The sequence below is a fragment of the Loxodonta africana genome, chromosome 13, assembly GCF_030014295.1.
Source record: "Loxodonta africana isolate mLoxAfr1 chromosome 13, mLoxAfr1.hap2, whole genome shotgun sequence".
In the NCBI taxonomy this organism is placed as follows: Eukaryota; Metazoa; Chordata; class Mammalia; order Proboscidea; family Elephantidae; genus Loxodonta; species Loxodonta africana.
The window spans coordinates 19,899,929-19,972,017 of NC_087354.1; positions in this window are offsets into that span (position 1 = coordinate 19,899,929).

The following is a 72,089-nucleotide window of genomic DNA, read 5'->3' on the forward strand; positions in this document are numbered from 1 at the left end:
TTAATGTTTCTTTTTCTCATTTCAGGTCAAAGGTGAGTTACAATTGAGGCTTCAGAGTTAAGCAGTTAGAGTAGTGACACAAAAGGAAAGAGGATGTACTACCCTACCAAGGATATACCAGGACCTATGAGGCAGCTCACGGAAAGGCTTCTCAGTCGACCTTTGGGTTTTTTTTTGTTTGTTTTTTTTTTCCAGGAGAAAGGCTAAGAAAAAGAATAACTGGAGTCAAAAATCCTGTCAAAACTATTTCTTTGCAAAACTATTTCTTTGCAAAGTTGTATTTTCTTTCCAAATTAAAACACTGATTGCCACTGATGCCATACGGTCATATAATCAAATAGAAAGAAAAATAATGTTTATTTCAATACAATTTTAATCCATTACCATCAATAAAAATACATTTAGTACCAATGATTTCCTGGTGGTCCATATAACTATTTTTTTTCTACCATCCAAAACTAAACACATCTTCTGAATTTCAAGTAGACACCAAGTAGGCCCCCCAGGAGCTGACATAAAGAGGCATCGGCAGTGATTCCAATAAACCAAGATAAATTTCTCCAAGCATGTTTGCTTACAAAACCTTTTCATTCTCCTTCTCTCTCTCTCCCTGTTACCCACAGAGCTGATATTTTCACAATCCAGGATATAAATATAGGTCCCAAGGAGAAGGGGGAAAAAGCACAAGCATGCAGGGAGTTTTAAACATAGACCTTGACTAGGTTCTTCCGCAACCCTATTTTCTGCTGAATTTGGAGTTTCAGATGAAACCATTTCTCTCTTGTCTCAAGTAAAAATGACTCTATTTGTTCTTTTTCACGGACCCTCAAGGGTCCTGTCCCAGAACAAAATGAATAATGATGCTTTATTTTTCATAGTACCTTTCCTCAAGAAGTTTACAATGCTTTAGAAAACTGATCTCATAAATCTTTAGAACACCCTTGAGAGGCAGAAAACAACAGTGTCACCCCCATGATACAGGTGAGGAAACCGAGGTGCATCTAGTGGGATGGAATGATTTGCCAGGGCCCGTAATTATCGAGCCTGGAAAAAACAGACCTTGTCTTTCCTAGCTCAAGCGCCCTAAGTGCCCAAGTGCCTTTCTCTTTAATGTGTCATGGGTGCCAATATCCACAGGCATAAGGTGCTAATTTTGTGAGTTCCAGAAAATGTCTGTACTTTTTTTTAATGCATTATGATAGCTATAGCTAAATTATCTAAAGAGTGTGGCTGTGATGGGACTTGCATTGAACAAATACATATGAATGTGTATGTATACATTCTGGCTACATATGGATAACTAGCAAAGTTCTAAGTTGTGAAATTTCCTTGAGCACACCTTTTAATGTGTTTTGGAAAGACAAGAACCTGATCAAGTCTGTTGGCCTTGAGACCTCATTGCATTCCCTCAATGTTGAGGCTGCTCTTTTGATACCATGACATGTGCTGCAGATATTAGCATGCTCTGAGCTGCACAGGGATGGGACAAAGGCCTCCGTGAATAATCAGTGGCTTTTTTTTTTTTTTTTTGCACACCGTTTCTTTCAACTAACTCCTGTAACACTCAGGTGCACACTGAAAATGTGAAAGACTCACCCAGAAGCAGGAGCTATTAGCAGAAATATCACTGGCACGTTTGCCTTTGGGGCCAGCCCTTTAAACAGCACAGACTTTAACACTTGGACTTGCACATCTCATGGTTAGCATCAAAGCATAGTGATTGTTGTGAACATCAGCAAGATACATGATACACGTATGATGCTCCACGAGTCAACATGCGCAGTCGCTTAAGACGATGTAATCAACGACTCTCTTCTTACTGTTGAGAGAAAGAAGAGTTAAGCTCCTTGTGGCTTCCTGGTCAAGAGATGAGTAGGTTATGATGCCTTAGGCTAGTGATACCACAGATTATTAAGAAGAATTTGAATAAGGAAGACAGATGAATAGAAAGAAATTCAACTGGTATAGATTTCTTTGACAGTTTAGCATTTAAAACTTCATCTTTTCTATCATATCCACTATTAGAAGATGCCCACCCAATCAGCCTATAAAATATGATTTATTCCTTTGTGTTTTGCTTACCTCTTTGACCAGTTGGATATTATCTAATCAATATCAACTTAACTTTTATAAAGCTCATTCAGATAAATCTCTGCCCGATACAAAGAAGAAAACCTGGCAATTCCCTTCCCTCTCAATTTGGAGGTCCCCTTTTTTTAACATTGAGGTAGAGTTCCTGGATGGTGCAGATTGTTACATGCTCAGCTGCTAACTCAAATGTTGTACGTTTGAGTCCATCCAGAGGCATCTAGGAAGAAAGGCCTGGAAAGCTACTTTAGGAAAATCAACCATTGAAAACCCTATGGAGCACAGTTCTACTCTGACACACATGGGTTCAGAATCAACTCGACAGCAACTAGTTAACCACAGGGTGGACATTTCCAGTGCTGGAGCTCACTATTTTCTAAGAGTCCATTTCAGCTTCAACTGCTAGAAAATCCTTTGAGCCCCAAACTCCTTTTCTATCACTTCCATTCATTTGTTCCAGTTGAGTCCTCCTGAACAATGTAAGTCTCTTTTCTCTTCCAAATATCTGAAAGCAGCAATAACACACCCCCACCCCCCATCCTACCACATCGCTTTTCAAATGTTTCAACTGCCATTCTTTCAGTATTTTTTCCTGAGTCAATTCTATGGTATGTTAAGCATTAATAGAAGGAAGATAAAGGCAGCTCTTTTTAATTAAATATAGAGGTAACTCATCAACTAAGCCTCACAGTATTCCTCAGGAAGATCACAGAGGAACAACATGGCTACTGAAAAAGGACAGCTAACCTCATTATAGCTGAAGAAGATGAAAGCAATATTTCCAGTAGGGTGGGGGCTAGAGATGGCTCAGGCTTGAAAGGACATGGGGTAACTGAGACTGAATTTAAACAACACTGGAGAATGAAACCAATGGAAATAAAAAAGATAATTATGTCTTTCAACAATTACCCTGGCCATGAAGCAAAATTAGCATAGTCCTTTCTAATTTAAATGTGTCGAAAGTAGCTGAGCATGACAGCAGAAAATTACAAGGTTTACGACAAAGGCTTTGGTTAAAGTGATGGCAATCGGATCATTGTAGCTTTTTTCTGCTGATAGCAATGATTGCAAAGTTACCTATAAATATTAACTGCTTAATGCTGGCTGAGATTTTACTTCGCTGACAAGAGGCATTGTATTCTTGAGGCGGGTTTTGTTTGTTTTGTTCTTTAGTTTTGGCTTGTTTTAATTTATCACTTATAGGTTCAATCACTTTTTTATGCCTGATAGTTGTTTCCTTCCTTCTCTTCCTTCCAACTGTGGGTCCAACCAAGAAGAAATATGAGGAAATCTTAGAGATGAGACTCCCTGAAATCCAAAAACCAGACCAGTTGTTGTCAAGTTGATTCCGACTCATGGCAACCCTGTCTATGTCAGAGCAGAACTACGTCCCATACGGCTTTCAGTGGCTGTGACATTTTAGAAGTAGATCACCAAGCCTCTCTTTTGAGGTATGTCCAAGTGGATTCAAACTTCTAAGCTTTCAGTTAGTAGCCAGGTGTTTAACCATTTGCTCTACCCAGGGACTCCTTGGGACCCCTAGAAGGACTCTCTTCAATTTTCCCAATTTCCCACAGTAGAGATCTTATTCCAATGTCTAAATTTCCAATTCAACTACAGCTGCATTTCCAACGAAAAGTTCATTAAGCTACATAACTTTCTTTAGCTCATATTGAGAAGCTCTACAACATGGTATCCCTAACTGTTGTATCTGTGAAATTTGGACCCATTTAATTTTTGGCACTTTCTCATGTTTCTTCACATTATTATTATTTTTTAGAATTTTTATTGTGCCTTAAGTGAAAGTTTACAAATCAAGTCAGTCTCTCACGTAAAAACTTATATACACCTTGCTACATAATCCCAATTACTCTCCCCCTAATGAGACAGCCCACTCTCTCCCTCTACTCTCTCTTTTCACGTCCATTTTGCCAGCTTCTAACCCCCTCCACCCTCTCATCTCCCCTCCAGGCAGGAGATGCCAACGTAGTCTCAAGTGTCCACCTGATCCAAGAAGCTCACTCCTCATCAACATCCCTCTCCAACCCATTGTCCAGTCCAATCCATGTCTGAAGAGTTGGTTATAGGAATTATTCCTGTCCTGGGGCAACAGAAGGTCTGGGGGCCGTGACCACCAGGATCCCTCCAGTCTCAGTCAGACCATTAAGTCTGGTCTTTTTACGAGAATTTGGGGTCTACATCCCACTGCTCTCCTGCTCTCTCAGGGGTTCTTTGTTGTGTTCCCTGTCAGGGCAGTCATTGGTTGTAGCCAGGCACCATCTAGTTCTTCTGGTCTCAGGCTGATGTAGTCTCTGGTTCATGTGGTCCTTTCTGTCTCTTGGCCTCATAATTACCTTGTGTCCTTGGTGTTCTTCATTTTCCCTCGATCCAGGTGAGTTGAGACCAATTGATGAATCTTAGATGGCTGCTGGCTAGCATTTAAGACCCTGGACACCACTCTTCAAAGTGGGATGCAGAATGTTTTCTTAATAGATTTTATTATGCCAATTGACTTAGATGTCCCCTGAAACCATGGTCCCCAAACCCCTGCCCTTACTACACTGACCTTTGAAGCATTCAGTTTATTCTTTGCTTTTGGTTTAGTCCAGTTGTGCTGACCTCCCCATATTGTGTGTTGTCTTTCCCTTCACCTAAAGTAGTTCTTATCTACCAACTAATTAGTGAATACCCCTCTCCCACCCTCCCACCCTCCCTCCTCTCATAACCACAAAAGAATGTTTTCTTCTCAGTTTAAACTATTTCTCAAGTTCTTATGATAGTGGTCTTATATAATATTTGTCCTTTTGCAACTGACTAATTTCACTCAGCATAATGCCTTCCAGGTTCCTCCATGTTATGAAACGTTTCACAGATTCCTCACTGTTCTTTATCAATCTGTAGTATCCCATTGTGTGAATATACCATAATTTATCCATTCATCCATTGACGGGCAGCTTGGTTGCTTCCATCTTTTTGCTATTGTAAACAGTGCTGCAATAAACATGGGTGTGCATATATCTGTTCGTGTAAAGGCTCTTATTTCTCTAGGATATATTCCGAGGAGTGCGATTGCTAGATCTTATGGTAGTTCTCTTTCTAGCTTTTGAAAGAAGCACCAAATCGATTTCCAAAGTGGCTGTACCATTTGGCATTCCCATCAGCAATGTGTAAGTGTTCCAATCTCTCCACAGCCTCTCCAACATTTATTATTTTGTGTTCTTTGGATTAATGCCAGCCTTGTTGGAGTGAGATGAAATCTCATTGTAGTTTTGATCTGCATTTCTCTAATGGCTAATGATCATGAACAGTTCCTCATATATCTGTTAGCTACCTGAATGTCTTCTTTAGTGAAGTGTCTATTCATATCTTTTGCCCATTTTTTAAAGAGGTTATTTGTCTTTTTGTAGTTGAGTTTTTGCAGTATCATGTAGATTTTAGAGATCACACGCTGATCAGAAGTGTCATAGCTAAAAACTTTTTCCCAGTCTGTAGGTAGTCTTTTTACCCTTTTGGTGAAGTCTTTGGATGAGCCTAAGTGTTTGATTTTTAGGAGCTCTCAGTTACCTAGTTTTTCTTCTGCATTCTTTATAATGTTTTATATACTGTTTATGCCATGTATTAGGGCTCCTAACATTGTCCCTATTTTTTCTTCCATGATCATTATCGTTTTAGATTTTGTATTTAGGTCTTTGATCCATTTTGAGCTCATTTTTGAGCATGGAGTGAGGTATGGGCCTTGTTTCATTTTTTTGCAGCTGGATATCCAGTTATGCCAGCACCAATTTTTAAAAAGACTGTCTTTTCCCCACTGAACTGTTTTGGGGCCTTTGTCAAATATCAACTGCTCACATGTGGATGGATTTATATCTGGGTTCTCAATTCTGTTCCATTGGTCTATGTATCTGTTGTTGTACCAGTACCAGGCTGTTTTGACTACTGTGGCAGTATAATAGGTTCTAAAGTCAGATAAAGTAAGGCCTCCCACTTTGTTCTTCTTTTTCAGTAATGCCTTATTTATCTGGAGTCTCTTTCCCTTCTGTATGAAGTTGGTGATTTGTTTCTCCATGTCATTAGAGAATGTCATTGGGATTTGGATCAGAATTGCATTAAATGTATAGATCGCTTTTGGTAGAATAGACATTTTTGTATGTTAAGTCTTCCTATCCATGAGCAAGGTACATTTTTCCACTTATGTAAGTCTCTTTTGGTTTCTTGCAGAAGTGTACTGTAGTTTTCTTTGTATAAGTCTTTTACATCTCTGATAAGATTTATTCCTAAGTGTTTTATCTTCTTGGGGGCTACTGTAAGTGGCATTGATTTGGTGATTTCCTCTTCAATGTTCTTTTTGTTGGTGTAGAGGAATCCAACTGGTTTTTGTATGTTTATCTTGTATCCCAATACTCTGCTGAACTCTTCTATTAGTTTCAGTAGTTTTCTGGAGGATTCCTTAGGGTTTTCTGTGTATAAGATCATGTCATCTGCAAATAGAGATACTTTTACTTTCCTTGCCAATCTGGATGCCCTTTATTTCTTTATCTAACCTAATTACTCTGGCTAGGACTTCCAACACAATGTTGAATATGAGCGGTGATAAAGGGCATCCTTCTCTGGTTTCCAATCTCAGTGGGAATGCTTTCAGGCTCTCTCCATTTAGGACGGTGTTGGCTATCGGCTTTGTATAAGTGCCTCTATTATGTTGAGGAATTTTCCTTCTATTTCTATTTTGCTGAGAGTTTTTATCATGAATGGGTGTTGAACTTTGTCAAATGCCTTTTCTGCATCAGTTGATAAAATCATGTGATTCTTTTTTGTTTTATTTATGTGGTGGATTACATTAATTGTTTTTCTAATGTTGAACCATTCCTGCATACCTGGTATGAATCCCACTTGGTCGTGGCGAATTATTTTTTTGATATGTTGTTGAAACCTATTGGCTAGATTTTGTTGAGGATTTTTGCATCTACGTTCATGAGGGATATAGGTCTACAATTTTCTTTTCTTGTGATGTCTTTACCTGGTTTTGGTATCAGGGATATGGTGGCTTCATAGAGTGAATTTGGAAGTATTCCATCCTTTTCTATGCTCTGAAATACCTTTAGTAGTAGTGGTGTTAACTCTTCTCTGAAAGTTTGGTAGAACTCTGCAGTGAAGCCGTCAGGATCAGGGCTTTTTTTTTGTTGGGAGTTTTTTGATTACCTTTTCAACCTCTTCTTTTGTTATGGGTTTATGTAGTTGTTCTACCTCTGTTTGTGTTAGTTTAGGTAGGTAGCGTGTTTCTAGGAATTCAACCTTTTCTTCTAGGTTTTAAAGTTTGTTAGAGTACATAATAATCTGATATGATTCTTTTAATTTCAGTTGGGTCTGTTGTAATATCGCCCATCTCATTTCCTATTCGGGTTATTTGCTTTCTCTCCTGTTTTTCTACTGTCAGTTTGGCCAGTGGTTCATCAATTTTGTCGCGTTTTTCAAAAAAACAGCTTTTGGTCTTGTTAATTCTTTCAATTGTTTTTCTGTTTTCTATTTCTTTTAGTTCAGCTCTAATTTTTATTATTTGTTTTCTTCTGGTGCCTGTGGGTTTCTTTTGTTGCTCTCTTTCTATCTGTTCAAGTTGTAGAGATAATTCTTTGATTTTGGCCCTTTCTTCTTTTTGGATGTGTGCATTTATTGATATAAATTAGCCTCTGAGCACTGATTTTGCTGTGTCCCAAAGGTTCTGATAGGAAGTGTTTTCATTCTGATCGGAGTCTATGAATTTCTTTATTGCATCCTTAATGTCTTCTATAATCCAGTCTTTTCTGAGCAGGGTATTGTTCAGTTTCCAAGTGTTTGATTTCTTTTCCCTGCTTTTCCTGTTATTGATTTCTACTTTTATGGCCTTATGGTCAGAGAAGATGCTTTGTAATATTTCAATGTTTTGGATTCTGCTAAGGCTTGCTTTATGACCTAATATGTGGTCTATTCTAGGGAATGTTTCCATGTGCACTAGAAAAGAAAGTATACTTGGTTGCTGTTGGGTGGAGTGTTCTGTATATGTCTATGAGGTCAAGTTGGTTGATTGTGGCATTTATATCTTCCGTGTCTTTATTGGGCTTCTTTCTGTATGTCCTGTCCTTCTCCGAAAGTGGTGTGTTGAAGTCTCCTACTATTAGTGTGGAGCTGTCTATCTCACTTTTCAATGCTGACAGAGTTTGTTTCATGTATCTTGCAGTCCTGTCATTGGGTGCATAAATATTTAATATGGTTATATCTTCTTGGTGTATTGTCCCTTTAATCATTATATAGTGTCTTTCCTTATCCTTTCTGATGGATTTAACTTTAAAGTCTATTTTGTCAGAAATTAATATTGCCACTCCTGGTCTTTTTTGATTGTTGTTTGCTTGATATATATTTTTCCATCCTTTGAGTTTTAGTTTGTTTGTGTCTCTAAGTGTAGGGTGTGTCTTTTGTAGGCAGTATATGGACGGATCTTATTTTTTAATCCATTGTGCCACTCTCTGTCTCTTTATTGGTGCATTTAGTCCATTTACATTCAGGGTAATTATGGATACGTATGAATTTAGTGCTATCATTTTGATTTCTTTTTTTGTGTGTTGTTGACATTTTCTCTTTCCCACTTAATTTTATGTGCTGAGTAGATTATGTGTTGTCCTTTCCTCACATTTTTTGTTGTTGATTTTGTTTCTGCTGAGTCTCTATTTTTTCTTGTATTTTATTTTCATGAGTAGGATAGTTTGTCTCCTTTGTGGTTACCTTATTATTTACCCCTATTTTTCTAAATTTAAACCTAACTTGTATTTCTTTGTATCACCATATCTTCCTCTCCATATGGAAGGTGTATGATTTCATTTCTTAGTCCCTCTTTATTATTCTAATGTTGTCTTGTATGATAACATCACTGTTACCCTGTTTTGAGCTGGTTTTTTGTTGTTGTTGTTTGTTTTTTTATAATCTTGCTTTGTTTTTTTTTGGATTTCTCTGTCTGGGTTGACTTCTGGTTGCTCTGCCCAGTGTTCTAGACTTGGGCTGATACCTGGTATTATTCATTTTCTAACCAAAGAACTCCCTTTAGTATTTCTTGTAGTTTTGGTTTGTTTTTTTTACTAATTCCCTAAACTTGTCTTTATCTGGAAATGTCTTAATTTCACCTTCATATTTATGAGACAGTTTTGCTGGATATATGATTCTTGGCAGGGAATTTTTTTCCTTCGACTTTTTAAATATGTCATCTCATTGCCTTCTTGCCTGCATGGTCTGCCGAGTCGTCCAAGCTTATTCTTATTGGCTCTCCTTTGTAGGTGACTTTTCGTTTATCTCTCACCACTCTTATAATTCTCTCTCTATCTTTGGGTTTTTTTTTTTTTTTTATCTTTGGTTTTGGCAAGTTTGATTATAATATGTCTTGGTGACTTTCTTTTAACATCTACCTTATGTGGAGTTTGATGAGCATCTTAGATAGATATCGTCTCATCTTTCACTATATCAGGGAAGTGTTCTGCCAACAAATCTTCCACAATTCCCTCTGTATTTTCTGTTATCCCTCCCTGTTCTGGTACTCCGGTCACTCGTAGGTTATTTCTCTTGATAGATGATTCTTAAGGTTTCTTCATTTTTTTAAATTCTTTTATCTGATTTTTCTTCAAATATATTTGTGCCAAGTGATTTATCTTTGAGTTCTAAAATTCTAGCTTCTGCTTGCTCAATTCTGCTCCCCTGACTTTCTATTGAGTTGTCTACTCCTGTAATTTTATTGCTAATCTTCTGAATTTCTGATTGCTGCCTGTCTATGGATTTTTCTAGCTTATTAAACTTTTCATTATGTTCCTGAATAGTCTTTCTAATTTCTTCAATTGCTTTATCTGTGTGTTCCTTGGCTTGTTCTGTGTATTGTCTCATTCCCTTCCTGATGTCTTGAAGAGTTCTGTATATTAAACTTTTGTATTCTGCATCTGGTAATTCCAGGAATGCACTTTCATCTAGAAGATCCCTAGATTCTTTGTTTTGAGAGCCTGTTGAGGTGATCATGGCCTGTTTCTTTATGTGACTTGATATTGACTGTTGTCTCTGAGCCATCTATAAGTTATTGTATTAGTTTATGGTTGCTTACTGTGTCATAACATCTTACTTTGTTTTGTTTTGGTATACCCCTATGGGTTGCTTGAGTGAGCTAGCTTGATTATTTTCACCTTTGGAGCTCTGACATCCTGTCCCCAGATGGCTAGAATTGTTATCAGGTATACCAGTCTTGGAGTCCATTCAGTTTTCTTGTATGAAATCAGCTTAAGTTTCTAGGTAGCTGATCATCAAGTGTGCGGTACAGGCTCTGTCCTATAGTCTTAGAGGAGCAGGGGTGATTGGCGTATATACTGGTATCTGATTGCAGCAGGGGGTCAAGCTCTGAACAAGGCAGGGGCTGAGAACTGATCCCCGAGTGTCTTTGAGGAAAGTGCGTCCCTGTTCCCTAGAGCCTGCAGGCGGGTGGGTTCTGCAGAGGGACCATGGGCACCCAAAGTTTTTGGTTGTAAGGACTGGGAGGTACCAGTTATCTTTGGACCCCTGTCGCAGGTGGCTGGGTGATCTGAGTGGAGCCACCAATTCTTAGGTCCCTGATGTGGGTAGGTTCGGACCTTGTTTAATAGGCAAAGCAATGTCAAGCATCAAACACCCACCTCTCCACTGCATAGCTGAAATGGTTGAAGTCTGCCAACAAGGGCCTATTCTCCCGAAATAGGCCCACACAGGTCCATGCTGAAGGGAAAGGTTCTCAGAGTCCACGGATGGTTTATGCCTGGACAGGAGCTGCTTCTAACCTGATTTCCCCCGGTTAGTGGAGCTAGCAAATTATCTTTTTCCCCAAATGCAAATTTTTTCCTTCCCCAAGGGCAGGAAGATGGCTCTAGGTACGCAACAGTATCTATCTCAGGCCCAGGGAAATCAGCCACTGAAGCCGGTTTGCAGGTGGCGGGGGGTGGGCACATTAAAATATACTCAAGTACTTAGCTTTTGCCGAGAGCGCCATTCTCCTCAGGTTCCGGAGGTGTTACTGGGCCGTGTGGCTGGCTGCTTCTCCCTGAGGAAACTGTGGCTGAATGCTAGGACCAGCCCTATTGCTGCTGCTCCGGGAGTGGTGCCTGAGGGATCCCTGGGATTCAGGTCCAGTAACTCCTCTCCGCTTCTGAACCATCTCTTCCTCCCCCTGCCCCTCAGTTTGTTTTCTAAGCTTGCCTTTGAAGCTCAGGGCTCCCAGCTTGTCACAAGTATACATGTTTCACTTGTTTTTTTGGATCTGTGTTGTAAAGATGCTTGCCGGAAGCATCTGCGATTCCGCCATCTTGGCTCTGCCTCCCTCTTCACATTATTTTTATGTAGGAGAATTTATCTGGCCAGTACTCTGTGTGTTAATCTTTATACCCACCCCACTACCCATGTAAGCAAAGAAAGTATAACATACCTGTGCTTACTAAGATTTATTTCATCATCTGAGAAAAAAGAACCATTTTCTGCATAGGCCAAGTGAACGAATAGGTTCATATTCAAAAACAAACATTAATCAATAGTTAATGGCTAGCTGGGCTATGTAGTCAATTTAATTAATAAAAGATTTAACCCAGCGTTTCTCAACCTTGACATTATTAACATTTCAGGTCAGATAATTCTGTGTTGTGGGGGTCTGCCCTACACATCACAAGATATTAGCAGCATACCTAGCTTCAACCTACTAGATGTGAGTAGTACTCTCCTCACACCCAGTTATGACAACCAAAATGTTTACAGGCACTGCTAATGTGTTCACATGGTGAGGGTATGGGTCTCAGGAGCAGGGGTGGTGGTGTACAAAATCCCACCAGTTGAGAACCACTGGTATGTCCCATTCAAAAAAGATTTTGAATTGTGGGGAAAGGAAATAGCATGCCATTCTTAATAGGATTAGTTCGTCTGTTGCACATGTCCGATTATTGGCAATAGGAATTTAGAACTGTCAAAATCAGTCAGATAAATTTCATTGAGCTACTAGTAACAGGTAGGAAATATCAACAGTTTAAATAAGATAGAAGCTTATTTTTCTATTATGCTAAAGAAGTTTGGAAATAGGCACTTCACTGCTAGCCTGGGGGCTCCAAGGTACAGTCAGGAGCCCAGGCTCCATCTGTCTCTCTGGCTTGTCATCCCTAGAGTTTGGCTTTCTTGACCAAGCTGCCAGATATCTCATGGAGTGACAGTTACTTTGATCAAGTTCTGAACTGGAAGCAAGAACAAGGTTGGCGAGAGCAAAAAGAAGCAAAGCGAATTTTTCAAGAAGCCCTACAATTAACTGGAAGGAAGTCTAGGATATGTAGTTTTCAGGGCCAGGCAGTGTTTTTTTTTCTGTTGTACATAGTGTCGCTATGAGTCAGAGGCGACTTAACGGCACCTAACAACAACGACAATGCTCTGTATTTTGATACTAAGGGGAAAAAAAAGGAGAAGGTATATTGTGTTTGCGACAAGTGGAATATTCCATTCATTTACATTTTTACTCAGGCAAATATATCTTTAATATTTACATATGCTAGATAATAAATATTTAAGAACTATTAAGCATTTAGCTGCTAACAAAAAGGTCAGCAGTTCAAATCTACCAACTGCTCCTTGGAAACCCTATAGGGCAGTTCTACTCTGTCCTATAGGATCACTATGAGTCGGAATCAACTCCATGGCAACAGGTTTGGGTTTTTTGGTTTTTATGTAATAGATATTCTTCTAGGCACTGGATATAACACAACAAAGGATGAACTTTGCCACCTCAGAACCTATAATCTATAGGGATAAGCAGGTATTGCATGATTAATTAAGTGATTAATGAATAAATTGCAACTGTTATAAATGCTATATAAACAGAGGATGGTCTTGAAGGCAAGATGGATTTTTCTTTTTCATCAGTACCTATCAGTGGTTTGTTATGTAGTATGTGTTCAATAAATCTTTGGGGACAAATGGAATGACTGGTCTGGGACCTATCAGGCTGATATCACTTACATAAATTAGCTCTCATATGAAGTTGGAAAGCAAAACAATAATGTACCTACAGAAGTCAAAATGAGCCAATTTTCATTGCATTTTAATTTCACAGATTGTCACTCTAAGCCCCAGATTTCAAAATGTACTATATTAAGTACTGTGGAAATTCTATTTCCATATTAGGTATAAAAAACCAAAAATCAAACTCATTGCTGTCGAGTCAATTCTGACTCAAAGTGATACTAAAGGACAGAGTAGTACTGCCCTGTAGGGTTTCCAAGGAGTGCCTGGTGGATTCAAACTGCCAACCTTTTGGTTAGCAGCCATAGGTCTCATATATATATATATATATAATATATATATTAGGTATAACTCTCATTATATCTATTTGTACCAGAAAGGTCAACAGCTCAAATACTAATATTTATTAAATGAATTCTTTAGTAAATTAATATGAATTTTACCCAACAACTTTACAAAACAGAACTGAGCTCAACCGTTTCTCCAGAATCTGATTTTTACCATCCCTTTCTGCATTTATATCTAGCTACCTGTATAAATAAGGTCCCTGCTTTCATGTTTGTGTGGTGGGTGAACAATTTAAAGTTGTTGTAGAAGAATCTGGAAATCAGTGCAATTGGGGGGTCAACAAATGCATTTCAACAATATTAACCTCAAATGTTATTCTTATTTGTGTAAGCACCTAAGCTTATCCACCCTCATACACAAACTCTCCAGGGGCACACAAATAAGAGACTGTCAAAAACATCGTCATCATTATCCAGAATCATCTAGTCCACCCAGAAATTGCAATATGTCTGTATTAGAAAACGCCTTCCTTTTATTGCCTTAAAAGATATTTCTCTGTAGTTTTATTTTGCTACGAGAGCAATGGGCAAACTCAAAAATGCCCTCTTCCTGCATGAACCTAAACTAGTCAGCTCTCTCATAGTGTAGTATTGGTATAGACACTGTAGAAGTAAACCACGACTCAATGGTCATTGCAAGAAAAGTCTTAAAGGCTACACATTTCTAAACATAGTTATTGTGTGGTTTAATCTTCAGATGTTAAATTGGCAACAAATCTCATCTAAAACAAAAAAGAAAAAAGCCAAATAAATTTTAGCTCCCAAAACAATATAAGCTAAAGAAACAATAGGTTTGCTATTATTTAGAGTCGGAACAGAATTTGTCTCATGCGTTCGTATTAGACCATTCTGGAGAATCAATAAGCAATTTGAAGATATTTAGAAAACTACATGTCCAGTCCATCAAAAATATCTATTTAGTAATTAAGCAAGTGTAGCAATTGGGAGCACAACTACCAGTGAAATGAGAAATAATTGGTTGAAATTTGCTAAAGTTATAAATCATATTTTTATGCAAATAATGCATACTTTTTATATCCGTTGGTCAACCTTGACCCCCCCACAAGGTATTTTCATAAGGGTGCTATGCTAATTTTTTTACACCAACATGTAAAAAAAATTGGCATAGCCGTGCTTATGAAAATGCCTTGTGGGAGGAGGTAGCTTTGGTAGCATAAACATAGAAGGAGCATGTTATTTGTGTAAAAATACGATATATACCTAAGAATGGATAAAACGTTGAGATAGATATTCACATCAACTGAATCTAATATGCTTCTACCAGCATTATTTAGATAAACAAAGCAAAATCCAGTTGAATCTTCTATTGGCACATTATTTGCATTACTTGAATAGTCTCCTGGCTTTATTTAATCTGTACTATTGATGCTGTTTTTGAATTATCTTCAACAAAATTTCACTTGGGTCTGATATTAATGATATTGTTTGATGATTTGTGCATTTCATTGAATCACCTTTCTTTGAAAGGGGCACTTGATCCGGTGGGTTGGCCAGGTAGCATCTTCCAAATTTCTTGGCATAGACAAGTGAGTGCTTCCAGCAGTGCATCTTTTTGTTGAAACATCTCAGTTGGTATTCCATCAGTTCCTGGATCCTTGTTTTTTGCCAATAACTTCAGTGCTGCTTGGACTTCTTTCATCAGTTCCATTGGTTCTTGATCATATGCTACCTCCTGAAGTGTGAAATGGTTGAATATCAAACAATTCTTTTTGGTACGGTTATTCTGTGTATTCCTTCCATCTTCTTTTGTTGCTTCCTACATTGTTCACTATATTGCATATAAAATCCTTCAATATTGCAATTCAAGGCTTGAATTATTTATTCAGTTCTTTCAGCATGAGGAATGCCAAGTATCTTCCTCCCTTTTGGTTTTCTAACTCCGGGTCTTCGCACATTTCTTTACAGTACATTATCTTCTCAAGCTGTCCTTTGAAATTTTCTTTTCAGCTCTTGGGCTGCAGCAGCACATCACAGGGAACTGCCAAAATTCAGGCCATTAGAATGTGGGGATCCTAACAAATTATGGATAAGATTGTGAAGAATGGGAATTCCAGAACACTTAATTGTGCTTTTGTGGAACCTATTCATAGACCAGGAGACAGTCGTTCAAACAGAACAAGGGGTTATTGTGTGGTTTAAAGTCAGGAAAGGTGTACATCAGGGTTGTATCTTTTCACCATGCTTATTCAATCTGTATGCTGAGCAAATAATACAAGAAGCTGGACTATATGAAAAAAAATGGGGCATCAGGATTGAAGGAAGACTAATTAACAACCTCCGTTATGCAGATGACACAACCTTGCCTGCTGAAAGTGAAGAGGACTTGAAGCACATACTGATGAAGATCAAAGACTATAGCCTTCAATATGGATTACACTTCAACATAAAGAAAATACAAACCCTCACAACTGGGCCAATAAGCAATATCATGATAAACGGAGAAAAGACAGAATTTGTCAAAGATTTAGTTTTACTTGGATCCATAATCACAGCCCACGGAAGTAACAGTCCAGAAAACAAATGATGCATTGCTTTGGGCAAATCTGCTGCAAAAGACTTCTTTAAGATGCTAAAAAGCAAAGATATCACCTAGAGGACTAAGGTGCACCTGACCCAAGCCATGGTGTTTTCAATCATCTCATATGCTTGCGAAAGTTAGACAATGAATAAGGAAGACTGAAGAAGAATTGATGCCTTTTTATTATAGTGTTGGTGAAGAATATAGAATATACCATGGACTTTCAGAAGAAAAAACAAATTTGTCTTGGAAGAAGTACAGCCAGAATGCTCATTAGAAGCAAGGATGGTGAGACTTCATCTCATGTACTTTGGATATGTTATCAGGAGGTATCATTTCCTGGAGATCATGCTTGGTAAAACAGAGGGTCAGTGAAAAAAAGAAGACCCTCGACTTGTTGGATGGACAGAATGGCTGCAAAGATGGTCTGAAATGTAGCAACAATTGTGAGGATGGTGCAGGACTGAGAAGTGTTTCATTCTGTTGTACATAGGGTTGCTATGGTTGGAAGCGACTCGATGGTACCTAACAACAGGGACATTGATACCAACCTATTCAAAGGCAATCAGCCAGCTTTTAACAGGTAATGTTCTTGTTGATATTAACTCTTTTTGCATTTCTTAGGATCTGCCTTTTAGAGTGAAGCCCCATAGGGTCAAATTCCAAATCTAAATCCAGAGTGGAGATAAGGAGATGAAGCCAAGATCATGGGAACGGAATGAGAGTGAATCGTATTAGCTAGAATGATCGTTTTTGGAGAAATGCTTTTTTTGGTGTTTGAATGAGTTTGGTTAATAAGATATTTAAGATTCTGAGTTGATTTTTAAAAAGCTTGGTCCTATTTCCATCTTTGAATTCTCAAGATAGCTCTTCAATTCTTCTTTTTTATTTTAAGAATGCTAATAAATTTTATCTCAGTGAAATTTTGATATTTAAGTATTTAGAAAACATTGAAAGAGTTAGACATTTGATATAGTTTGAGTATATTTTTCAGTATGTTAATCTATTGTTTTAATAAACCTTATTTTAGAACAGTTTTACCAAATTATTATGAAGGTAGTATGGAGACTTCCTGCATACCCCTCACTGTTTACGGCATTTGTCACAATTATTGAATGAATATTGATACATTGTTATTAACTAAAGTCCATACTTCATTCAGATTTCCTTAATTTTACCCTCATGTTCTTTTTCTGTTCCAGGATTCCATCCAGAATACCATATTACATTTAGTAGTCTTGTCTCCTTGTCTCACAGCTCTTGGCTGTGAGAGTTTCTTAGACTCTTTGTTTTCGTTGACCTTGACAGTTTTGAGGCGTGCTGACCATGTATTTTGCAGACTGTCCCTCAACTGGGATTTGTTCTATTTTTTTTTTTTTGGTCATAATTAGGCTGGAGCTATGTGTTTGGGGGAGGAAGTCCACAGAGGTAAAGTGCCATTCTGATCACATTATATTAAGAATTGCTGTTGTTAGCTGCCCTCTAGTTGTTGGCGTCTACTTAGGGAACTGTGTGTATAACAAACGAAACACTGCCTGGTCCTGTTCCAGCTTTATGACTGTTGACGTTTTGAGTCCATTGTGGCTATTTTGTCTGTCCATCTCACTGAGGGTTTTCCTTGTTTTCACTGTCCCTTCACTTCGCCAAACATGATGTCCTTCTCATACATACATACCACCAACATAACTTATCACTGATGAAGTTGGCCTTGATGGTTGGCTGAGGTAGTGTTTGTCATGTTTCTCTACGATAAAGTTACTCATCTTTTACCCTGTTGACACTGCACTGTTATAAGAAAGTCACTATGCATAGACCACACTTAAGGATGGGGAGTTATGCCCTTCTCCTTGAGGGAGAAATATCTACATGAATTACTTGGAATTATTTTGAACAGGAGATTTTTATATTTTCCTCCATTTATTTATATAATAAGGTTTTCAATGGCTAATTCTTTTCAGAAGTAAACTGCTGGGTCCTTTCTTGCTGAAAGTAAAGAGGACTTGAGGCAGTTACTGATGAAGGTCAAATACCACAGCCTTCAGTATGGATTACACCTCAACACAAATAAAACAAAACTCCTCATGACTGGAACAATAAGCAACATCATGATAAACAGAAAAGATTCAACTTGTCAAGGATTTCTTTTTTGCTTGGCTCCACAATCAACAACCACGTAAGCAGCAGTCAAGAAATCAAACGATACATTGCATTAGCCAGATCTGCAGCAAAGGACCTCTTTAAAGTGCTGAAAAGCAGAGATGTCACCTTGAAGACTAAGGTGTGCCTGACCCAAGCCATGGTATTTTCAATCGCATCATATGCATGTGGAAGCTGGACAATGAAAAGGGAAGACCGAAGAAGAGTTGATGTCTTTGAATAGTGATGATGGCAAAGAATATTGACTATACCTTGGACTGCCAAAAGAATGAACAAATCTGTCTTGGAAGAAGTACAACCAGAATATTCCTTAGAAGCAAGGATGGTGAGACTGCATCTTACATACTTTGGACATGTTATTAGGAGGGATTAGTCCCTGGAGAAGGGCATCATGGTTGGTAAAGTATAGGGTCAGTAGAAAAAAGGAAGACCCTCAACTAGATGGATTGACACAGTGGCTGCAACGATGGGCTCCAGCATGATTGTGAGCACGGCGCAGGACTGGGCATTATTTTGTTCTATGGTACATAAGGTCACTAGGAGTTGGAACCAACTCAATGGCACCTAACAACAACAACAACATTTATTCACTCATTTATATCAACATGGGCTCATGGATATTCACTTTATACTTTGGATGATCTAATACTACTATATTCTGTTACTCAAATTGTTTCAGCTTTGGCCATTAGGAGCTTTTATCAGTTGGCTTCTGTGTCCCTTTGACATTCCCTAATCATTTTTTTTTTTTTTGAGCACTTTATTACTTTCTGTCATCAACAAATGCCCCAAATCCATCCTGTGCCTGCCCCTAGCATCTGTCTCAGTCTTAGAATCAGCCATTTCTATAAGGACCTCTGTTTTCTTATTTGAAGAATAGTACTAGAAACCAAGATCTGGGCACCAGGCCCTTAGATTCTCTTTATGCTACCTTGTACAGTACTGTAAAAGAAATATTTAATACAATGTAAGCATACTAGACATTCTTAAAGTGAATTAATTGTTATTAATGATTTCCTTCTGTATTTTATCCTAATATATGTTTCAATTCACTATATTATGTAAAATTGTAGTGAATTCTCAATCTTTGTTTTGATTATCATCTGTGTCTTCTCTTTTAAAAATTACTTTCGTAGAACATTGGGATGAGTTGGGGCAGGGGAAAGTTAATGCACCAATGTACGGAAGTAGCATAAAGAAGACAGGCCCATCTAAGTAGTAAGGCAAGGGTTCCTCACAATATCTTAAGTCAACCTTTAAAAATGATTCCTCAGAAGATGAGTGTTCTAGTGTCTCACATTGACTGTATTTGAAAATGTGAAAATAGCTACATTTTAAGAGGTGTATAAGTTAGAAGTGGCACCACGTACTTCTAAGAATACACACACTGCACATTCATAAACCAATACACTAAATAATACATTCAACAAATATTTATGTCGCCTATAGATAATTTACACTGTGTGTGTGCACGTGTCTGTTTGCGCGTACACATAGGCACATATAGAGTCTGAAGAATAACACGTCCACAATCTTTGTCCCCCTTACTGTTCGTTTTGTCACTGATTTTTCTGCATGTGCTCATTTAGGTTCCTCAGGGGGAGAAAAAGCTGTACATAACAGCAGATTATCTCTTAGAGCACTCCACGGTTAGCTTCATCCCACCACCCCCCTTCCCTACCCGCCATCCTCCTTTTTGTGAAGAAAATGATAGGAAACATAAACTGGTGCCCTTAAAAAAAAGAAAATACATGAAATGAAACAAGTAGGCTTTCAAAACTACGCAAAACACGACAGGCAGACCTCCAGCTTAGCAGGAGGGCTAGGGGTAAAATATGCACTGTGGACATGTGCCCGGTATATCTTCAACACTTAAAAAAAGATAAAAGTGGTCTTGAAAGTGAATGAAGTTGACTCTCAAAAAGTGGGTTTTAGATGTTGAATATTTAATTCACTGATAAAAGGGACCCGATTTCCTGCACACGGCTGCCATAAATAAAAAAAAGCACATCTTAAAAGAGAAGCAATGAGCAGAAACTGACCTTTCTGTGAGCAAGCAGATGAGAGAAGGTATTTGGCTAATCCCAGCTGTCTGTGATTGGCCAGACAGCACCGTGTTGAAAATGTCTCCATCTGGGCTAATCTGCTCTCAGTTGGATGAGCTGAGGCCTTCAGAGTTAACCTGACATTTAACAATAATTACCCTTTCGAATGACCCCAGCCCAATCGCCTGCTCTCTTAGAAATCTCTTTTTTTGTGCGTGCTCCCAAACCCCTTGACTTTTGTGTTAAAGATAGGAAAAAAAAAAGAAAAGATGAGATGATATGACTTGCGTGTGTAAACACACGGAAGTGTGTGGTTGTGTGTGAATATATATAGTATAAATACTTATATAATATAGATGATAACTGGGAGTCACCAGCTAGTAATGGGACTCGATTTAATGGCTGTTTTACTGTCCCGAATTCTGCAGTTTATCAAGCTCCTGTGATACTGGGGGGAAAATACAGGGAAGTAATATCACCAATTAAAGTGGGCCAGAATTTGTTTACTGGCTTTTTTATGAAAGTCAAAGTTCCCATCTGGCCTTGCTCAGGCACTTGAGTGTCCCTTATCAGACACCAGAAGAAATGGTGCATGAAAAGAGGTTCAGATAGAAAAACCAAGTTCAGGGTCAGGGAGGCTAACTGTAGATGAAATGTGGCCATTTCTTTTTACCTGAGGCTGGCTTCGTCTTTTCTTAGAAAGGTCATTGTGATAAAACAAAAACACATCTTGGAAAGAAAATCCATTCTGGGCTTTTATTTACTTAAAAAACTAATAAATAAAAAAGCCTTTCCCAGTTTAGACTGGCATTTTTCCAGAGCTTCTCTATCAGGGGCCATCATGAGACAAGGCAGTGTCTAACACTAATATTTAGTACAAAGCTTCCATAGGGCTGAAGGTTTGGGCTGGATAGTTCAGGTGTTTGTCCTAACCTTGACCAACATATCAGGCTGGGTTAGCTTGGCAAAAGTGGTCTGGGACTCTCACAAGCACAATGTCTTTTGAACTTTGTAATATTTGCTCTTCTTTGTCTGTTTTAAAACAGCAAGAGAATAAATCTTTTGCAATATTTCTTCCCGCTTCCTCTATAACTAATACAGAAAAAGCTACTGTGGAAATACACATAAGCATAATATGCTGGTGTAAAGGTAATACTTTAACAGTGATGACCTTGGAAATGAATGTAGAAATATTTTATCTTTCTCTATTTCCTTATATATTTTAAGTGTATGTCTGCCTTGAACATTGATACCGTATTTCAAATTAACTTTTACTTCCCTTTATGCACTGTATCAGCGTGATATTTTTTCATGATTCATGGTCCTTGTTGGTTACTGAAAAAAGAGATAATGAGAAGGGATGAAATATTACAATAGAACTTTGGTGCAAAATTTACTTTGTTTTTCTAGAACTGCAAAGCTATATTTGTTGGATAAGAATGAGACAATTAAAGCATTTACCTCTGTTACCTTTGCATGGACCCATTTGTTGTAGGGGTATGGGTGCATATAGGTGTGTCTATCTTGAACTCTTAATGCCAGGTGGTGTTGGTTTGTTCTGCCCTTCTTCGATGCCCCTGACTGATTCATTTAACATTCAGCTAGTAAAGGCACCTGCTTTGTACCAAACTCTATAATATTTTCTGGGGATTTAACAGTGAACAAGGTAGACACAGTCCTTGACTTCATGGAACTTTGATTTCAGTGAGAACGAGAGAGTAGATGACTAAAGTTATGCTTATATTTATTATCTTCAAAACAAAGTCTTCTTTTAAAAATAACGCTAAAGTTGTTTTGTCCTTTACAAAATTAATCATGCTCGTTGGAGAAAAATTGGAAAAAAGTTGAAAGAAGGAAAAATGTCATTTAGTTACTACCATCCTTTTTTCCCTTCCTAAAATGTAATAAGCAATCATAAATTGTATCAGTCTTCATTGGGAATTGATTAAAGGTCAGACTAAATCAAACAAACAAACCCACTGCCATCGAGTCGATTCCTACTCACTACTCACAGTGACCCTATAGGACAGGGTAGAACTGCCCTATAGAGTTTCCAAGGAGCAGCTGGTAGATTCAAACTGCCAACCTTTTGGTTACCAGCCAAGTGCTTTCACCACTGCACCATTAGGGCTCCTTAATGTCAGGCTAGGTTTTTTATATTGATGATCTCATTAATTCTAAAAATTGCTTTCAATTTTTAAATAGATGATATAAACAGAGGTAGACAGGCAGGCAGGCAGGCAGGCAGATAGATAGATGATAGATAGAGACAGATAGACAGACAGAGAGGCAGACAGACAGACAGACAGATAGATGGAGAAGGAATTTGTTTAAGGCACAGTTTCTCAAACTCAGCACTACTGTATTTCCATTTGAGCTAAACAATTTCCTATTGTAAGGACTTGTCCTGCGCATTTCTGGATGCTTAGCAAATGTCCCCTGAGTGGCAAAGTCACCCCTACTTGAGAACCACAGGTTTAAGGTCCTACTCTAGCAAGCTACAGAGGCAAGAGTGAAAACATATTCTATTTCTCATACTTCTGATCTTATTCCATATATATACTTTTTTTTTTTTGCATTTTATTTTTCTCATTTAACATATGCTGTAATTGGTTTAACCAGTTCTCTTTTATTGACCATTTATTTTTTTGGCTAATAACTAACCCATTGCTGTCGAGTCAATTCCAGCTCATAGCAACCCTATAGGACAGAGCAGAACTGCCCCATAGAGTTTTCAAGGAGCATATACCTGGTGGATTCAAACTGCCAGCCTTTTGGTTGGCAGCCATAGTACTTAACCACTACTCCCCCACACCACCAGGGTTTCCATTGGCTAATACAAATAATATTTTAGTGATTATGGAATCTTTCGACTCGACGGCACTGGGTTTGTTTGTTTGTTTTTTGGTTTATGTATGTATATATAAACATATATGATTTTCCTTAGGCTATGTTCCCTAAACTGAAGTTTCTAAGTCATAATCGAGGAAGGCCCTTGGTGGTCCAAACAGTTAAATGCTCTACTACTAGCTGAAATGTTGGCAATTTGAACCCACCCAGAGGAACCTTGGAAGAAAGGCCTGGCGATGTGCTTCTCAAAGGTTACAGTCTTAAAAACCATATGAAGCAGTTCCTCTCTGCACACATGGGGTCACCATGAGTTGGAGTAGATTCAATAGCAACCAACAGCAAATAACTGCAATGACTCTGGGAAAAAGAGAATGAATATTAAGTCATAATGTGTAAACATTGTAAGACCATCGATAGGCACTACCATATCGGTTAAGCCAATTAATACTCTAATCAGCCCGGTGTGAGTGTGTCCTCTTCCTGCCTCTACCCCACTATGTTTATTTGACATTTGTAACTGGTGGTCTTAAAGTTTTTTAGCCCTTAAACATTCAAGATGGTTTAAAAATACTGCTTGAGAAATAAAAGCATACATGTTATCGTGAATGTCAAGAGTTTAACAACTTTTAAGCAGAAAACAATTAAGGCCAGCTATTATTTATTTATTTATTTATTATTATTTAGCTTAGTGATACTTACTGAGATTTCTTGACCTTCTGAATCCCACTGGCCACCCTCACTTTTGAGGGGAAGATATGGGCAAAGGAACACTGTTCGTTGCTGGACCATACTTCTAAAATAAGTCAACATCTTCTGTATTGTGATGGAATCCACTTGTATTGTTTTTTTTCCAATAACCAGTGGATCTCATTTCATCCTCAGAGCTAGACATCTACAATTTAGTAGAAGGTAGGAGAGTCAAGGAAGCATATTTATTATGCACTTGTTAGATTAAAGGTACTCCTTTACATAAGCATTCAAATCTGCTGGAAAGTATCATTATCATTTGCATTTTGCAGAAATGGACCCTGAGATTTGGAAAGTATAATTTATTTACCCAAGTTCACAAGCCAGCATGTGACAAAGCTGATATTAGAAATCAAACCCATACTCTGTGGACTTCCACCAGATTAATCAACCTCAAAGACCTCTCCTCGCACAAAAGCCTAAAAATTTACAGATACCTCAAAGATATTTCTACAGTCCTGTCACACACTGGTTCTCCAAGTGTGGTCCCAATCAGCAGCATAAGAATTGCAAATCAGAATCTCTTGTGGTGGGATCCAGTAGTCATCATTTTAACAAACCCTTCAACAGATTCTGATACCCACTTAAGTTTGAGAACCACTGCTTTCATGAAAGCTTTCCCTACTCGGCCCCCTTCCACCTCCGTCAGTAGTGTCCGTACCTGAGTGGGGCCAGAGTAAGGGAAAGGTGCATTTGTCATTTTTTTGTGTCAAACGTAAGGTTTTACTGCTTCTATTCTGACTCATTCAAACAGGACAAGGGGATACTGGGTAGCTTAAAGTCAGGAAAGGTGTGCGTCAAAGTTGTATTCTTTCACCACACTTATTCAATCTGTATGCTGAGCAAATAATCCAAGAATCTGAACTATATGAAGAAGAACAGGGCATCAGGATTGCAAGAAGATTCATTGACAACCTGCGATAGGCAGATGACACAGCCTTGCTTGCTAAAAGTGAAGAGGGCTTGAAGAACTTACCGATGAAGATCAAAGACCACAGCCTTCAGTATGGATTACATCTCAACATAAAGAAAACAAAAATCTTCACAACTGGACCAATAAGCAGCATCATGATGAACGAAGAAAACATTGAATTTGTGAAGGATTTCAGTTTACTTGGATCCACAATCAATGCCAACGGAAGCAGCAGTCAAGAAGTCAGACAAAGCATTGCATTGGGCAAATCTGCTGCAAGAGATCTCTTCAAAGTGTTGAAAAACAAAGATGTCACTTTAAGGACTAAAGTGTGCCTAACCCAAGCCATGGTGTTTTCTATCGCCTCATGTGCACGTGAAAGCTGGACAATGAATAAGGAAGACCAAAAAAGAATTAATGCCTTTGCATTATGGTATTGGCAAAGAGTATTGAATATACTATCTACTGCCAGAAGAACAAACAAATCTGTCTTGGACGAAGTACAGCTAGAATGATCATTAGAAGCAAGGACAGCGAGACTTTGTCTCACTTACTTTGGACATGTTATCAGGAGGGATCAGTCCCCGGAGAAGGACATCATCCTTGGTAAAGTAGAGGGTCAGCAAAAAGAGAAAGACCCTCAACTAGATGGACTGACAAAGTGGCTGCAACAATGGGCTCAAACATAGCAAGGATTGTAAGGATGGCAAAGAACTGGGTGGGGTTTCCTTCTGTTGTACATAGGGTACCTGTGAGTCAGAATTGATGTGACAGCACCTAACAAACAAAACTCTGACTTTTTTTCCTTCTTCAGTTTTCATCTTTGTTCTTTATGCATTCTATTTGAAATTTCTCATCTACTTTCTTATATCTCTATATTTTCTATTATTGTCAAGTCTGATTTTTACCAGAGTTTTGCCTGGCAGAGGCTAAGGAGAATGGTTTCAGTGTTAGGGTCAACAATTCTAGTTCTGATATATTCATTGACACATTCAATACTTGTCTTGAAATTACAGTTTTCAAGTGTGGTGACCAGTTGTCTCCTTTGCAAGTTTTTCTGTATTGTTTTAGAACCACCGTGTGTCCGTATAATATTGAACTCAAGTTTCGCTTCAGTTGACTACCTTTCTCAAACTGTATTGGAGTTTCCAAAAAGAGATCTCTTCACACCACTGCATTTTCCACTTTCACAGTCAATTAGTAATAGCTGCCAACGTTGGGGAGGGCAGAAGAATTGGAGCCGTGCCCTTGAGAAAATGCCATGATAAGATATTGTCATAGAAGCATACGTCATCAAAGGAAATAAGGTAACAGAGGCATTTTTAGGTAGGCAAGCACATATTCTCAGAGGTATGAGGACTGCTTAGGCATACATAACTTTACCATAGACTTTAGCCTCTGGGCTAATGAAAATGAAACAATGAATAATAAAACACGGAAATATTTGAGATTAGGAAATTGATTCAGCATAGACCATGGAGTCAGCATTCATAGGCTAATTCCACGCTTGTCATGCATTTCAAACAAGGTCTTGTAACCAACAAGAACCATCTATGAGGTTCATGACAGGTCAGAGGTGTGACTTCTCTTTCAGGATATTTTAGGGCCTTTCTCCACCCATGGGGGCTACTTGGAGAACCCCTGTGGGCTGATAAAAGCTTTTTGTTCTGCATAATACCCAGTCACAATCTATACAACAAAAACCCATGTGCTAGTGAGTCATCTCTACTGTGCTATTTTCTCTGTAGCGTAATAAAAGTAGTTAATTAGCTCACGCTAGAATGCCTATCAGTAAACTGCAGAAGTAGAAATGGCCCCTTTTAAAGCTATGGAGCAAGGGAACAGCTCCTTGTGAAATTTTTCTGAAATGTACTTGTGTCTATTCAGAAGCAACTTACCTACATTCATTCCCTTTCTATACCCACTCCTCCCCCGACTTGATTTTTTAAGTCACCCAGACCTTGTCTTTTCAGTAATGTCATAATCAGCAGGCTGAAAGCAAGGTTGCTGATAATTGTTCTTTATGTTTCTCTTTGTTTAGTATCTGATTCAATACATCTGTGTGGACACCATTTCATCACCTTCTTAGTAACAGAGGTGAAAAAAATCAATGGCAATCAGATTACCTTGTTAACAGAAAGGCTAAAGGGCCAGGGTGTTAAGTTCACAGTGCATCACCTTTCATTTAAAACATTTCACTTTTTTTATTATTTATCTTTATTATTATTTATAGCACCAAGCCCAGAGCATTTCCTAACACAAGAGTGGGGCCTCGTATTTGCCTTCGGCAGAGCCAAGCCTTTCTGCTACAGCGCAGACTAGGTCGGGAACCTCTGTTGCAGGCCTGATTCAAAGTGTACAAAAAGCCCATTGCCGCCATCTTGTACAAGGTGCTTCCTTCAGACCAGTCCCAAAGGATCCTGGTTGCAAGGCTGATTTTGTGCTCTTGAGTTGTCATGTGTGATTGTATCTATTGTCATGTTTGCTATTTACTGTTGGTCCTTATTAAGATCACTGTTATTATTCACAACAGCAATGTGCCCTGAGCTATGTCAGAGGTATTATAACATGCCCAAGGAACAAAAGCTCTCCACGGGGAACTTCCAGATGAAAGACATGCTATGGAACCACACAGCCCCAAACAATAGGGACGGATGCAGAGTAGTCGTACACAGAGGGTTAGGTGATTACTGCAAGAGGAAGTGCTTTGAAGAACAGGTGGGTATTGAGAGGGTTTTTGAAAGTGGAGAAGGATGTTATGTTATGGCAAACATGTTATTGTTTGAGCTTAATGGATAATTCGGCAACATTTTAGAAAAGCAAAAGCACTCTCAGACCTCAAGCTCTAAGATGAACTTGAAAGACATAAAAAGGCATGTATGTGAGAAGATGGTTTTCATTAAGGGCATGAGCACTGCTTCCCCTTGGCTATAATGCAGTGGTCAAATGTCAGTTTGTCTGTACTTAATGAGAGGCTTTGCGAGTGTCCACATGATGCCCTCAGCTTGAGTTTGTGCCTCTGCACACTTGGGGTATTCCGGGGCTCAGAAAAACTCTTGGGAACCTGAACTGGGGCTGAGTTTTAGGAGGTGAGGTCCTAGAGTAAGCCAAGGGGAAGTGACCCTAGAGGTCATGTAGATGGGCGACTGATTCCATTTCTGGATTATGTTTTTGGAAACAAGAATTGAACTAAATAGGTGACCTGAGATCACTCTAAATGTTCAGACTGTGAATTGAATTCAGCAGGTCACACCCACTTAGTTATCTAGTGCTGTTATAATAGAAATGCTATGAGCGGGTGGCTTTAACAAACAGAAATTAATTTTCTCACAAGTTAAGAGGCTAGAAGTCCTAATTCAGGGTGCCGGCTCTAGGGGAAGCCATTCTTTCTCTGTTAGCTCTGGGGGAACTTCCTTGTCTCTTTTCAGCTTCTGTTTCTTGGTCCCTTGTTGATCTTCAAGTGGCCTGACATGTATTTTTCCACTATTGGTATTTGCTTGCTTGCTTAAAACTCTTTTAGGACCAGCAGTACATATAGCTACCACTTACTTTTTGTACCTCTGGGGTTCATTGGGAAGCTACTGTCCCACTGACAGTATGTGCTGATGGCATGCAGGCCCCTGTATAATAATTTGAAACGTAAAAAACAGACGTGTGCTGCAAGTTACTATTTTTACAGTGTATTGTATGAGGTGGTACTGAATTTTTGGTAGGAAAAACATGAATTTTGAAATTTTTTATTTGGTACACACATATACCTCTGGACTGTAGGGGTAGAATTTGTGTTTAGAAGGGGTACACATATGTACCACTAGATTCTGAGGGTATGATTTGTGGAATAAGGCATAAAACAAAAACCATGTTACATACCAAAAATTCAGACACTCAGTGATTCAGTATGCCCTCATCTTCAGGGATGTGAAGTTCTTGGGTGGTGCAAACAATTAAAGTGCCCAGCTGACTACCAAAAGGTTGGAGGGTTGAGTTCACCCAGAGGTACCTCAGAAGACAGGCCTGGCAATTTAATTCCAAAAAATCAGCCACTGAAAACCCTATGAAGCACAGCTCTACTCTGACACACATGGGCTTGCCATGAGTTGGAGCTGACTTGACAGCAATGGCTTCCATTTTCAGGAATGTACTATTTCCCCAGTAGGCTTTCTAGATCACCACAGATGTACTGAATCACAGCCTTAGTTGCTGGGGCCCAATAATCTGATTTATGAAGTCCTCTAGCTGATTCTGATGCACACTAAAGTTCAAGAACCACATATGGCTATGGCATATTACCAGGTTCTATGGTCTTCAGAATCACTCTGGATTCCTGGTGTGTAAATTAGGAGGACAGCACATAGCAAAATCCTGGCACAATATTTATACCAGAACTACTGTACGTGACTCTAATGTCACTAGGACAAGGCAAAAGTATTTTGGGTTCCTTAGGAGGTAATAGTTTGATGTCATGTTTTTAAGTGTTTTTAAGTCTTCGAGTACAACATAATAAAGTCATATGAAGATTAGATTATCTGGGAGATGCAGCAACCCATGGTGTTTATCAAAGAAGGATAAAAAACTGTAGTTTTCTCAAGATGACTAATGCTTAGCCCTTTATTTTCAAATTTCTAAAGTTACCTTTAGTCACTAAATTCTAAATTCTCAAAATAATTTGTACTCAGCTTATTTTTTATTTTAAATATGTCATGCAGTTGCCGGTAAGTTCTCTTTGAAAAGATACATGACAAGTGAAATGTGTGATCCTGGAATGAATTTTGTTTTCAAAAAAGGACAATAAAATCCATGGCATCCATTGCACAATTTTCACTGATGCTTGAATTATTATAATTTTGAAGGCTCTTCAGGTTCAATCCCTGGTCCTTTTGGTATAACGTTAATAGACCTTGACAGATTTCTTGTATTCTGCTAAGCCAACATTTTCATTTTGTTACAAAGACATTCTATCTTTGCTACTTACTGTCTCTTAGCTTCTAATAATGATATCAATTTCATTTTTTTTTTTTTTGGAATTTTAGTTTAAAACTTTTATGTTGTTGCTGCTAGTTGCCGTTGAGTCAGTGCTAACCCATGGCCACCTTACGTATAGCAGAACAAAACGTCTGTCTTTCACCATCTTCACGATCACTAGTATGTTTGAGTCCATTGTTGAGGCTATTGTGTCAACCCATCTCTTTGAGGATTTTCTTCATTTTTGCTGACTTTTCCAAACATGATGCTCTTTTCTAGCAATTGGTCTTTCCTGATGATGTGTCCAAAGTAAGCAAGATGAGGTCTTGCCATCCTGGCTTCTAAGGAACATTCTGGCTGTACTTATCCCAAGACAGATTTGTTCACTTTTCTGGCAGCTCATGGTACATTCAATATCCTTCACCAACACCATAGTTCAAACACATGGATTCTCCTTCTGTCTTCTTTTTCATTGCTCAGCTTTCACATGCATAGGAGGCAATTGAAAAGACCATGGCTTGGGATAGGCTAACCTTAGTCACCAAAGTGGCATCTTTGTTTTCTAGAACTTTAAAGAGGTCTTTTGCAGCAGATTTGCCCGGTGCAATATGTCATCCAATTTCTTCACAGCTGCTTCCGTGGGCATTGTTTGTTGAGCCAAATAGAATGAAATCATTGACAGCTTCAATTTGTTTGCCATTTATCATGATGTTGTTTATTTATCCAGTTGTGAGGATTTTCATTCTTCTTTACAAACAAATGAAAAACCAAACCAAAACAAAAGCATTGCTGTGGAGTTGATTCTGACTCATTCAGATGTAATTCATATTGAGGATGGTAGTTTTTAACTTTCATCAGTGTTTCAAATCCCCCTCACTTTCAGCAAGCAAGGTTGTATATCTGCATATCACAGGTTGTTGTGAGTCATTCCCCAACCCTGATGCTGAGTTCTTCTTCATATATTTCAGCTTTTCTGATTATATATAGACAACCTCTGATTATCTGTACCTACAGATTGAATAAATAAGGTCAAAGGATACAACCCGGATGCACACCTTTTCCAATTTTAAACCAAGACCTAAATGGATGTCAGAAGAGACTCTGAAACTTGCTCTTGAATGTTGAGTAGCTAAAGCAAAGGAAAAACTGATGAAGTAAAAGGATTGAACAGAAGATTTCAAAGAGTGCCTCAAGAAGATAGAGTATTTATGAGGATCTGTACAAAAAGGTGGAGACAGAAAACAAAAAAGGACGAACATGATCTGCATTCCTCATGCTGAAAGAACTGAAGAAAAAATTCAAGCCTCGAGTTGCAATAGTGGATGATTCTAAGGGGAAAACATTAAACAACGCAGGAAGCATCAAAGAAGATGGAAGGAATACACAGTCACTATACCAAAAAGAATTGGTCTACATTCAACCATTTCAGGAGGTAATATATGATCAGGGACCAATGGTACTGAAGGAAAAAATCAAAGCTGAAGACATTGGCAAAAAACAAGCCTCCAGGAATTGACAGAATATCAGTGGAGATGTTTCAACAAATGGATGCAGCACTGGAAGTGCTCACTAGTCTATGCCAAGAAATTGGAAGATCACTACCTGGTCAACTGACTGGAAGAGACTCATACTTCTGCTTATTTTCAAGAAAGGTGACCCTACCAATTGTGGAAATTATCAAAAAATATCATTAATATCACACGCAAGCAAAATTTTGCTGAAGATCATTTAAAAGCAGCTGCAGCAGTATATCAACAGGGAACTGCCAGAAATTCAAGCTGGATTTAGAAGAAGATGTGGAACCAGGAATATCATTGCTGATATCAGATGGATCCTGGCTGAAAGCAGAATACCAGAAAGATGTTTACCTGTGTTTTATTGGCTATGTTAAGGCACTCGACTATTTGGATCATAACAAATTATGGATAACATTGCAAAGAATGGGAATTCCAGAACACTTAATTGTGCTCATGAGGAACCTTTGCATAGATCAAGAGGCAGTTGTTCGGATAGAACAAGGGTATACTGAGTGGTTTAAAATCAGGAAAAGTGTGCATCAGGGCTATATGCTTTTGCCGTACCTATTCAATCTGTATGCTGAGCAAATAATATGAGAAGCTGGACTATATGAAGAAGAACAGGGTATCAGGTTTGGAGGAAGACTCATTAACAAACTGTGTTATGCAGATGACACATCCTTGCTTCCTGAAAGTGAAGAGGACTTGAAGTACTTATTGATGAGGATCAAAGACCACAGCCTTCAGTATGGATGAAACCTCAGCATAAAAAAAACAAAAATTCTCACAACTGGACCAATAAGCAACAACATGATGAACAGAGAAAGGTTGAGGTTGTCAAGGATTTCAATTTACTTGGATCCACAATCAACACCATGGAAGTAGCAGTCAAGAAATTAGACAAAGCATTACACTGGGCAAATCTGCTGCAAAAGACCTCTTTAAAGTGCTGAAAAGCAAAGATGTCACCTTGAGGACTAAGGTGCGCCTGACCCAAGCCATGGTGTTTTCAATTGCATGCAAAAGCTGGGCAAAGAATAAGGAAGACGGAAGAAGAACTGACTTCTTTGAATTGTGCTGTTGGCGAAGAATATTGAATGTACCACAGACTGCCAAAAGAACGAACAAATCTGTCTTGGAAGACGTACAACTAGAAGGCTCCTTGAAAGCAAGGATGGCGAGGCTGTGTATCACATATTTTGAACACGTTATCAGGAGGGGCTGGTCCCTGGAGAAGAACATCATGCTTGGTAAAGTAGAGGGTCATTGAAAAAGAGGAAGACCCTCAGGGAGACGGATTGACACAGTGGCTGCAACAATGGGCTCAAGTATAGCAACAACTGTGAGGATGGCACAGGACAGGACAGTATTTCATTCTGTTGTGCGTAGGGTCTCTATGAGTCAGAACCAACACCATGGCACCTAAGAATAACAATAACATATGTAAACACACATAAATATACTTTAAACCAACGACTCTTCTGAGGCATTATTTTGACAACATATGTTAAAAATGTTTGTAAAGTAGTCACACACTTTGTATGTAGCATATATTTTTAAGAATCTATCCTAATACCTATGAATTTGGATAAAATCCTCATGTACAACACTACAATATTATTTTCAAAATGAACAAGAAGTAATAAAAACCAAACTGAAGCCTACAACCCTAAACCCAAGAAAACAGGATGGCAAAGTGAATTTCAGGCAGTCATTTAAGTATGGTAATTATGGAAACAATTTAACATCTTAAAAAAGTACTTTTATCATAATGTGAAAAAGCACAACATGAAATTGTATATACACTGTGATTACTATTATAGAATACATATGCCTATGATAAAGAAATTTCAGATAATAAACACAAAGGAATAATAATTTTCTTGGTGGGTTAATGGTATAATAAGATTTTTTTCTCTTTAATTTATCAAAGTTTCTGTAATGCTGTTATGTTACTTTCACAATTTAATAAAATTATTTAAGCCATTCAAAATGACTCCTGTATCAGAACGGCTGAAATATATTGATATTCTCCATCGTATTATATTTGTTCATCACTTGGTTTTGTATAATTCATGAATAGTATCTGAATTAAAAGGAATTAAGAAGAGCACTATGAGCTCTTTTAGAAGCATTTTCCTGGCTTTCCAGGTATCTCACTGTCAATCTCTTCCCTCAGTCTCCTTCTTCTGAGCAACTCAGCCACTGTGATCTGAGCCTTACTATAAGCCCATTGTTCTGGGATGACTGTTGCTGAAATAAAGTGTTACTGTTGGCTTCAAATTCTGTTTGTTGGCTTAATACAACTACACATTAAACCAAAAAACCAAACCCAGTGCCGTCGAGTCAATGCCAACTCAAAGTGACCCTATAGGACAGAATAGAACTGCCCCATAGGGTTTCCAAGGAGTGCTTGGGGGGGTTCAAACTGCGAACCTTAACTCTTAACTTCAATTCGTTAGGACTGCCATAACAAAATATCACAAAATTGATGCTTTTTAAGAACAGAAATTTATCTTCTCACTGGTCTGGAGGCTAAAAGTCCAAAGTAGGGTGTCACCTGTGTCAATTTTTTCTGAGGACTTTGGGGGAGAAACTGTTCCATGTCTCTCCCCCAGTTTCTGGAATGCAATCCTTGTCATGCCTTTGTTGCTGATCAATGCATTGGCCTTTGTAGTCACATGGTGTCTGTCTTGCCCCTGCATATGTGACTTTGTTTCCATATCAGATCCCTCCTTTTGTAAAACAGCATTCAGAAGGGATTAGGATTAGGTCCCACCTTCTCTGGTATGATCTCGTATAACTTGACCGATAACAAAGAAAAATCTTATTTCCAAGCAAGGCCACATTTATAGGCACAGTGACTAGGATTTCAACATACGTTTTTTGGGAGACACAAACCTGTCCATAACAGATAGGTATAAAACCCAATGAGACAATCAATTTTTATATTCAGGCCATCTTTCGAGGCAACCAAATCTATGCCTTAAATCAAGATCACACTAATTATATAAATTCAGTCACTTATGCAAATTTTGATACTAAATACCATGTACTTTCTATTTTGTTTCTCAAGTACAGGTTGATCTTACTGTTAATAAAAGTATGCCATTAAATCTTGGAACTCTATAGCTAACACAGTTCAGTCAAGATCTCTCCAATTGAACTTGTTGCTGTGATACAAAAATACTGAGTTCCTAGTAGGAAAATCTGAGTTTGAAGCCTGTTTGGATAAGCACATATTAAGCTGAGTTGCCTTGAGTAAGTCACAAATTCTCAATGTCTTCACATATTAGAAAAAAGGGGGTTATGAAGCCTTTCCCATTTTACAGGATCATTTGTGATCACAAGAGAGAATGCAAAACTAAAGTATGAGACAGATATAAAGAGTCAGCTTTGTGACTGAACTCAAGAAGGTGAAACTTCTGTTTTAAATTTTCATCACTGCTTTCTTTTTTTCATTGTTTTTTCTCCATTTTTTTTGTTTTTTAGTTTTGTCTTTTGTTAATGTTACAGCTATACCACTCTTCTTAGGATTCCAGGGGTTGAGTGGGGAGAGGAATTCGTAGGAATTACATGACCCCACCTTACTCTCTAGATTCAACAAAACACCAACAATTAGAGAGCACAAATAAGTTGTACTTTGTGTTTATCAGTTTACAAACTATGAGAGCTTCTAATGCTTGAGTATCGTAAAGAACATATCTGCCTTCAAGTCAAAGAATTACACCTATTTTTGTACACTTGTTAAAACTTTTTACAAAAAAAATTTTTTTTTTTTTTAGAACAAACAAAATACAAAGTCTTGTCTGAGATTTTCATTTGAGCTACCAATGCCAGCCTTATGTATAGGTCCTTTCTCTGTACTATTAACAGGCTGCACATTTATAGCTGATTCTCATTATTCCCAGCAGTTATGCACTATAAAGTCATCACAAACATTGAATTAGCAAATACTGAACTATTGCTCCTAGGGGAAATATAGGGTTAGGTTCCTACAAGCCTCTGGTCACAACACTTTTGTCAACTAATCAATACATAATCTTGTTTTATATGTATTTCTGTTAAAAAGCAGCTTATTTAATGTATATTGTTGATTTACTAATGTTGAACTTATATTCAACAAGACTATAACTCATGCCTGAATGAAGCTTATCTAACACACGTGTTTTCTTTGTAAGGCACTTCACAGTCTTCTTGCACTTAAGAACCCTAGACAACACAACAGCCCTACACTTGGGAAACATTCAAAACAGTGAAAGCATCAATAAAAGCACAAAAGTGTGAAAATGTAGCACTAAATGGATTGTGAAATGGACACTTGGCTATAGTATGAGACCTGAGACAAGAAGGCAGAAGGTCTTTTTTGTGAGAACTCAGCCGAGAACATACACATTTCGTGACTTAAAATTTTCACTGCTCTGTGCATGTCTGTGAATTACCACAAAAGCACCATGGGTACAGATAGTAGGATTACAAATGAATTTTAATGTGTAGGTGAATTTTCATACTACAGAATCCATGAATAATAAGAATGAACTATACCTTGCTCTTAAAACTTATGGTCCTGTGCTGAAATAGTCTACTTATTTAGCTTTTATCTCTAACTTTTTTATTCTATGTTACTTCAAGGAAGGGACAATGTGGTTTTTTTTTCAATTGTCTGATGTCAGAACCCAACATGATATCCAGGTGATTTTAAGCATTTGAGGAGCATTACAACATTTGAGGAGACAGTTGATCAAATTGATTGAAACAAGATGTGTTGAAATCAGAGGAGAAAACGCTGTCACTGAATATATGACTTCTGTGCCATAAGACCAGAAGAACGGATGGTGCCTGGCTACCCTTACTGAAATATTTGATCTAATATTCTGCAGAAAAATTCTGATCAAAAGCGGGGATGTGGAGGATGGAATAAAATTTCAAATTCTCAATGGAATTCAGAATTTCTGGAGCCACTGAGGCTGGATGAACACCCAAAACTTGCCCTGAGATAATCAAATGCAAACTTTTCCTAGGAGCCTGCTTTGAATCAAACACCAGTTTTAGCTGAATTAGTGAAGTATGGCTTCCTAGAGTATTGTGCCCTTTCAAAGGTTTATCTATGTGGGATCAAATTGACAACAGCATCTTGAAAGGGTAGATGAGAAAGAAGCTTAGAGTGGCAGTGACTATGCGTTGATTGTGGTGGAATGATACAGGGAGAGCAAGAATGGTTACAATGCTTTAGGAATGTAAACAAGATCACTGAAGTACACATGTAGAATTTGTTGATATGCCATATCTTTTGCTGTGTATATTTTCATACACACACACAAAAATAAATTAAAGTTTAAAAAAGTATGTGCTGGGTATAATTTAAAGATTATAGGAGGTAGTGGAAGGCCTCAGATAGATGGCTAAATTCCTAGACTTTATTCCAAAGCAATAAATACTTATCGAGGGTGGTGTGAGCAGTGCTTTACGAAGACTAATCAGATGAAAAATAATATAATTCCTGAAGAGAGAAGCCAGGAGACTTTGTATAAATTAATAGGGATCTTAACCACAATTGTGAGTGTGGGGATTAAAATTCAAGGGAAGATGCAAGAGATATCACCAAGGAAATATCAAAATAACACTGACATATTACTTCCATCTTTAAATACCAGTCACTGTTTCTTGGGTGTTATGGTAGATTTCGAAGTTCAAGACTACTTTCTGTTTACTTTTGTTGCCCTAGACTTGTTCTAAGTTCTAAAGGTCTTCATGAACTGAATATAAATATGTGGAAAATAAAATTATTCTTTAGTGAAAAGAGTTGTTTGAGCAATAAATTTATGTCAGTGATAGAGCCATATTTATCAGACTAGTTTGGAGTTGATGCAAATAATATCAATTCGATGAAATGAATTAGATATGCAACTTAATATTTTTTGACTAAAAAATAATTTATTATCTTATAAAAAAGATTCATCAGCATTTGATATTTTCCTTCCATCTGCTAATGAAATATATTTTGAATGTTCATTTAGCAAAAATAAATAAATAAATCCATTAAATCTCCGAGGAAAAACAAGATGCAAGAGAGGAAGAAAAAAAATAGGCAAGTGATTGATTAAATTCAACAGGGTTTTCATTTTGTACTCACTGATGTATGTTTAAGGATCTTTTAGTTTTAGCTGAATTATAAGTCGAATCATATCTAACTATTAAGAACCTCTTCACCACAGAATCCCAGGCTGGAGTCCTTTGAGTTAATTGTTACAGAGGTTAGTAACAATTTTAGGCTGCAGAATGAAATTATTTCATGAAGTGACAAGTGCCTTGTGTGTTTTCTCTTCCTTCATCTAGATTATGGCAGGCAGAAATTGAATTTGGTCAAGAGACTAAAATGAGTGTTATCCCTAGAATGGCTTCAAACATAAATTCAATGAGTTGTGTGAAAAAGGAAGGGAAAATAAATATTTAATCACATGTAAGCAAAAATAATTCATTCCCATTAGAGAGGTTCTTGCAAATTTCTGAAATGGGAGTAACCAAAAATAGTGGCATCATTACAAATTTTCACGTCTCTCAAAAATTCATAAAATATTGAAGAAAATTCATTTCTAGATAAGCTTTTAATAGCTAATATGAAACAGTTTAAGGGCAAAATAAGAACACCACAAAATAATCAATAAATATGTATCCAATTCCTATGCAATGGCCAGCACTACACTAATTATAGTCAAGAATACTCAGACAATTATGACCTTGCCCTCAGGCAGTTTCTTGTTAGTTATTCAAGAGTATACACAAGAAACACTTAAAAATAAGGGCAAGGTATAATAAAGCAACAACTTATACTGTGGAACAAAGATGGCTAAGAAAGACGTTACAAAACCAAACCAAACCTGTTACCATGGAGTCAATTCTGACTCAAGCGATACTACAGGACAGAAGAGAACTTCCGCATAGGGTATCCAAGGAGCAGCTGGTGGATTTGAACTGATGACTTTTTGGTTAGCAGCTGGGCTTTTAACCACTGTGCCACCAGGGCTCCAAGAAAGACATTCCTAAAAACTGATTGCAATAGAGTCAATTCCAACTCACAGTGACCCTATAGAATAACATAGAACTGCCCCGTAGAGTTTCCAAGGAGTGCCTGGCGGATTCGAACTGCAGACCCTTTGGTTAACAGCCACAATACTTAACCACTATACCACCAGGGTTTCCAGAAAGACATTAGACAACTAAAATTATTCAATGTTTATTTTGTAACAGACCCTGTGCTAGGCAATTTTAACTAATTTTATTATTTAAAAAAGTAGTTAACAAGAATAATCTTCGGTTTCTAAAATGGAAAAAAAAACACATATGAGAACAAAGAAAATTAAAATCTGTAAACTTGGTATCTAGAATTAAGCATTAACCAACTGAAAAATAAAAATCAGTATTTGGCATTTCTTCCAGAGTTTTCTATGCTAATGATTTATCAATAAGCATGTACTCACTCCCCAGTTTGTGAGGTATTTGAGTTATGATGAACCACATTTATGACCATCCAGTTTTGGGGTTTTTTTGTACATCTTTTTGTTACTAATATGTACTACATACAATGTTGCAGTGTATAATATGGTTATCATTCTCATGCCAACACCCACAGACAAATATAGATAAGATTCATAAAGATACTGATAATACAAGGTAATGATCATGGAAACTAAAAAAAATGAAGCATTAGACTTACGTCAGAACTGACTTCCAATAGAGCCTCATCCTAAATCAGGGACTAGTTGTATATCAATTACAACATATAATAAATTTAACCTAATTTTTATCTTAGGACTATCAGGAGCACTTTTACATCTCCTTAAATACTTTTGTTTCTGAAATATCATTTTAAATCTCTAAAATATTCCACTCTATGGGTGTACCATAATTTTATGTAAATAATCTGCTAGTTTCTTTTCCTAAGTTACCTCATTTAACTCTACTAATCTATGATTTTAAAAGTAATCTGTCCAGCCCATGTATGTAGGAAATGATTATTGTACTAATAGAAAATTGTTCAACTTTGTGTATGAAATATGAAGGGCTACCATTCTTCACATCACTCTAAGATCCTGGAAAATGGAATCTACTTTGGTCACCTTCTTAATTAATGCAATGCACCCAATAGAATCAAAAGATATTTATGATTGCTGACATAACTTTAAATTGAGCACATGTATGCTTTTTTTACTATATGTGTTTGTGTATGTGTGTGTGTGCACACAGAAAATGAACAGAGGGACTACCTTAATCAATATATTAGCATGCCAGCTAAGTAATAAGAGAAGTAGAAAACTGGAATTGAAAATGTAAGAAAGAATAGTACTCTGAAGCTAAGAAGATAAAGGAAAAACAATTGAACTGATTGACACATGTGGAAATTAAAAACATTTTATTTGATGGAATTCCCTAAAAGAGGTTTGTGAAGTATTTAAAGCCAGAAGAAAGAAGAGAGACAAGAGGGCAATAGTATTTAAATATAAGTATTGTTACAAATTATGTTAGGAAGGCAAACAGGGTTTCTGTTTCTAACCCAGAGGAAGCAACAGGATCAGATGTCCCTTCTGCCTGAAACAACCAAAATATTCAGGCACAATAGATAGAAACATGGTCTCCATGGTATTATATGTCAGGCAATGAAGAACAGGAATCAATGAGAAGGAGGAAAACAGGTGAAATGAGTCCTATAATTGCCTCAGTTTACCGCCTTGAGAGATTTTCCAGGCTTCAGGAAGGGGGGTTCAAGAAGAGCCTGGAAGACTTCCTGAGCTGAGGAGATAGAGATAATAGCCTGGGAAGCTCTAGTTGGTAAGAGTTCCAAGAACTGGGAACCATAAAGTAGAGAGCTGACCAGATAGAGAACTCTGGAAATCTGCAGAGGGACTTCCTTGAACACTCATAACATGTGTGTAAGAAAAGCACTCAAAGCTTCAGAAAGAACTATATCAAAGAATTAGAGGGAACAGTACCCAGGACTCACATAGGGCTAGGAATAGTACTCCTTCTTACAAGCATAAATCATTGGATAGATTACTTTATAATGGTCTTGCTTTGGTCCAAAAAACCTTTGCTATTGAGCTAATTCTGACTCATAGCGACCTTATAGGACAGAGTAGAACGGCCCCATAGGGTTTCCAAGGCTGTAATCTTTATGGAAACAGACTGCCACATCTTTCTCCCGAGGAGCAGCTGGTTGAGTGGGAAAAATTATCACTAGACTAAACACTGCTCTGGTCTGACTAATCTTAAAAGCAATATCCAAAAGGATTCAACTGGTTCCAAATAGCAGGGGTCAAGAATATTAATAGGAATATAAAATTACCCAACATCCAAGAAGATAAAATCACAATGCCTGGCGTCCAAGCAAAGATTATCGGGCATGCAAAGAACCAGGAAAATATGAACCATTATCATGAGAATAGCCAACCAATTAAAATCAAACAAAAACTGGCGAAGATTTTAGAATTGGCAGAAAAGGACGTTAAAACAATTACGCTGTATTTCATATACAGGTATGTGTCCCTTAACTATATAACTTTATGTGATTTGGCTGTTGTGTGAACAGCTGGGCCCATAGGGTGGCGGTCCCTGACCCATCATCTGGGGGCTGCTGAGTGGCTGAGGCAGAGCAGCTCCCACCACAGACATCTTAGGTGAGCACTGGCATGGACCATGCAGCTCCCTGAGGGTCAAGGGGGAGGCTCCAGGAGCACCTGCAGCAGTGGGGAAATGGTCTCTGCAACAGGTGCCCTCATCCAGGGCCAGGCCCCATGATGTCTGCCAACCTTGGGTGATCAGGAATAGGATTGGGCAATGACTCCTCCCAATGGCAGGGGTACCTGTTCCCAAGGGTGGGGGCTCTCTGCCAAGTAAGGATGTGGGCATCTTCCAGAGAAAAGATGAGAGAGTTTTGTGGTTTTTTGTTTTCTATTTTTGGGAATGTCAGTCATTTATTGTGGAGGTGGGTGTGGAGTTGGGGAAACAGCTCCTTTACGAAAGGAAACCAGAGACTGCACCTGGAGCCCAGCAGGAGTCCCAGGGCAGCGTCTCTGTGCCCCATCCTGGGGCACTCCATCAGCCTTGCTGGGGCTCAGGCTCTGGCTACTCTTGTAGGTGGCTGCACCTGGCTCTGCACATGGCCCCAGGTAGCCCCTCTGGGGTTGGTCTGGAATCCATGGGACCTGCCCTTGAGCTTTGAAGGCCTCTGGTTACCATCTTAGCCTGGTCTCTGATCCTGCTTCTTTGGTGGTGGCCCAGCAGGTTGTCTGTGCTTGGTCAGCCCCTGGTAACACGTCCTCGTCAGGCTCTTTGCCCACCACCTGGTGGAAATGCTTAGCTTCATCCTCTTTCTCCTCAGGCCAGCCAGCCCTCTTGGCCTCCAGTGGAGTTCCCATGCCCTCGGCATCACTGTCCCCATGGGCCTGTGCCCATGCCCTCTTCATGCCTACCGGACTCTTCTTGTGGGCCTCTCCACTGCTTCTGCTTGCACTGCACATTGCAGGCCTGCTGGTCCTACCTCTGAAACTTCAGCCACAGCCTCTCATTGGCTGCCAGGATGGCCTACAGCTCCTCCTCCATCTTGTGCATGAAATTGCAGAACAGCGTGTTCCCCTCCAGACAACTTCCTGGATCTTGGTGAGCTGCAGCATCTTCCAATGACCTATCTCAGTGAGCTGCACTGCACAGTGCTCTGTTGGGCCCACATGTTACCGCATCCGTGATGGCCTAGGGCAGCTCCTTAATGCTGTGCTTGCTGTTGGGTTCTTTCTCATCTCTGACAGCCCTGCACCCATGGCCAGCAGCTCACTGAGGTCCTGTAGACTTCTTATGTTGAGGAACTTCTCCAGGAGGAGCTTCTTCATTACAGGACTTGCCCCCACAGGAATGACTTTGATGCTATAATGGCATAAATCCATCTCCTGGGAGTCAGATGATGAGAAGGTAGCACTTGATGTTGTTTAGGTTTACCTTGTGCACGTTGATGGAGAGGAACAAGCTCTGGAACGTAGTAGCCATGAGCTTCATGTGTCTGCCATTGGGACTGATGCTTCTCTGCACCAGGAAGGGCCGGTGGGCATCCCCCACAGGGAGCTCACCTGACCCTGGATGAATATGCACTCTGTCATTGCCCAACTGTATTTAAATGGTAAGTAGAGATGTAGAAGATATAAAAAACACCCAAATTGAAATCTTAAATTAAAAAAAAAAAAAAAGATCTACAATGTCTGAGATAAAATACATGCTAGGAGGGACTAACAGCAGATTAAACATTGCAGAGGAAAAGATTTGTAAACTTTAAGATATAATAACAGGAACATTCCAAAAACGGGACAGAAAGAAAAAGTTTTTTTTTTTTTAATTTTTTATTGTGCTTTAAGTGAAAGTTTACAAATCAAGTCAGTCTCTCACACAAAAACTTATATACACCCTGCTACATACTTCCAATTGTTCTTCCCCTAATGAGACAGCCCGCTCCCACCCTCCATCCTCTCTTTTCATGTCCATTCTGCCAGCTTCTAACCCCCTCCACCCTCTCATCTCCCCTCCAGGCAGGAGATGTGAACATAGTCTCAGGTGTCCACCTGATCCAAGAAGCTCACTCCTCACCAGCATCCCTCTCCAACCCACTGTCCAGTCCTATCCCTGTCTGAAGAGTTGGATTTGGGAACGGTTCGTGTTCTGGGCCAACAGACGGTCTGGAGGCCATGACTCAGTCAGACCATTAAGTCTGGTCTTCTTATGAGAATTTGGGGTCTACATCCCACTGCTCTCCTGCTCCCTCAGGGGTTCTCTGTTGTGTTCCCTGTCAGGACACTCATTGGTTGTAGCTGGACACCACCTAGTTCTTCTGGTCTCAGGCTGATACAGTCTCTGGTTTATGTGGCCCTTTCTGTCTCTTGGGCTAGTAATTACCTTGTGTCCTTGGTGTTCTTCATTCTCATTTGGTCCATGTGGGTTGAGACCAACTGATGCATCTTAGATGGCCACTTGCTGGCATTTAAGACCCCACACACCACTCTCCAAAGTGGGATGCAAAATGTTTTCTTAATAGATTTTATTATGCCAATTGACTTAGATGTCCCCTGAAACCATGGTCCCCAAACCCCTACGCCTGCTACGCTGGCCTTCAAAGCATTCAGTTTATTCAGGAAACTTCTTTGCTTTTGGTTTAGTCCAGTTGTGCATACCTCACCTGTATTGTGTGTTGTCTTTCTTATCACCTACACTAGTTCTTATCTACTATCTAATTAGTAAATACCCTTCTCCCACCCTCCCTCCCTACTCTCGTAACCATCAAAGAGTATTTTCTTCTCTGTTTAAACTATTTCTCCAGTTCTTATAATAGTGGTCTTAGACAATATTTGTCCTTTTGCAACTAATTTCAATTAGAATAACGTCTTCCAGATTCCTCCATGTTATGAAATGTTTCACAGATTCATCACTGTTCTTTATCGATGCATGGTATTCCATTGTGTGACTATACCATAATTTATTTATCCGTTCATCAATTGATGGGCATCTTGGTTGCTTCCATCTTTTTGCTATTGTAAACAGTGCTGCAGTGAACGTGGGTGTACATATATCTGTTCGTGTAAAGGCTCTTATTTTTCTAGGATATATTCCAAGGAGTGGGATTGCTGGATCATATTGTAGTTCTATTTCTAGATTTTGGAGGAAGCGCTAAATCGATTTCCAAAGTGGTTATACCATTTGACATTCCCACCAGTGTATAAGTGTTCCAATCTCTCCAGAGCCTCTCCAACATTTATTATTTTGTGTTTTTTGGATTAATGCCAGCTTTGTTGCAGTGAGATGAAATCTCATTGTAGTTTTGATCTGCATTTCTCTAATGGCTAATGATCATGAGCATTTCCTCATGTATCTGTTAGCTACATAATTGTCTTCTTTAGTGAAGTGTCTGTTTATGTCTTTTGCCCATTTTTTAATGAGGTTATTTGTCTTTTTGTAGTTGAGTTCATGCAGTATCATGTAGGTTGTAGAGATCAGGTGCTGATCAGAAATGTCATAGCTAAAAACTTTTTCCCAGTCTGTAGGTAGTCTTTTTACTCTTTTGGTGAAGTCTTTGGATGAGCATAGGTGTTTGATTTTTAGCAGCTCCCAGTTATCTACTTTTTCTTTTGCATAGTTAGTAATGTTTTGTATACTGTTTATGCCATGTATTAGGGCTCCTAATTTTTCTTCCATAATCTTTATCCTTTTAGATTTTATATTTAGGTCTTTGATCCATTTTGAGTTTGTTTTTGTGCATGGTGTGAGGTATGGGTCTTGTTTCATTTTTTTGCAGATGAATATCCAGTTATGCCAGCACCATTTATTAAAAAGACTGTCTTTTCCCCATTTAACTGCTTTGGGGTCTTTGTCAAATATCAACTGCTCATATGTGGATGGATTTATGTCTGGATTCTGAATTCTGTTCTGTTCATTGGTCTATGTATCTATTGTTGAACCAGTACCAGGCTGTTTTGACTACTGTGGCAGCATAACATGTTGTAAAATCAGGTATAGTGAGGCCTCCCACTTTGTTCATCTTTTTCAGTAATGCTTTACTTACCCAGGGCCTCTTTCCATTCCATATGAAGTGGGTGATTTATTTCTCCATCTCATTAAAAAATGTCATTGGAATTTGGATCAGAATTGCATTAAATCTGTAGATCACTTTTGGTAGAATAAACATTTTTATAATGTTAAGTCTTCCTATCCATGAGCAAGATATGTTTTTCCACTTATTCAGGTCTCTTTTGGTTTCCTGCAGAAGTGTTTTGTAGTTTTCTTTGTATAAGTCTTTTACATCTCTGATAAGATTTATTCCTAAGTATTTTATCTTCTTGGGGGCTACTGTAAATGGTATTGATTTGGTGATTTCCTCTTCAATGTTCTTTTTGTTGGTGTAGAGGAATCCAAGTGATTTTTGTATGTTTATCTTGTAACCTGAAACTCTGCCGAACTCTTCTATTAGTTTCAGTAGTTTTCTGGAGGATTCCTTAGGGTTTTCTGTGTATAAGATCATGTCATCTACCAATAGAGATACTTTTACTTCTTCCTTGCCAATCTGGATGCCCTTTATTTCTTTATCTAGCCTAATTGCTCTGGTTAGGACCTACAGCACAATGTTGAATAAGAGCAGTGATAAAGGGCATCCTTGTCTGGGTCCTGATCTCAAGGGGATTGCCTTCAGGCCCTCTCCATTTGGGATGGTATTGGCTATAAGCTTTGTATAAATGCCTTTTACTATATTGAGGAATTTTCCTTCTATTCCTATTTTGCTGAGAGTTTTTATCATGAATGGGTGTTGAACTTTGTCAAATGCCTTTTCTGCATCAATTCATAAAATCATGTAGTTCTTGTCTTTTGTTTTATTTACATGAATGTTTACATTAATTGCTCTTCTAATGTTGAACCATCCCTGCACACCTGGTATGAATCCCACCTGGTCATGGTGAATTCTTTTTTGATATGTTATTGAATTCTTTTGTCTAGAATTTTGTTGAGGATGTTTGCATCTAAGTTCATGAGGGATATAGGTCTGTGATTTTCTTTTTTTGTGGTGCCTTTACCTGGCTTTGGTATCAGGGATATGGTGACTTCACAGAATGAGTTTGGAAGTATCCCATCCTTTTCTATGCTCTGAAATACCTTTACTAGTAGTGGTGTTAACTCTTCTCTGAAAGTTTGGTAGAACTCTGCAGTGAAGCTGTCTGGGCCAGGGTTTTTTTTTTTTGTTGGGAGTTTTTTGATTACCTTTTCAATGTCTTCTTTTGTTATGGGTCTATTTTGTTGTTCTTCCTCCGTTTGTGTTAGTTTAGGTAGTTTAGTGTGTTTCTGGAAATTCATCCATTTCTTCTAGGTTTTCAAATTTGTTAGAGAACAATTTTTCATAGTAATCTGATATGATTCTTTGAATTTCAGTTGGGTCTGTTGTGACATTGCCCATCTCATTTCTTAGTCAGGTTACTTGCTTCCTCTCTTGTTTTTCTTTTATCAGGTTGGCCAATAGTTTATCAATTTTGTTGATTTTTTCAAAGAACTAGCTTTTGGTCTTTTTAATTCTTTCAATTGTTAGAAAAAACAATTTTTAAAAATAAAAAAATTCAGTGAGCTGAGAGACAACTTCAAGTTGAGCGTATATGCTATGATCCCTAAATCAACCACTAAAATAAGAAAACAGAGCTATAGCTAGTAAGCCAACGAAGAAGATAAAATGGAATCATAAAAATATCTGATTAATCCAAAATAAAGCAAAAAAGGAGGAAAAGAGAAAAAGCAAAAGATGAGATAAAAATAAAAAACCTAGTAGAAACCAGATGAATAAACACATCACATATCCAAAAAAAAACCTAACCCAGTGCTGTCAAGTCATTTCCGACTCATAGTGTCCCTACAGGACAGAGTAGAACTGCCCCATAGAGTTTCCAAGGAGCGCCTGGCAGATTTGAACTGCTGACCCTTTGGTTAGCAGCTGTGGCACTTAACCACTATGCCACCAGGGTTTCCACATTACATATAAATGGTATAAAATACTCCATTAAAATGCAAAGATTGTCAGATTGGATTAAAAAAAAAAAAAAGCAGTACTGAACAATACATTGCCTTTAAGAACTGCAGTTTATTATAAAGTCAGAAATATGTTAAAAGTAAAAGGATAGAGAAAGACATGCTAACACTATTCAAAAGAAGGCTGGAGTAGCTAAATTAGTATCATACAAAGTAGATTTTAGAGCAAAGAATATTACTAGGAATAAAGAAGTTCATTTCATAACAAGAGATTCAATTAATCACCTAATAACAGGGATTGGAAAAAAAAAAAACTGCTAAGAGTTGCAAGGAATAATAGACAACGCAGTTGGAGGATATGATACTCCTCTTTCAAGAATTGAAAAAACAAGAAGACAGAAAATGAGGAAGGATATAAAAGAGTGAACAACAGTATTCACGACTTTAAAAGAAAACTACAACCAACAGTAGCAGAATGCACATTTTTTTCCAAGTGTGTATGGAACGTTTACCAAGATAGACCTTATTCTAGGCCATAAAAGAACCCCCAATAAATTAAAACAGGTTCAAGTCATATAATGTATGTTCTCTGAGCACAGTGGAATTAAAATACAAATCAATAAATGAAAGATATTTAGGAACTAAGCAATGCACTTGTAAATAATCCATGCGTCAAAGAAGAAATCAAAAGAAAATTAGAAAGCATTTTGAACTGAATTAAATTGAAAATACTAAATATTAGAACTTGTGGGATGTCACAAAAGCAGTGCTTGAGGATAAATTTGTAACCCTAAATGGTAGAACAATTGTATATCCCTATGCAAAAACAAATAACAATAACAACAATGACAAAAACTTTGACCGTATCTCCCACCATTAAAAATTAACTCAGTATTAACTAAATGTAAAGCCTAAAGCTACAAACCTTCAAGAGGAAAGCAAAAGAGAAAAACTTTGTGATCTTGGGTTAAGCAAAAATTTCCTTAGATGTGACAACAGAAGCATGAGTCATAAAAGAAAAAAGTAATAGTTGAACTTCATCAAAATTTAAAACTTGTGTTCTTCTAAACACACTGCTAAGAGATTGAATAAACAAGCCATAGCAGAAGAAAATTACTTGCAAAGCAAAGGATTTGTGTACAGAACATATAAAGAACTTTCAAACTTCATAATAAGAAGAAATTTTTTTAAATGAACCAAAGAATTAAAAAAAAAAAAAAACTTCAAAGAAAACATACAGATGGCAAAGAAGTACATGAAAAAAAAAAGTTCAACATCATTAGTCATTACAGAAATGAAATTAAAACCACAATGTTATATCACCAAGATATACTTATTCAATATTCAATGTCTAAACTTTAAAACAAACAGATAAAAAATTGACCAAAGAAATAGATCCTAGGATGTGGAGGAACTGAAACTTTCATACCTTGCTGGTGTGAGTGTAAAATAGTACAACCACTTGGAAACAGTTTGGAATTTTCTTAAAAAGCTAAATATTTGCCTGTTATATGATACAGCCATTCCACTCTTAGATACTTATATAAGAAAAATAAAAGCCTACGTCTGTAGAAATAGTTGACTGCAAATGTTCATAGCAACTTTGCTTGTAATAGCCCAAACCTGGAAACAACCCGTGTCCATCAGTATGGAATTGAATGAATACATTTTGGTATATCCATACAATGGATTACCCAGTGCCGTCGAGTCGATTCCGACTCATAGCGACTCTATAGGACAGAGTAGAACTGCCCCATAGAGTTTCCAAGGAGCACGTGGCAGATTCGAACTGCTGACCTTTTGGTTAACAGCCATAGCACTTAACGACTATGCCACCAGGGTTTCCAATGGATTAGCATTCCATAAAAAAAGGAATGAACTCTTGATACATGCAACAACATGGATAAATCTCAAAGTAAGTGTGCTGAATGAAAAACTCCAGAGAAAAAAGAGTGCATATCGAATGCTTTTATTTACATAAACTAATAGAAAATGCAAATTAACCAATAGCAACAAAAAGCAAATCAGTTGTTGCTTGAGGATGGGAGGTGGGTAGGGAGGGTCTGAAAGGAAGAATTTCAAAGGGAAACAAGTCAGCTCTGGGTAGTGACTGAAATATATTTACCACCTTGATTGCTGTGTTAATTTTATGAGTTTATGAGTGGATACGTATGTCAAAAATGTATGGAAATGGGCACTTTAACTACTTGCATTTTATTGTAGGTCAATTATATCTGTTTTTTGAAAATAATAAAGCTGTTTTAAAAAGACAGTTTAGGAGAGATACATGGAGTAATTATTGTATTGGTGGAGGAATATTTAAAGGAATGCGAAAAATCCAAAGTCTGATGATCTCCAAAAGTTGACAAAGAAAAAGAAAATAAGTGTAGATACTATCAACAAACACATTTTAAAAAGCCAGGAAGATATTATGTTGCTTTTGATAGATACATAGATAGGCAGGCAGGCAGGCAGGCAGGCAGGAAGGCGGGCGGGCGGGCGGGCAGGCAGATAATGTTGTTAGGAGACTATACACTTAAAACAAATGTACTGTTTTCCTTAGCTAATGACCTATCACAGCAAACTCCATAATAGAAGGGAGTCCCAGTGGCAGCTAAGGTAGAGAGGGTCAGTGGTCTTGTCTAAGGCTTAAGGCTGCAGGGAAGTTAGTGCCTGAGTCCCTCCATACATTACTTCCTCTGTTTGTGGTACAATTGGAAAGGTTGGAAGTTAGAGAGAGCCCCTCCTTCCCCCGCTTATGCCCAGAGCTTGATTGCTCTCAAAAGACATTTAACAGGCTTATATTTCTCATTTAACCCCATGTACAGACTTAACCATGGCTACCTGGAATCATAGCAGGACTTTGTTGAAAGTTCTGAATGTTCTCAGCAGCATGTGATACAGCAGTTCTGCAGGGAGGTATTAGTTCATTTTGTGGCACTTCTGCTGCTCTAACAAGATATCCAATAGCCTTGAACTACTCATCAGTTGATTTCCAGGAACAAAGCACTTTGCAGATCTATTAGGGAGCCATGAGGTCAATGCCTAATGCTTCTGCAGGCCAGGACTTGGGCCTTGGGGTTTCCCCTTCTGGCCAGGTTCTACGAGAAAGAATAAGGCTTTTAGTTTGGGAAAGAAGTGGTAACAAACAGTTATAACATTTCATAATGGGAAATAGTGTTCCTCTTATCTTATTAAACCCCCAAAACTTTTGTCACTACACATCACTCTTGGCTTTGAAAAGATTAAATTAAAAAATGTTATAGAGCACAGTGAAGACCTCAGGAAATTTAAACTTTCCAGTACTAAATTCTCCCTAGGAAAAGAAAGGAGCTCAAAAGTATGAGTTAATTGGGATTAATTGTATTAGTTTGGCATGTCCAATCAGTATATTTCACTGTAAGAAAGACGATCTGGGGACTTGAAAAAAAATTTTATTTTTGGTTGAAACTTCTCTTTCTTTCTTCCCATGGCCCCCCTTCTCTGCCCATCATCCTCTGCTTTCCCTTCTTTCTGTCCATCTTTCTGTCTGTTTCTCTCTCACACACTCTCTGTCTTCATTTTATGGCAAAAATAGTGTCTCTTAGAGGTAAATTAATAGAGAAAGTGGTAGACTAATATGGAATTCTGGAGGATTTAGATAGTCAACAATAAAGAATTAGGATTATATTTGATTTTTAACAAGCAAGATATGACATTGTCAAGATCATCAAGAATTACAAATATCCTATAGGGCCAACAATAACATATGCGAGAAACTTGCTTCATAGTTCAATCATGTATGTGAGATTAATGGGCACATTAAAAGCAAAGACAAGAAGGCAGGAAAGGACAGGAAAACTGGATGAATAGAAGCAGGGAACCCAGGTTGGAGAAGGGGAGCCTGTCGAAGTATTGCAGGGTTGGCAACCAATGCTCCAAAACAATTTGTGTATTAACTGTTTAATGAGAAACTAATTTGCTCTGTAAACTTGCACCTAAAGCACACACACACACACAAAATGATTAAATAATATTTATGATATAATCAAAACAAATCGATAGTGTGGTATAGTGGAAACAGAGCAGACCTTAAAAAAAAAAAAAAAAAGGAATATCAAATTTTGCCCTGACACTCCTGGTATTGTTAAATTGTTAGGTTAGGAGTCACACAAGAGAAAAGTATTTCTGTCCATTTAAAATAAGAGAAAATTTTGGAGACACTTAACATTCTAAGGGCTGTGAGTGATGAGGACTTTTTTCCACATATAAAAACGTTATATACTCGTTCAATTCAAATTTTAATGAATAAATCCTTCTACATATACCTTAGCCCCTAACCATCTGTCAGTTTGTCTACTGTAGTGGCTTGCGTATTGCTATCATACTGAAAGCTATGCCACCGTTATTTCAAACACAAGCGGGGCTACCCGTTGCGGACAGGTTTTAGCAGAGCATCCAGACTAAGACAGGCAAGGAAGAAAGGCCTGGTAATCTACTTTGAAAAATTAGCCAACGAAAGTCTTATGGAACACACCAGAACATTGTCCGACACACTTGCTTTGGACGCATTATCAGGAGAGGTCAATTGCTAGAGGAGGACATCACGTTGGGTAAGCTAGAGGGTCAAGAAGGACGTGGGAGACTCTGTGAGATAGACTGGCACCATAGCCACACCAACGGACTTGAGCACGCTGGTGATTGTGAGGATGACACAGGGTCAGCTAATGTTTCATTCTGTGGTACCTAAGGTTTTCATGAGTTGGAGTAGACTACAGGCCAGCTAAAAATAACAACTCCTACTTAAGACAGGTCCTTCTGGATAGGATCAGTGGGTCTTCACATGGATCGTACATCTCAGGTTGTAACGCCATGAGGCATTTTCTTGGCGAGTGCAGTAGCTTCCGTAATTTTATCATTATAATCTAGAAATATCCTTACCTCCATTCTAGTAAAACAAACCAAGAAATCTGTGATTTCATCTAAATCCTCTTGAATATTTATATATTCATTATCTCTTTCCATTAGTATAGTCCTTGGTTTTTTTTTTTTAAAAGTACTTATAAATGACAAAACTAATGTGGTAACCTCTTAAATATAGACTCTCTAACTCTCACAGCTACTCTGTGTGGTATTATTTTTGTACACTTTTTACAGAGAAATTTGAGACAATGACAATCTAAGTAAATTTTCCACGGTCACAGTGTTGGTGTGTGCTGAAACAATGTCATGAACTCTGATGTGTATGGTTTAGTCTGCGTGCTTAACCACTAGCCTGTGTTTCAGAGATCATCTCGCAGTACTGATTTTCTGAAATCTGAGGAAACGTTGTTCGTTGATCCTACTTACTGTCGTAATTTTATGGTATAAAAATTCTTACTGCAAATGATCAATAATGATTCAAAAATTGGTTCTACCACTAAGTATAATAATTTTTAGGCATTAATCTATGTGGATTGAAGAAAAATCCAGTTATATTTTCTGCTTTCCACATAAGCGTAATAATAATAATAATGATGATGATAATTATTATTACTATGGTAGTTATCATCATCATCATCACAGTTTTGTTTAGAATTTTTCACTGTATGGTAAATACAATAGAAAGGACTATAGTTACGTTGCTTTGTCTTGGCTTTGGCTTCAAGTTAAAATAAAACTTTAAATAACCCATTGCCGTGAAGTCAGTTCCGACTCATAGCTTCCCTATAGGACAGAGTACGATTGCCTAATAGGGTTTCCAAGAAGCACCTGGTGGATTCAAACTGCTGACCTTTTGGTTAGTAGCCAAGCTCTTAACTACTGTGCCACCAGGGCTCCAAAATTTTAAATAGAACAAACTTAAATATAACTATTGGTGAAATTAACAGAGATGAAAGAGAAGCGCTACTTGGAAAGTGTTTGAGCTATCTTTGTTAATACAGATGTTGCTAGTGTATCAATACGAAAGACCTCTCTGTCTCCAGGTTTTACTGTTTGTTTGTTACACAATGGTACCTCGCCACTGGTGGAATGTATGTGTGTGGTTCAATAGTTCCTAAAACTGTTTACTTTAAAGTAACACTACTTTCCACCAGACACTGCAAATGGAGAACCGAAATGAACGTAGTATCATTGCATTTAATTGGAAGATTAAGTTAGGCAGGCAAGAAAATCCCCTAACCAGAAATAGCGACATGTGGGCTAGTGTTCTATCCACTAAAAAAAAAAAAAATTTTTTTTTTTTTTTTTTTTTTTTACCCACTAGTAATTGCTTAATGGTACAGAGAATCCCGGTGAAAAGCCCATGAGATATTCTTACTCTAAGTGTAAACCAAATTCAAAGCTTTGGTTTACTTGCTTGGGTATTACGTGCATTTATGAGATTAGATTAATAATAGTCCAAACGGGTTCTGTTATGGCAAGTACAATCTTAATGTCTCATGGCTTTAACCATATTATTTCAGCAAGTCCCGGGTCTTAAATGAACCTCATTATTACAATCTAAGTGACTTTGAATGAATTCAGTCCCATAATAAAAATGTCTAAGTCTCCTCTTCCATTTTCTCCACTTTGTCTATGGTCCTATAACCCAACTCCTGTATTCAAAACTTTTGAATTATCTTATATTACACTCTTCCCTTTAAAGGCCTCAGCTAGTCCATTTCTTTGTTCTTCTGTGGCTTCTTCAAATCCACTTATTTCTGTTTCCACAGCTATGAGCCTGCTTTAAGCCTAGTCATTTTAAATCTGATGGCGATTAGAATCCTGCTATTAGATGTCTAAAATGCCAGACCCTTGAATCCCCAGTTTCTTCATTCAAAATAGTCATATTCCTTTTACTTTAGAGCTGAAATATCTGAAGAAACTTTGCATCATATTATGTTTGAATTGCATTCCCCCAGAAGATACATTGAGGTCTTAACCTCTGTACCTGTAAACTTGACCTTGTTTGGAAATAGGGCCTTTGGAAATATTATCAGGTAGGTTAACATAGTCTGTTTCCATAGTGTAGTGATTATCACGTTCACCTAACACATGAAAAGCTCCTGGTTCGAAACCATGTGAAAACATTCTTAAAGTCTTAGTGGCACAGTGGTTAAGAGCTACAGTGAGCTACGGCTGCTAACTCAAGTCAATAGTTCGAATCCACCAGCTGCTTCTTAGAAACTCTATGGAGCAGTTCTATTCTGTCGTATAGGGTCACTGTGAGTCAAAATCAACTTGATGGCAATGGGTTTGGTTTGGTTATAGACTAACATGAGCCCATACTGGAGCAGTGTGGTTAATAATCCTATATGACTGGTCCTTATAAAGAGAAGATACACAGAGACAGAAGAAGGATGCCATGTGACACTGAAGGTTCAAACTAAGGAGACCCTAGAGCTATGAGAAGCCAGGAGAAAGGCATGGACCTGTTCATGTCAGAGCCCTCAGAAGGAATCAACATGGCTAATACCCTGATTTGGACTTTTAGCTTCCAGAAATGTGAGACAATACATTTATCCCCTTTCCAGCCACCCACTTTGATGGTGTTTTGTTACCATAGCCCTAGGAGACCAATACACATTACATTGTAACTCATCAATTTATTTGAAAGAAAAGCTAACTTCTTGTTTGTCATTATTTGCCTTCCTAACTCCTTTTACCCTTCCCATTTATCCATATCTGTCAAGATCGCTTTTTTAAAATACCTAAACCCAAAACCCAGAAGTACTCTCTGACCCTTTCCTTCATTCCCACACTTTATGTTCTATTCAACAAATCACTGAGCCCCATACAGTGTTCTTTCATATCTATCAACCCCTTTTATGCCAAATTTGTTCCGGCTACTTCAAGTCTGCACTACTTTATGCCTATATAGCTGCAGTAATTTCTGGAATAGTCTTTCAGACTCATCTCCCTTCTCCTAATTGCATACTGTTACCAGTCCAAATGTCCTAAAAAAAAACTAGTATTTTAACGCATTCAGGTTTAATAACAATTTCTCACATTATTCTTATCAGGCAGGTTTTTCCATCTGTAATGTACATATAAGAGACTCAGAACGTCCCAATTAGAGACTCAGAATGGCTTATTTCAAAAGTCAGGGGGAGGGTATGGACCATAACATGGGGTCTCTGAGTACAGAGCACAGTCTCTTCCAATTCTACCATAGGGCCACATCCAGCTGGCCATTTCTCTTCTCAGCAATGGCACAGCCTCACTCCAAACCCAAAACCCAAATTAGGGAGGCACATATATGAGGCTGCTGTAAACTAAAATCCTGGTTGTTGTAAACCACAGCTAAAAATATATCTCATGAATATGTGAGAATTAAGTTCAAAAGTGTTGTCCAGAAACCATGAGCTGTTTAAATAAGTTATGTTACATCACAGAATCATTTGGATCATGCTTTTGATGATTATTTATTGCCAGGAGGAAATGTTCATGGTACAATGTTTTCAAAATAATATTTATGTGTTGTTGTTGTCGTTGTGGTTGGGTGCCATCGAGTCAGTTTTGGCTCACAGCAACCCTACACATAACAGAATGAAACACTGCCTGGTCCTGCACCATCCTCATAATTGTTGCTATGCTTAAACCCATTGTTGTGGCCACTGTGTCAATCCATCTCCCTGAGGGCCTTCCTCTTTTTCAATGACCCTCTACTTTACCAAGTATGATGTCCTTCGTCAGAGACTGATCCCTCCTGACAACATGTCCAAAGTCTCACCATCCTTGCTTCCAAGGAGCATTCTGATTGTACTTCTCCCAAGACAGATTTGTTGGTTCTTCTGGCAGTCCATGGAATATTCAATATTCTTCGCCAAGACCACAGTTCAAAGGCGTCAATTCTCTTTGGCCTTCCTTATTCATTGTCCAGCTTTTGCATGCGTATGAAGTGACTGAAAACACCATGGCTTGGGTCAGGCACACCTTAGTCCTCAAGGTGACATCTTTGATTCTTAACACTTTAAAGAGATCTCTTGCAGCCAATTTGCTCCATGCAACGCGTCTTTTAATTTCTTGACTGCTGCTTCCATGGGTGTTGATTGTGACAGACAATATTAATGTAGTGGTCATATTAGCACTCAACCAAATGCTCAGCTCTTTGTCTGTATTCCCTTTTAAAAGGTTCACTACAAAAGCAAGATCTAACACTGTCCAGAGTTAGGCATTTTCTAACTTGTCTGCATTTTCTAAATATGATAAATAGGCACTGTATTAGTTTATTAATCAGAAAATATCATTTTTGAGATGTTAAAATGATTGCTGGGGGGGAAAAAAGAAGAAAGTGAACAATCTATGCTATCTCTGATACAAATAGACCTCTGCCGCACCACAGTGTGTATCTCACACTGGAATAAGATACATCCCTGAGAAGAAGCCAGCCTTGACATTGGGTATTTAACAAGAGAAGAGAACAGATGCCAGGTTTAGCAATCAAGGTTGCATACAGACCCCATTCCCAATCCTCAGGCTGCAGAAAACCCAATCCTCAAACTCTACCTCATAGGAAAGGGTATATGGGGTGTGTGTGTGTGTGTGTGTGTTGGGGGGTTGTGTTGGGAAGATTGGCTGAATACATGGAAAAACAAAAATGAAAACCATAATCTCTGACCTTGTGACCTTTCTTTACACTTGCCCTCTCCCCCCCACAAAAATACAGATGCATCAAGGATTTGTTTTAAAGCAAGCAAACAAGAAATAAATAATTGAATAAATGGATACATAAATGAACAAACACCAACCGTTTAGAAGAAAACAAATTACCTCAAAAACACAAGAGGGAAAAGACTTTTGGCACCTCCCTTAATAGTGCGGAGGGCTGGAGGCACCAGCACCTGGGACTCCCAGCGTGCCTCTCAGCACCTCCCTGCCCCAGCAGGTCCTAATGCTCCAGCAGGACCTCAGGGCTCTGCTAGGTGCTGAGCAGCTTTGGGAGGTTTGCAGCTTCCTACCACCATCATTACAGAGTGATGTGGATTATTGGAAGCTTCTGGCCACCAGCCCTAGCCACAGTTTGGGTGTTGCTGATGTAATTTTATCATTTATTTTTTGTTTTAATTATTCTCATATAACGATGTTAGAGATGGGGACAGGAAGCATTTGAGATCTGGCTTGACTCCACTGTCTTAAATAACAGGAAGTTCAGATTATTGCAATCATTTTCAAATCATCCACTGCCATGGGAAAATGGCTAAAATAAATAACCCATAGCACTCACTTCTGTAAAGTAAATCGTGTTTCTTGAGAAAAGACATCAAAATCCAAAGAAAATTTCAAAAGGAAATCCAACTGATGTTTTTAATTGCTCCATACTAGTATAGGAGAACCATTCTTATTCTAATCTTCTTTGGGAGCAGCAATTCTTAACAAATTCTTCAAAAGGCACTTAAACTTGACAGGTTATAATGTTAATTCCCTTTGGGCCTGCCTCCTATCACCAAAGAATCTGATAGAAACAACATAAAAAATTATAAACTTAGAATACTAATATAACAATGGAATTTGTGTGGTTTCCCCTCCCCCCATGGCAATTCAACAGCTGTTCTATGGGGACTAATCATCTTAACCATTGAAACAATATGGGAAATTAATAATTCTGGGTACCATTTAGATTCTGCCTTTATTTATGAGTTCTCAGGCCCAAATCGTATTTTACATGCATACGAACAGGCTTAAAACAAAGGTTAAAAAGTTGTATTGCTCTACAAGTGATCTGATAATATTGAACATGCAAGCCTTAAATTTGCCATGACACAGGTTCAACTAATAATCACTGGGGTTCTATTCTTTCCCTGTTTTTCAAAAATCTTGATTTCTCCTTACATTCAGAATAGCTTTACTTTCACAAAGCTGATGTGAGTGGGTTCTTTTTTTTTTTTTTTAATAGACGAATCTGAGCCCAGCAGTTGGGCTATGGCTGTGTTCTTCAATATGAGCTTTGTGTTTTTCACTTATACAAGGCCTATGGAATATGCCCTCTAGGACACATTTTCTTCTGTACCTCCAAAGATGAAAGACTCTGACCAAAGGGATGAAATTTGCCTCAAGCATTCAAAATGTGATATCCAAGTTCATTACTCGCACGCCATTCCAGTCAACTGGAGTCAAATCCACAGAGCCGAATCACCACCGTGACCTTGTAGGCCATTTAGCAAATGACTTCCCAAACCACAGAGGGTTAATTCAGAGCATACCTCCCCACAAAGGAGTTTGTTTTTATCTCTGAAAAGTCCAAGGCAGTGATAACCAGGGCAATATCTTGTTGGACATTGATATTTCTGCTGTCAAAACAAACAGGTTGGTTTTCGTTCTTTCTTTCTTTTTTTTTTTCCCCCTCCTAAACTCCCATATAAGGTCCCAAACTACAGCCCTGGGCCTGTGGGTGCCTCAGAAGCTACCAGATTGTGCAATGTACTATCACAGAATGTCATATTAGAGCCCTGCTACAGTCGCATCCGATAAGTAATCTGGCATGAAGAAAAGTTAACTGAATTAGTGGCCAATTGGGACACTTTGTGACCTACTCTTTAGGAACCAAGTCCTCTGAACTTTTCCATTCCACTTTGCCTTCATACTTTAATAGGGACCAAATCCCCATTAACAATTGAGCGGCGACAATAAGTGCCATCAGGAAAAGGAAATTCAATTTTCGTGGGGGATGACAGCCTTACCTTTTCGCGCTTAATTGGCCGTATTGTCTCCAAAAGTTAATTGGTTACTTAGTCCAGGTAGTTAGTAAAATGTTTAGCTGCGTCAAAAAGCTCAGGCTCCCACTGTTAATGGGGCATGAAATGGAATGTTTGATACTGCAAATAAAATCAGTGATATTCAAGGATGTTATGGTAGGTAATGCGTTGAAACTGCCATTTAATGGGTCCTGGAAGATTAGGGTAGTGTCAGCCGGAACCGCCCGGTCTCTTTTCTGACATTGTTAGTTGCCTCTTCATTTACTTAACGGCTGTCTGCACTGATTACATAGGCATAAAACTCCCTACAAAAAAACAACAGAGACACGCTCTATTAGCAGTCCAATTAGGACTATTTGCATATTACAGTTCATTTCTGCTTAAGTGAATCCCTAATACAACTTTAGGAAAAAAAAAAAATTCTATTGTGTCATTTGAAAGAAAGAGAAAAGAAAAGCCTTAAAGGTGATCTCTTTTTGTTTCTTCTTCTCACTTCTTTTTCTTTCGTTTATTCTCCCTTTCTGGCTCTCCTAATCTCTCTCTCTCTCTCTCCTTCTCTCTCTTCCACCTCAAATATTGTTATCTCCTCTGTGTAGAAAAGTATCAAATAAAAAAATGGGCATTGAGACAGTTCTGTTGATATTTATGAAGACTGCGACATGCAGTCTTGGTCCTTCTGCAAAAATCTGTTGTAATGTCACAACGCTGTTATGCTTCTTTTAGAGAAGGTAAATACTTTTGATAGATATTTCTAGTTCTTTTTAAATCAGCTACTGCTTTGAATTTCCAAGCAAAGCAGTTCACATCTGTAACATTGTCCCTGGTGCGGAAGGCTCTTTAAGCAGTGTGGTTTACCTAGACAATTAGAGACACCCAAAAGTGGGGGTCTAGTGTCTCTCTCTGTTCCTCTAAAGGTTCTAAGCATTTCAGTCTGGTGAGTGTTCAGCTGCACATAGTAGTAAAACGTGATCTATCAGCCCCTTTGCAAACAGGTGGAGGTGGTGATTAGTAGAGTTAAAGCAAGACTAGACAGCCCACTTTACCAGACACTTCTCTGATGGTTCGAAACTTATAAAGACATTAGAAATAGTTTGTCTAGATAGTATTAATATTAATAGTGTTGACAATATAGAAAACAGATGGCCTTTTATTGAAGTTGGTAAGCCATCTTCCACTTGCATAAAAAAAAACAATACTGTTGAGTTGATTTCGACTTATAGCGAACCTATAGGACAGAGTAGAACTGCCCCATAGAGTTTCCAAGGAGTGCCTGGAGGATTCGAACTGCTGACCTCTTGGTTAGCAGCCATAGCACTTCACCATTATGCCACCAGGCGCATACCCACTAAACCCACTGCCGTCACCAGGTGGATAAAGAATAGGCTGTGATAAATCCCAATGAGCTAAAACCAGCAAGGGTTCCTAAACTAATGCTTTAACAATGTAGAAAGTGTGGTTGGCAACGAATCTGTTCAAGATGCCCCGCCAACATTCGCATTATTCGCAAACTTCTTTGAGCCTTGTGGCTTGCTGTATGTTGAGTTTATGGGAGAGTTTGAGTTGAGGTAGCCGAGGACATTATCTGCTGGACAGGAGGAATGGGCTACGGCATTGTGGACTGTCCCGTCGAGATGGGAGAAGCAGGACAATGAAGGGGAGTGGGAGTGATGGAGACACTCCGTGTTCATGCCAGATAGCAGCCTGGACAGTGGTGAGAGAATGAAGATGGCAGATAAGGAGGTTTCAAAGTCTGGGGGTCTGACGCTCATCACTACTACTGACCCCCAGTGATGATATCTTAACCTCGTGTTGAACATTTTGTTTGGGAGGAGTTCATCGTTTCCTCATGTAACTAAAACCAAGGAATAAAGGACTGGCAACCACTACAAAACATAGGGACTCTAAAGAAAGTTCAGGAGTGCAGTGGCTGAGAGGGCCAGGACACTGTCCTCTGGGGGATTACTGTGATGATGTGTCACACTAGGCAAAACCCTGGCTTTGATGGGTCCTCTCACCCTGAACCGAGTCTGAGGTGACATACCTGAACGAGAAGAATTACAGCCATTTGATTGGTACTCAGCACACTTAGCTGGAGGAGCCCAGGGGACACGTTTGCTGTCCACACGCATATGTAAATCTCAGTAGAAGTTCCCAAAGCCCTAGCAGCCCAATTCCCTTTTTACCTGCAGACCTCATTTCACAGGTCAGCCCCCCACCCCTGCTTCCACTGTGATATAGATTTGCCCCTAAATGGAGGATTTTGGGAGTTGACCAGGACTAATAGGGGAATATGCAGGTCAGGGAAAAAAAAAAAAAAAAAAACTGTTCAAGAAATGCAAGCAATTCCTAACTGGCCCGCTTTCCTTTTCATGTCTGATCCATTATTTTCATCTTAGCTTAAGCACAATTTTAAGAAAGAGCAGAGAGGAAAGCCAGCAGCTACAATACCACTCACACCATCCCAAAGCAGTGTAAACAAACCAAACAAAAAAGCCTATCAGATGGGAAGGTAAAATTCTCTCTCTGTCATTTTCAATTCTTTTCACCACAGGAGTGGAGACGCAGTGTGAAATGTGTTGGCTCTGCCTGCAATAGGTATTGTTTTGATGCCCTGTTGGGTCCTCTGTGCCCTCCCTCCCGCTTTTATCCAGCTCTCATTAACACCACCGCCAGATGAGCACCGTCAGCGGCGGCCACACGCCGGCCGGTTGCCTCGATGCCGCGGTCCTGCCAGTGGTGGTGAGCCCGTGCCAGTGGTGGTGAGCGAGACAGCGTCGTCGAGACACGCACTTTTGCCCCTGAAAGCAGTCTTTGCACCCTGCCAGGAAAACAGCTCTCTGGAAAAGCACTGCCTGCTAGTAAAATGGCCTAAATCAGTAAACAGTGATTAAGGCTCTGGCTCCGCTGACTGTATTGTCACCATCTCACATACGTGGCTTTTCCTCCTTCCACAAAAACAGAAGGAAAAGGAAAAAAAAAGAAAAAGAGAGAGAGAGAAATGAAAACAAAACCAAATAACGAACTCAGTATAGCCAAGGTAGAGAACTGAAAGGAGTGGGGTGAGGCTGTCCGGAGAACTCAAACTCGTGTTCCTTGAAGGCGAGGTGCTTTGCTTTCCGGAAAAATAGAATGAATATCTCAGCATATTCTTTGCCCAGACTTCTTTTTTTGGGGGGGGGGGGGGGACTTGCATAAGAATTGCCTTTCTAAATAAAATAGCAAGCAATGAATGTGAGCAGCAGTTGGTTCATTTCAGCAACCACCGCTTATTTGTCTGATTCAGTAAGGTGCAGCCCCTAATCTAAACCCCTCCAAAGGGTGGGCTAAGTCGGGAGACAGGTAGCAAGTCTTGATGTGCGCTGTTTAGTAGAAACATGTCACTTCATGGAATTGCCTCATTAAGTCGGGAGAATAAATTCCACAGGCACAAGGAGACATATCTATCTGTCTACATTTACAGATACACACACGTACGTATATATATATATGCCAAACCCCTTGCTTTCGAGTCTATTACAACTCATAGTGACCTTATAGGATGGAGTAGAACTGCCCCACAGGGTTTCCAAGGAGCAGCTGGCGGATTCGAACTGCTGACCTTTTGTTTAGCAGCTGAGCTCTTAACCACTGCAGCACCAGGGCAATGTATTTATATGTATGTGTGTGTATGTATGTACATACATATATGTGTATTATATATGTGTACATATCTTACTCTTTATTTTTTTGTCTTGTAATACTATAACCAGAATAACTAGTAATAGATTGTGGTTTTCACCATAAAAATATTTGTATGCGGGACCATGCACATTGGGCCTGTGCTTTGAACCAGGCAGAGAAGGCTGACTGGCACTCTGGAATACAGGAGTATAATTCAAAAAGACTCTGACAACTTGGAGAAATGGTCAGAAACAAGCAGAATAAGATTTTCTGAGTGTGAGGTCACTCTGTCAGAGAAAAAAAAACACTGAACTCCATAAATAGGGACTCTGGGGCTCATAGCAGCTGACAAGCTGACCGTGAGTCAGGAGCACAAGCCTGCTTAGGGCAGAGGACCCCCAAGAAGCCATCGCACCCTGTCGGGCTCTTGTAGGGAGGGAGCTGCAGCCTTAGGCCACCCAGCTTGGGGTTTAACCCTGATCCTGGGTCAGAGGGAGATGGTTCACGTTTAGGTCTGAGGAAGGAATCATCAAGGAAGTAGTATTTTTAATCAAAAGAAGAAAAAAAAAAAAACCTCAAAAACATAAGGTCTTCACTTATGAGATGATACTCCTCAAAGGAAATTATTAAATGTTTAAATATATTCTTTCCCAAAAGTCTCTAATGACAGCAGTTTATGAAAAGCAGCTCAAGTTATTGTTGGAGGAACTGTCAAAATTAGGGGTGCAGAGTGTCTTCATTTGTGGTTCCTGTGACAATGCTAGAAGTCCCTGAGTGGTACAAATGGTTAACACACTTGGCTGCTAGCCCAAGAGAAGGAGATTTGTGTCTACAAAGAGGTGCCTCAGAAGAAAGATCTGAAAATGGACTTCTGAAAAACCAGCCATTGAAAACTCTACAGAGTACAGTTCTGCTCTGACACACGCTTGGTTGCCATAAGTCAGAGCTGGTTAGATGGCGACAGGTTACCGCTTACAGCAATGCCAAGCCCCAACTACCAGAAACCAGACAGAGCAGCGTGGGAAAGAAAGTCCAAGACACAGGAGCACGAGAAAAGGAAGGTTTAAATGCCCCGATAGATGTACTGCCACACTGCAGTCAGGAAACCACTGGGGAAGGCGATTATCTTAAGGCAAGGACCTTGATACAGAACTGCCGATGTGATGTAACATTATAATAATAACAAACAATAATATTCACAGAAACATGAAAAAGCTTGTTGTTCATAAACAGTCATTATTGTTGTATTTGCCATTGAGTTGATTCTGATACATGGTGACCTTGTTTGCTGAGTAGAGCTGCTCCAAGGGATTTTCAAGGCTGCAACTTTTTGAAAGCAGATTTTTAGGTTTGTCTTCTGGGTAGGTTCGAACTGCCAACCTTTCAGCTAGTGATGGGGAGCTTAACCATTTACGCCCCCCATGTACTCTGAACAATCATTAATATCTCCGTTTTGGTCATGAAGAAACTAAGCCCTGGAAAGGTGTTTAACTAATTTGCTATCCCACCCTCTCTGGAGAGTTTGAGTAGCGTTTAATCGCTTCCCTTTTAACAACAAATGTATTAAAGAAATTCTGTAAACGCAGGCAAATCACTAAACCCTTGTAAAGTTTATTATTTCTAAGTCTAAATTGTGTTGGGGGGACAGTTAGAGCATCAATAATTATTGAAGTGCTTTGAGGCTGTGATTCTAGTTAATGTGTGATGGCAGGGACAGTATTGAGCCTCTGGGTGAGTGTGCAGGCACAGAGATGGCTATATCATTTTCAGGGCCCAGTGGAAAGTGAAAATGTGAGGTCTCTGCTGGGGATGGGAAAGACCCCTTTCCAAGGACCAGTCACCCCATCACAAAGCAGACAGGTGACCACCCCCCTAATGGATTGCAACCTCCGTGCTGGGGTGTCCTGGGTATCTGGAGTGGAGGTTGGGTGAGAGCCCCTGCAGAGATGTCTGCTGAGTGCATCATAGCACTGCCAGCCCAGGGAGGAATGGCCTCCACCTTGTACCACCCTGAGACACCAGGGGACACACACTACCTCTACTGACCCTCCCCTCGCCCAGGCCCTGTGGGAGGTAGAGGACAATGGTGGGACACCGACCTCCTCTTGCCGGTGTGACTCAATCACTGCCCCCAGGAAGAAGACAACAGTCTTAGCGATCGAGGAGTGGGGCTCTGGACCCCAGAGGGCTAGAACTTATTTCCGTAAGGCAGGAAGTAATGGGAGGTGGAATCCTAGTAAAATGAGGCTCCTCGTTTCTCACTTATGTTTCATTTTCTTCACAGAGTTCGCTTACAAAATACAAATTCATACATAAAGTTAAAAATTTCAAGATGGCAACCACAGGGCATGAAACACGGAGAGAGGAACCCTTCTGAGCATGGGGCCCTGTGCTCTGGCTATACACTGTGTGTGTGTGTGTGTGTGTGTGTGTGTGTGCTCACACGCGTGCGCATGATAGAGGGAGGTGGGAGGAAGAGAGAGGGAGGTGGGAGGGATAGAGAGAGAGAGAGCCCACAAAAACTTTTCTAAGGAATTCTAAAAATATTTTTATATTTAAAGTAAACATGACTGAGTTGTCCCAAGTGGTTGCTATCCTGAAAATTAGCCCCTTTATGAGACTATAAACTATTTCCCAAAATACTCAAAATAGTTCAAGCTCTCCTCTTTCATCAATATTTAGGAGCCAGTTTATAGTCACATTGTTCTTCCTTGTATACAAGGATAGAATGACAGTACTCTAAATGCACATATATGCGTATGTATGTGAATATTTGTAGCACAGTGGCTGTTCGGTGGTAGAATTCCTGCCTGCCATGAAGGAGCCTGGGTTTGATTCCTGGCCAACGCGTCTCCTGCGCAGCAACCACCGGTCTGTCGGTGGGGGCTTGGTGTTACTATGATGCTGAACAAGTTTCAGTGGAGCTTCCGGACTAAGACAGACTAGGAAGAAAGACCTGATGATCCAGTTCTGAAAATCAGCAAATGCAAACCACAACAGTTCGTAACAACGGGGTCACCAAGAGTTGGGGAGGACTCGTCAGCAGCTACAGCCACACACACACACACACTATATATATATATATAATTTGTTGTTGTTAGGTACTGTCAGGTCAGTTCTGACTGACAGCGACCCTATGCACAGCAGAACGAAACTCTGCCCAGTCCTGAGCCATCCTTACAATCCTTGTTATGCCTGAACTCATTGGTGCAGCCACTGTGTCAATCCACCTTGTTGAGGGTCTTCCTCTTTTCCGCTGACCCTGTACTCTGCCAAGCATGATGTCCTTCTCCAGGGACTGATCCCTCCTGACAACATGTCCAAAGTGTGTAAGACACAGTCTCGCCATCTTTGCCTTTAAGGAGTATTCTGGTTGTACTTCTTCCAAGACAGATTTGTTCGTTCTTTTGGCAGTCCGTGGTATATTCAATATTCTTCTCCAACACCACAGTTCAAAGGCATCAACTCTTCTTCCATCTTACTTATTCATCGTTCAGCTTTCACATGCATATGATGCAATTGAAAATACCATGGCTTGGATCAGGCGCACCTCAGTCCTCAAGGTGACATCTTTGCTCTTCAACACTTTAAAGAGGTCTTTGGCAGCAGGTTTGCCAAAGCAATGCGTCTTTTGATTTCTTGACTGTTGCTTCCATGGCTGTTGATTGTGGATCCAAGTAAAATGAAATCCTTGACAACTTCAATCTTTTCTCCGTTTATCATGATGTTGCTCATCGGCCCAGTTGTAAAGATTTTTGTTTTCTTTATGCTGAGGTGCAATCCATACTGAAGGTTGTGATCTTTGATCTTCATTAGTAAGTGCTTCAAGTCCTCTTCACTTTCAGCAAGCAAGGTTGTGCCACCTCCATAACACAGGTTGTTAATGAGTCTTTCTCCAATCCTGATGCCCCGTTCTTCTTCATATAGCCCAGCTTCTCGTATTATTTGCTCAGCATACAGATTGAATAGGTATTATGAAAGAAAACAACCCTGATGCACACCCTTCCTGACTTTAAACCAATCAGTATCCCCTTGTTCTGTCCGAACAACTGCCTCTCAATCTAAGTAAAGGTTCCTCATGAGCACAGTTAAGTGTTCTGGAATTCCCATTCTTCCCAATGTTATCCATAATTATGTCTTTCACTGAAAAATAAATATGTACCTGTGAAAGACATAATTATTTCCAGTACACCAATTCTGATTTCTAAATCCCAAAAGTGCCTTTGGGGGAAGTGGCACCTTCATTAGTCCCTGTCCCAAAAGACAAACCCATTACACAACCATTATTAGAGAAAACATCTTTCACTTAAGGTTATGTTTTTGGGAAATGGTAAATAATGCTGGAACTATCATAAAGCTGTAGTATAATGGAATATAATACTGTCTTCATCTCCATTTTACCTTACTCATGGATAGCATCTGATGTATCTCATTGTTTATAAGCTCTTGAAAATTTGGGCAATCTTTTTACCATTGAAAATGCATTTGGAGATCTAGAATGCCATTGCAAAGTTGGAGGAACCTTTTTTTGCAAATATCTTGAAGTTAATTCTGTGTACGGCCAGACAAGATAATGTCAAACCTGCAATTGTTCAATGGCAGTGAATTGGCAACCTCCTTCCTCTCTCAAAGGGTGGATATGATCAGAGGTAGGAGTGGGAGGGTAGGTGTTTAACTTTGCCATGTAATCTCCATCCACCCCCAAACCAAGTATAAGCAGAATCCTTGCTATATATACATAGCTTCAAGGCAAGTCTTCTTCCAATGATTGCTACCTTAAACTCTCTTCTGGAAAGACATTGCAAGTTGCCACTGCTCTTTAATCCCAGCATTGACTTCTGGTGTTAAAAAGAGGCTCTAAATTGCCAGTTCATAATTAGAAGGACACCAGGCCACTTACTAAGCTTGCTGACTTCCATACCCTCCCCCCATACCAAATGCTAGTCAAGAGAAGCAGCTGTGGTGACCCCTCATTCTCTAAACCCCCTTTACCCTAGAAGTCAACCTTACACACGAGCTAAGAGGATGGCCATTATATATCACCCTTTGTGCTGACCAAAATTAACCCCTTTGAGTTCCTCCTTTACATTAAGACATTATCTTCAAAAAATGCCTGATAACTGCCAATGTCATTATGGGGGCAGAATATTATGGAGGAAAATCCTGGGTATGAAGTGATTCACGTGTTGATTCCAGTACTACGAGCTGTGTGAACTTGTAGAAGTAACTTGATCTTTCTGCACATCAGATTCTTTAACCAAATACCAGAGTGACAGCAATGCATGAGATAGCTTATGTGTTCATGCCTTGTAAATTACAAAGTGTCCTACAAGTGGTGCAGAGGGTTAACACGTTTGGCTGCTAACAAAAAGGTTAGAGGTTCAAGTTCACCCAGATGTGCCTTGGAAGAAAGGCCTATAGATCTACTTCTGAAAACTCAGCCATTGAATACCCTACGGAGCACAGGTCTACTCTGACACCCAAGGAGTAGTCATGAGTCAGAGTTGACATGACGATAGTGGGTTGATTACCAGTAACATATGTGACATTAAATAAAATAACGTCGCATTTTTTTTCTAGAATCATATTTTCTGTGATCAAAGACCTCATGTCATGGAAAAGAAGGCCTGTATATCTTTATAATTGTAAAGTACAGGAAGTGACTCAGGGGAAGAAGAAAGGCAGAGCCAAGTAGGGGACTCCAGTTTAGATTGTGGACAACTAAGGTGTAATCCAAGGGTACCTCAAGCTTGGAGAAGAGAACCTGCTGCCTTCAAGTCGATTCTGACTCACAGCGGCCCTGTAGGAGAGAGTAGAACTGCTCCATAGGGTTTCCAAGGAGTGGACTTTTTGATTAGCAGCAGAGCTCTTAACCACTGCACCACCAGGGCTCCATGAGAGGTAAATAAAAATGGAAATGGGAGATCTCAGAAAGGAAAGTTGGCTTACTTCCCAATTTGTCTAGCACCAACTTCATCCCTCCTCCTAAATTACCCCATTGCACAGATTGTCATATGGGCATGTTGTTCCTTGATGGGCACAGTTCATGCCGGCAGCGCACAAAATAAATCAGTGGCAATAGGGAAAAGTGACCAGAAATCCTTTTATTTTCTATGTGTACTTTTGTGAAGAAGAAGATATAATTCCTAGGAGAAATCATTGGTGAAAGAGAATTCCAGGGATATAGCGTGGTCCTTAATCAGAATAAAAAAAAAAGTCCGAAAGTCTAAAGCAGATAGTCTTAGAGCAAAATGCAAACCAAATGCATCGTCTACCCACATATATTCACCTACTATTTTCATCTTTGATTAACCAGCCACATGACCTTTCCAGTAAGAGAAATAATTGGCAGTTTTAACAAACGAAAAATTGATCCCATTACTCAGGATAGAATTTTCCACCTTTTTCAAAAGAGATGCTTATTATAGAGGTCAGTTCCTTTTTTTTTTCCCAGGGTCATACATATGTAAGTAAGCCACGGCTATTATGTGCCATCTATGAGAATGGACGGGTGAACCATAAACACAAACATTCAGATGCAGCCAGGTCTCTAGTGTTCCTGTTCGCCAATTACAGTAATGCTGATGACATATCTAGTTTAATGCACATGGCATTAAAGTAGTCCCCCCTTTTCTAGGAAAATCTAATTACACCAAACCCAAGCACTCAATCAAACCTGTTATTCTGTGGCTAAACAGCCTGGCGTTAATGCAATTTGAGGAGATCCAGGCCGTGACTGGAAACGTCATGTATTAACAATATCTAATGGGGGCTCCCGTAGGTAAATGAATATGCTAACAAGCAAGATCACTGCTAAATCTAATATCTTTAAGCTGTTTAATTCCAAACAGTCCCTTAATAAATCAATTGACCGGGAGAGCTGATGCCCCTATCAATTATTCAAGAGGGCAAATAAATATTTCAGATGATTTGATAGGAAGGCTAGTGCTGGTCTTATAGAAAGCTTTGCATTTCATTAGCCTCTTGCTAAAAGTTTTATAATGAGCAGAACACAGGTGGCATTCCCACTGCAGAAATGGGACTGGAAGAAATAAGAGATTGGAGATCAAGACTTCCTTCATCTCCCCATTATTCTATTACCCATACTTTTCTTTTCTAATGTGCAAATTGGAGTCAAATTCCCCCAAAGAATTATCATTCTCTGCAATCACAAAGGAAATGAAAATGATCAAAAGTATGTCATATTGCAAGAATCTTAATTGTAATTCCTATTGGAAATGCAATTATCAGATGCCAATATCACAGATATAATTTATGCAGTGTCACATCCAAATAGCCCCTCACCAAATATTTAATATTATCAATTCCATTTTCCAGAAGCAGAAACTGAGTTCCCCTAGTCATTTATAAAGCGTTCACTAGGTCATCTGTGTCTGAAAGCCGGCAATATCTTTCTTCTGCAGAGATCCTTATTTGTATAGAAACCATACATTCTTATTTAACATCTCTGTCTTACGAATAATCAGTATTCAAGAGTCTGATCCTTTCTACCAAGACAAAAAAGAAAAGGAGAAAAGCATTAAAATGACTGTCAACATTTCTTATAATGTGTGTGTGAATGTTTATATGCATTTAAAATGGAATTGTCAGAAAGAAAGATTAGAAAATATGGATGAAGCCAAGTTACCTACCACTGGGTTGGCAGCCAGGGAGCAAGTTACCCTGTTGCTCCTCATTTTATACTGTGGGGGTGGTGGTTCAGGAGGCTATGGAAATGCATGGAAACTTCTGGTTCCTTGAATAAGCATGTACATATTATCTGTGAAAGGAGAGCATCTGTGTATTTTTTCTTAAGCTCTGGAATTGATCAAACTTCAACTTCAGCTGTGAAACTGAAATGGCGTGTCATCTCTTAAGAACATTTTATGATTTACAAATGTAAAATCCCTGTTAAATAACTGTAAGCATTATAGTTATGAGGGCTACTGTAAAACAAGAAAAAGAATTTAGATTTTCGGAAAATAAAACTTAATTGTCAGAAGGTTGGAATATAAAAGCAGTTGATGACTATTTTTCCAAGATAGAAAAGGTTCATATAAAAATCACTGGATGAGAATTTTCTGGGCAGGCAGTTTTCCTCTACAAAATACTCAATGAGCTATGAAAGAGACAGCTCAACTGCACAAAATCATAATTTGAATGTTAGGTTTGTTCATTTTCAGCTTCATGAATCAATAGAGTAAATGCTTTGTATGGTTCTGTAAGTAAAACCTGGTCACGTTTAAAATCAGATTTTGGGACTTTCACTTACCAGAAATCTCTTTTCAGGGAGCCATTTAATTAAGTATTTATTTGCTTAATATTCTGAACCCCACAGAAATCATGAAGGATTTGAACAAGATGGCAGACTTAACATGTGAGGTTATGTCTCCGTCTTGCCCAAATACATACATGTTACAGAAAATAATTATTCTTTTTTTAAAATATCAATCTAAAAATAAGACAAATCAATATTATATCAGAAACAAAAAGGAAATCTCTTAAAAGATGGAAAGTATGTGGGAATGGACTGAAGGAGAAGACAAGAGCCAGAAATCTCTTAGGAAAGAACCACGGTAGATGGTTGCATTATCTCCTAGGGTGCTCCAAAGCAAGATGGCAGAAAAAGCATCCCATGGGGTGACAGTTTGGTTGGCACATCAAAAGGATACAGGTGGTCAAAGCTTCTCTAAGTCTTGTCCTTTCTGAAGGCCTCAAGAAATAGAGCAAGTCAAAACCGAGACTAAAGGCACAGCTCCATATTCAAAAGGCCAATTGCCAGTATTTCCTCCCCACCAGGCAACCCATCCTATGTGTCTCCAGCATCACTAGAGAAAGGTCTCTCTTGAAAGATGCATAAACATGTACAGACAATGAAGAAAGCAGTAGCAAAATACAACAAAGAAAAGAACGACATCAAACTCTACAATGTACACTTTGGGAAACAAAGAGAGTTAATAGAGCAGATAGATAAAGATAAGCACAGTTAAAATCCTAAGAGAGACGTAAGAAGCAATGAAATCTACTAAAAATCAATTAAAGCAGACTGAAGAAACCCCAAGCGTATGTCCCCTGGACACCATTTTAACTCAGTACTGAGGTCACTCTTGAGGTTTACCCTTCAGCCAAAGATTAGACAGGCCCATAAAACAAACAATAATGCATGTAGCTTCAACATGTATATGAGACTAATTGGGTATACCAGCCCAGGAGCAAGGACAAGAAGGCAGGACAGGACAGGAAAGCTGTATGAATGGAAATGGGAAATTCAATATTGACAAGGAGAGAGCGTTCATATGTCCTCAGGTTGGCAACCAATGCCACAAAACAATATGCGTATTAACTGTTTAATGAGAAATTCATTTGCTCTGTAAAACTTTGTCTAAAGCACAATAAAAAGAAAAAAAATCAATTAAAGCTCTTGAAAAGTGAAAAATTCTGACATTAAAACAAAAATATTATTCATAATTATAATAACAAAAATAAAATTGTGATCCAATCAGCAAATAGCAAACTAAGTACAACTGAAGAACGTAATTAGTTATTTGGAAAACTGAGCCAAATAATTTTTCTAGAACATAATACAAGAAAAAAGCAAGCAAAAAATTCCAAGAATAAGGGTGATGGAAATTTATTTCGGGAATGGTGATGGTTGAACAACATGCTGGACGTATTTCATGTCATTAAAATGTACATGTAAGCTTGTCAAAATGGCAAATATTGTTAACTATATATTAACCACAATTAAAAAAGAAAAACAAAGCTACTGAACATTCGAAAGAAAAGTAAAGAGACATGAAGGATAGATCTAAAAATAAGAACATCTTCTAAAGAAAGAATTAAGAGGATGAGGGCAAAAAACAACTGAAATTGATGTTAGAAAATATTCCTCAGAAATAAAGAAAGACACGGGTTCTTGAGTTAAACAGGCCCATAAATAATAAGCTAGAAAAAAGAAAAGTATACACCTAAATACATTGTGGGAAATGTTCATAATACCATTATTAAAGACAAAATTTTACAAACACCCAGAAAGAAAAAAAAAAAAACAGTACTTACTGCCATGGGAATGAGAAGCAAA